General features: G+C 38.9%; 1 protein-coding gene and 1 pseudogene across 1 annotated transcript; one reads left to right on the top strand and one right to left on the bottom strand.

The window, feature by feature from the left end:
- The first annotated feature begins 19,891 nt into the window (after positions 1-19,891).
- On the top strand, positions 19,892-21,317 carry LOC133874480 (probable BOI-related E3 ubiquitin-protein ligase 3). Its single transcript, XM_062312307.1, has 3 exons — positions 19,892-20,155; positions 20,245-20,587; positions 20,711-21,317. The coding sequence occupies exons 1-3, from the start codon at positions 20,091-20,093 to the stop codon at positions 21,251-21,253; spliced, it is 951 nt and encodes a 316-aa protein (XP_062168291.1). The 5' UTR covers positions 19,892-20,090; the 3' UTR covers positions 21,254-21,317.
- A 10,832-nt stretch (positions 21,318-32,149) lies between these two features.
- Positions 32,150-52,098, bottom strand: LOC133876157 (uncharacterized; annotated as a pseudogene).
- Between the last annotated feature and the right edge of the window lie 19,991 nt (positions 52,099-72,089).

Raw genomic sequence — 72,089 nt, 5'->3', positions numbered from 1 at the left:
CTCAGAAGGACCAAGTTAAACAGAGTAATAAAGTCCAAGAGTTTAACAAAAGTAGCAAAATATAACACAAATGTCTCAAAAGAAAATAAGACAACTACAAAACAAAAAGAAACTCAAGCATCCTCGGCCATCGGCGCATCGTCCTCGTCATCACTGCTAGACGGGTGGTGGAACTTGAGGTACTCCTGGAGGTCCAGCTGGTTTTGCTCTACCCGGAGGTTGATGGAGTGAACCTCCTGCTATATGGTAGAGATGGACAGCTGCCAGAGCCTCCATAATCAGAGAATAGCTGATATCCGGCTGAGGTGGCGGTGCAGTCTGGGAGGAGGAAGCCACACTCGGTATGCCTACAGGAATAGGAGGAGGTGGGGGCACATCGTCATCCGGATCATCTCTTTGTAGCTGAGCATTTGACTTCATCAGCGTCTGCTTGCTGAATGGATCCTGGATCTTCATTTTTGGCTCGCCAACAATACTTATGCCTGACTATAGAATAATCTGAGTGAGAAGGCAGCCGAAAGGAAGACCGGTATTGCTCTCATCACGGGCATCCAAAATAACGCCCAAAATATGCTTGCACAGGCAGAAGGGCAATCGAAGATGAATGGCGTAGACAAACTGAGCCCTCTTCAAAATCAGGTCACTGCGCCTGACAACTGGCCATAGGTTGTGTTGGACAATCTTGGCCAGCATGCGGTGGGGGGTAGATAAGGCACCGATCCTAATGGTGGTGCCGCGCTCCTCTCCCTGTGGAACTGCGTGGAAGAACTCTTGAAGATCTGCCATAGATGGAGGCAATACCACCTCATTGTAAGGGCTCACAGACAGTTGGAGAACAGGAACTCCAATGAATTGACTGATGATCTAGGGATCAGCAATGATATTATGCCCAAGAATAGTGGACTAAAGCACCAACCTGCGGTCATCATCCTGCACCACACAGGCGCAGCTATGAAGATACCCCCAATGATAGGTCTGGATAATGTCATGGATACTATCTAGAAGAGCCACCATAATATCAGAACAGACCACATTCCGCTCGGCAATGACTGGGCAGTCCATAATTTTGGCTCCGAGAGCTGCCCTATCTCCCTCTGTCCTCTGGCAAACTCTGCTCTGTGGACTGCCTACTGACATGGTTCTACAAAAGAAACCAACAAGATTTGCCAAAATAATAATCCAAAAGAAATAATCTTGTTAGTGCTCATAGAAAATCCGGCATTATGACAGTAGTAAAAGAGATTTTTCCAAAAATAGCAGTTCATAATAACAGCAGATATGACAAATATGCATTGGAAAAACTCAACAACATTCCCTAATTAATCTAACAATTTTAAAATAAACTGAAGAGAAAAAGAAAAGGCTAGACATACCTGGAATGAGGGAATAATGCACAAAAAGACAAGAAAGGGCGAGATAATGCCAAAAGCTCGCGAGAAATCACTCACTAGAAGCCAAAAGAGAGATTTTTGGTGGGGTAGGGTGAAAATGCGGCGGCCAGGGGCTTTTATAGAGCCTATGGGATCCCCGTCCGGACTGCACGTGTAACCTGACCGTTCGGCCGTCTGAGCCGCGCTCGTCCGGACGTACAAAAGTAACGTCCGGCCGTCTGATCTACACCTGTCCGAACGCAAAAAGAGGCCGTCCGGACGCTTCACACTGAAAATGCAGAAAACTAAGGAAAATTTGCAGAAATTAATTTTCCTAAGGTCAGCTGCAGAACACACATGTATAATCAACTGATAACACAATCAAATAGCATCTCAAAACGAAGCAGGGATATAAGAGAGAGTTCAGATTTCAATCAGCATAAAGATTTTCCCATAGACAGAAAATTTAAATAGGTAACTCAACTCATGCAATGTGTGTGTGTGTGTGTGTGTGAAGACTTTTCCCACAAGGTATGACTTTCATTGAAATGACAAAATGCAACTAGATTTTCTAGACAAGAGAGAAAATCAGTGAAAGATTAGTCAAAAGTCAAACCTTATAACTTACTAGGGCCTAGCCACCCTCATCTGATACACTCCCCCTAAGATGCAGCTGTTTTACTTGTACCATGAAGGACAAGGTAAATATTTTTCTTGCACCATGAAGGACAAGGTAAATATTTTACTTGCACCATGAAAGGCAAGGCAATTTAGCACATAAGTAGAAAATATGCATAAATAATACAGAATTCATGATGGTAACTGCTTGATTCTTTTGATACTGCAACCTAGAAAGAATGCCAGAATTTTTAGGTTCTAGGTTCAACTAGCATTTGGTCTTGGCCATCTTATCAACAACCTCTTCTCTTATCCAGAATCTCTAGAAACAAATAGTCAGAGAAGGAGAGATGTACCTTTAGGGGAGTTTTGGATAGTGTACATTTTCATCGCATGAGGAAAGAAGCTATCCAACTTTTACATATACAGGAAAATCACTTGGTAGATATAGTCATAAACTCTCAATCATATCTAAGCAAAGTAGATTAATGCACAATGAATTGAGATATCAGGTGAAAACATATGCAATGCCAAGAAAAGGAAAAGTTTCCTGCAATTTCTCCCCATTTTTTTTTATTATTATTAAAAATTGCAATATGGAAATAACATCATATGCAAGGCAAGATCAAACCTGTGAAAGCTTGATGATGCCAATACAGAAAAACTATCGCTCAACCTGCTTTTTCTGTCTTCCCCAACAAGTACCTGCAATGCTCTCTCAAGAGAAATAGGGGGCAGAACAAAACTGGTTTCTAGATTGCATAGAATATAACAAGTAAAAATCAAGCAATCAAACCTGATGCCTTAGGATTAGGAACCAAATCCTAGGCACGAACACCTTCTCCTGCTAGGTGTGCCCATTCCCCCTCATGGGGTTATTCTTATTCTTGACCCAAGCCTGCCTTCCAGTGGGTGGTTGCTGGCAGGACTTCATCTGCTGACCCATCCACTCCATCATGCTCTGCATCCAAGTAGGTGGCTCACTGTAATATTGATCCTCTTCCACCTTCTGTGACCTTTTAGAGTGCTTGGATTTGATCTTGGATTTGCCACTGTGATTGGCAGGTACAAATCGCTGCTGAGGTAGCTGATGCTGAGATTCCTGGTGCCAAGGTGCATGAGACCAAGGGGCTTTATATGAGGAACTTGATGCCTTGGTGCTTGCCTCCAAGGAGCTTGGTAAGGTTCCTGATACCATGGAGTCTGATGTTGGGTCAGAGGTCTTGTGCCATAATTAGCTTGTCTGGGCACTTCTTTCTCGGCCTTCACCTTTTGTGCTTTAAGGAGGGAGCACTGTGGTTGAACATGCCCACTCAGACCGCAGTGGTGGCATATAGGAGATCTTCTGATGGAATGAGGCTTCTGAGTGCCTGGAACATCATCATTAATCTTGTCCTTCCCTTTATCTTCAACAATATGGGGAGGCTCTGGGACTGCAGGTTTGACAAATACAGTCTTGGAAGTAGAAGGAGTGTCAATGGGAGGAGCTACATACTTGAGACCAGTCTTGTCGGTTGGGCTCTTTTGAATGGACAGCATGCGAGTCAGCTTTTCATCAGTGACACTTTCTAATTGGAGCTGCGTCTCTAGTAGCTTTTCCTCGAGCTCTTGAATTCTGAGCAGCAATGAACTCTTCTCAGTCTGTAAACTGTTTAGATCATGAAGGTGCTACTTACGTCCTTCCCTTAGCTTTTTGTACTCTACATAGAGAGTTTTGTATGCCTCCTTGCGTTCATCCCCATTATTACTATGCTCCGAGTAATAAGAGTCCTCTTTTTCAACAAGTGGAGCCACAAAGGCTATAAATTTTTCAGACTCTGGAGCTTCTTCTTCTGACCCATCACTGAGAGTCACATTGTAAGCCTTCCCTTTGCCCTTCTTGAGGTTCCCACAATCAGCCCGTATGTGCCCAAATCCTGAGCATTCAAAACATCTTGGACCTCTAGGATCCTTCTTTTCTTCTTCCTCAGGCTCAGCTTCTCTAGGAGCTTTCTTCATCTTTTCAGAAAACTTCTTCTTGAATCGGTCATCTCTCATTAGTCTTCTGAAATTTTTGGCTAACATAGCCACAGCTTTCTCTTCCTCCTCAGAGTCATCTCCAGATGAGGCTTCTACCTTTTTCTTGGAAGCCTTCATGGCAATGGTCTTCAGGTTCTTGATCGGGGGCAGGGACAGCTCATAAGTTTGAAGAGATCCCACCAACTCTTCAATCTTCATTTCTTCAAGATCTTTGCTCTCTTCAATAGTAGTTACCTTGATCCTGAAACGCTCAGGCAAAGATCTTAGAATCTTTCAGATGAGTTTTACATCCGAGACAGGCTTCTTGAGACTCACCATGGAGTTTCTCAGGTCACTCATCTTGGAGTAAAACTCTCCAAATGTCTCTTCTTCCAACACCTTAATTTCTTCAAATTTTTGGAAATCAACATTTGAAGTTTGGTAGATTTTACAAGTTTAGTGCCTTCATATGTTGTTTCCAAGATTTGCCACGCTTCTTGAGCAGATTCACAGTTTGAAATTTTTGCAAATTCAGACGGTGAAAGTGCTTGACATAGAGCATGGAGGGCTTTGTCATTAGAAAGTCGTGCGTTTTTCTGAGGGACTAGTTCAAGTGTTGTATCCTCTGGTTTAGTCCAACCAGTTTCAACAATACTCCAACAGTCAATAGATTTTAAAAAGAACTGCATGCGAGCTTTCCAATAGCCATAGTTCGTACCATCGAAGGCAGGAACAGTATTAAGAGTTTGAGACATATTAATAAGAGAAGTCAAAAATAACACTCAAGAATTGAATCTTAACAGAGTGTACCAAGTTCTGATACCAATTGAAAAACAGGAATTGACTTCTAAATAAAGCAAGTGTGTGTGTGCACAATGTGTTAACAAAATAACAATGCGGAAAATAAATAACACAAGAATTTTTGTTAACGAAGTGCAAACTCAAGATGAGGAAAACCACTACGGGGCAGCCAAACCTAGGATATCCATTACTCAAAAGACAAGACTAGATACAAAGTAGTAACACTCACATACCTCTGATGCAGTGGTCGTACCTTGCTCTCTAACGTGTAACCCAACACGAACGCCTCCCAACCAGGTCTCCTACCTGAAGGGGTCTTCAATGGAATCCTTTACCTTAGGGCCAACCCCTAAGATAGACTTCAAGTTAAGTGTAGCAACAGCACACACAACAACGGCTTTAGAGAGATCAACTCAGCTCAATAACCTCACAATATAGCTCTCTAAGCACTAGTGGAATTCAATACCGAATTGTTGTTGTTCTCAAGCCTAGGGACCTCTATTTATAGGCTAACAGTTCAAATGAGCATCTGGCTTGATAAAACTGGGCGTCTTCTGGACGGTGGTCCTAGGCCGTCCGGACGGACAACTGTGCGACCGAAATTCCAAAAATTTCACTAAAGATCTTTCCTGTTTGAGACTCGCGTCCGGACGGTGATGCCCTATCGTCCGGATGGTCGCACGTCCACTGCAAGTAATTTCCATATAAAGGCTTCGCGCGTCCGGACCGGGGGAACGGTCGTCGGGACAGTTGATCTGATGCACGCAATTTCCATATCTGATGCACGCGCGTCCGGACCATGCTGACTGGTGTCCGGACGTCTGGATTTGAATTGCGATACTTGCCTTATGGATGAGCGTGTCTGGACGGTTGTAGCATTCCCATATCTGTGTTTGGCAAGAAATCCTGAAGCTTGATTGAACACTGAGGATCATCCGGACGGGATACTGAAACGTCCAAATGGATGCAAGCTGGAGCAGTTCAAAGCTTCTCGTTACAGAGGAAGGTTCGGACGGGAATCCACGTCGTCCGGACGGCTGATGCATTGGATAGCTGGGCGTCCGGACGGTATGACACGTCGTCCGGACGGCTGGCAAGGAACCAAATTTTCTGACTTGCAAACTGTGCAGAATCTTCTGGAAACACTTCTGAATAGCGGAATCCCTGTTAAAAAGCATCTTTACAATGAAGTGATTTTGTCCAACAGAATGCGGCCAATTACAAACCAACATATTCCATAAAATTACATACTAAAATAATAAATTTCAGGGTAAATGTCTAATAAATTCTTGAGTCAATGCGCAATTTGAAAATCAGTCCCTCACTGTCAAAAAAATCAAATTTTGCTGCTTAAGTTTGTCGCGGATTTGAAATCACCCCTTTTGTGATTTTTCAGTCAATTTTCCCAACGTCTGTTAGGGTGAGTCACCTTTTATCCACATAGGCATTGACACATTAGGTAAAATTTAGGACACAAATTTATTTGCAAGCTTTTGGCTTTACATGTCAACCCCTAATCGTGCGAAATTTTAGATTTATATGTTCCTGGAACTTGAAGACTTCAACTATTAGGGAAGGATGATTAGAAAAGAAAAAAGGTTGGGAGAAGGAGAAGGAGAAGGTGGAATAGAAGACATCTCTGTGGGAAGGCAAATAAGGTTGGGTATCAGTAAGTTATCTTTATGGTAGTTTAAGTTATGGTCTCTTGCTGAAAGTTCTCCAATTTGACTGTTTAGGGTTTACAATCACCGTCACGGTCGTCTTCTTCAATATTGTTGGTGAGAGGTGATGTGGATGTGGATGTACGGATGCGTAAATGTGGCCTTCGATCTCCATTAAGTACTTCTTGGACGACAAGAAATCTTGGGAGGCACTTATTAGGGTGTGCCATGGATGACGTACAAAGGGTAAGTGAACCGGACCCCATGGCCCCATTTGAAATTCACTTTCCCCTCCCCTTCCCTTATTTTCACTTCTCCCAAAAAAAAAAAAAAAAATCAACTTGAAAACATTTTTAACTTTTTGCACTTTTTATATCACATCAACACTTTTTTATTACTTTTTAAATAAAAAACTCACTACAATACAAATTTTTTTTTCACTTTTCTATATAAACTATTTCAACTTTATATCACATCAATCCTATTTTCCAATCATTCAAAAAAAAATTCTTAATTGGAGGGGAGGGGTGAGGGATTTTCAAACGGGGCCCATATGTTTGGTGATATACCCAAATCAGTGTTGTTAACGTTTTCTTTTTTTTTTAATCATTCTAGAAAGGTAGGCAATGTCGTTTTTTCCATTGGTTTGATAAAGAGACATGTCCCCCGCTGAAAGGAATTATTGCCTCCGTTGCGTAATGAATTGAAATGCTTAAAGGATAAGGTGATGCAACTTAGTGCACGAAAGAGGCAGCTTACTCATATGTCAGTGTCTTTGTCAGTTGTAACTATTGCTTTGGTGGGAGTATGGCTGATGTCATATGTCAGTGTCTTTGTCAGTTGTAACTATTGCTTTGGTGGGAGTATGGCTGATGGGGCGTAAGGCCATGCATTGATACGGTCTGTTGTAGTGTATGTTTGTATTAAATGTTTGTAATTCTCAGCAAGACTATTCTAGTGTGTTTGTAATGGAATGGAAGAATTTTTGGATGTCTTATGGAATTTGGCACTCATATTTTGTGAATTTGGATCATTGTATAATTTGGTACTCTCATTTTGTGAATTTAGCAATGGAATGAATGACTTTTTCGTTTATGTTACCCTTACATTTGGTTTAGAAATTTCCATAAGGCTGATCGTTAGTATAATGGAATGAATGTACTTTTCATGATAAGATGCCAACGTAAGCACATTACATGGAAAAAAAAAAAAAAAAAAAAAAAAAAAAAAAAAAAAAAAAACCTACTTAAAGATATCCTTCTAAAACAATGCACTAAATATTGCCTCAAAGCCAACATCTTTTGAACCTACTAGCTAATTAATGTAATGTTAGTGCACTAACTTAATACATTTGTGCACGACATTGCATGAACACCACAAGAACAATACTAAATTTGTACTATAATTCCAATTCATTCACAAAATACTGTTCATTCCACTAACTTAATACATCTATTGTTTATCCAAAATAGTAACATTCACCTTAATAGAACATGTACTTCCAAAGTAGTAACAATTACAAAATATGTCTATTGTTCATCAAACCACAAACCACTTTCATGAGTGCTTAGATCATTACAAAAAATGTATTTCCACCATCATTTCATGAACAACACAAAAAATGTATCAGCCAACATTGCATGAGCACCAAAGATGCATCCAAAGCGTAAAAACAACAATATTCTAATTGAATAGCCATTGTCTTGGCCCTGCCTCTTCGAACACAGGTATGCACAGGTTGGGATGACACAACTTCAGCTTGGGATACCTACAACATAGCAAGGAGTAAAAACTTTGTTAACATTAAATTTGGTAATATAATAATAGAACTATATTGCACTTATATTTCAAAAAGTTCCTGCAGTCTTTCTCTTTTTTGGGTTCCATCTCATTCGATTAGGGTTTAGGGGTAGATAACAACCCTTGTAATTGTAACTCTAACCCCCACAATTCCCACATGTGACCACATACCCACTACGGCTTATATTGTATAGGGTAGTAGGCTCATCGGGTGCTCTTCTCCTAGCTTTTCTTGGACATCCAAGCTGAAATCTCGCAATTGGAGGAAAAATTTCATCACAACCATCAACATCTGGCAACTCTTCAAGCCCTGACATACCACTTATTTGTGGTTGATATGCCTGCATGTACTTTTCTATCATGTAATAACTATCTCAATGTTACTCAGGCCTTTGTTTGTGCATGTAAATGGCAACACAAGCATGTGTACAAGAGATACCATTGATCTGCCATCTCCTACATGTGCATGTACCTTCAACCAAATTAACTATTTGATGGCATTGTACACGTGGTCAACCTCGAACTCCAACTCATTTTTCCATCCTACATACACAATTTCTTGCTTCATCTTTGGATCTTTCCAACTTCTTCTAAATTTTTGGACATATTTTGTGAGTAGCTGCTCAGATTCCATCTCTTTTCTACTCGAATATTGTCATCAATTGCCGCCGAATCATTTCTAGCATAGTCAAGAGTGGCTTGTCCCCAGATTCTTTGATCCAATCATTGAATGTCTCCACAAGATTATTCAAAAGCATATCATTCTTGGACTGTGTAGAAAAGCCAGGTCTAGACCAGGATGCAAGGTTGACATTATTAAGATACCGATAGGCACTAGCATCCATAACTTGTATGACTTTCATGTGATGCTGAAAAACCCTTGCATTTGTTGCTCTTGCTGCTCCCCACAACTCATCTTTAAATGCTTTTCTCTTGTATCCCTTTGACTTGAAATTTGCATGTAGGTGACGCACACAAAATCAATGCTTAACATGCGGTAACAAATTATCTACTGCGTTGCCAAGCCCCTGCACATATGCAAAAAATTCTATCAATAAAGTTCAGAAAACCACAAAAAAAAAAAAAAAAAAGAGTAAACATATAATCATGACTTTCTCATTACCTTCTGGTGGCCAGACATAATAGTCCAACTGCAACCTTCGCCACTTCCCACATAAATATCATCAATAAGAATACGTATAAATCACTTTCAAGATGCCTTAGTCTCATCCTCTACAACCGCATACGCAATGGGGAACATATCATCATTCCCATTCTTCCCAATGGCACACAACAACTGACCCCCATTTTCCCCTTTAAGGTGGCAAGCAACCAAACTTATGAATGGTCTACAACCATACTTGACTCCTTTCTTGCATGCATCCAACCATATATACATCCTATGGAAGTAGGGTCCCTCCATTTGCATGTATGCACTACTGTTGAGATTTGACCTCAATATGGCCTCACAATACTTCTTTGCATGACAATATTGCTCCGAATGACTACCAAAGCTTGCCTTCAGTGCCATCTTTTTTGCTCTCTAGCATCAGCTTAGGGGAACATCAATGTAATGATCGCGCTTCACCCTTTGTTGCAATGAATGTGGGGTCCTTGTGGGATCATCCTTGAAGCTTGACATATACTCAGTGGCAATATACTCCACATCAACCCTAGTGTTCTCATATTGATTCCCACATTAATGGTCTGGTTTGAATGTTTTATTTGTATTGATTCTTTCTTTGCATTAAAAGATGCATGAATCCTCCAATCACAATCTTGCTCTTTACAAACCGCACTGACACTCATCCTATCAATGTATTTGTATTTGAAATCAAACCCATGTTGCACAACATACCATTTTAATGCCCTTTTAAAGACACGAGTATCAGCAAACATCAGACCCTTCTCCAACTCGATTGGTATTCTCATGTCATGATTCTCCACCACCTCTTCTAGCAGATACTTGGCGACCCTAACACCCCTACTACCAGACCCTGCACCCCTTTTAGCAGTGGTAGTGGCAGTGGCCCTTCTATTTCTACCATTTGCACCTTTTTCAAGTGGCACATTACTAGCAGCCCCTCTTTTCCTTCTTCTAACAGTAGTGGTACTATTGGCATTGGACTTCACATCAGCCTTTTGTTTTTTCCTCTCACCCTTATGTTTTGTTTCTTTTTCCAGTGCAACAGCCTTCTTTTGTAAATTATTTGTTGCAGTTGTAATGTCCCAAAAAATATTTAATGGGTTTATTATGATTAAATAAAAATAAGTCTATTTAGTGTGGGTAAAATAAAACAAAGTGTTTTAATTTTATCTTATGAGATTGTAAATGGTAGCCATGAAAAGAAAATATAAGAAATATTTTTAAAGTCCAAAGAAAATTTAAAAAAAAAAAAAATGAAAAAATGGAATAAAATAGAAAATAAAATAAGAATGAAATAAGAAAAGAAAATAATAATAAAAAAAAAAGAATAATAAAAAAAAAAAAGTCAAAAGAAAAGAGAGAAAAAAAAATTAAATTAAAACAAGGTGTGAGGCTTGCGCCCCACACCTGTAGCAAGGGCCAATGCGCCCCAAAATGGGGCGCATCAGCAAAGTGAGGCACGCCTCACAGTGAGGCACCCTTGACTTAAAAGAAAACAAAAAAGATAAAGGAGGCTTCAGACCAGACCCAAGAAGAAAAACAAAAGGAGAAGGGGTGTGATTCTCTCTTAGTTTTTAAGGGAAAATCACAATCCACGAAGATCCAACAATCTGATCTTCAATCTATCTTTGGAAACATGATCCTTGTACTCGGATCTATGTTTTGACTAATCATTTTGAGGTGAATCCTTAAACTGGTGTTTTTGAGATTTTTGGTTAAATCTTGTAAATTGTGAGTTTAATTTTGATTATTCTCTAGGTTTTGGACTATTTGGAGCTTGCAAAAATTTCCCAAACTTCAGGTAGTGTTTGGGTGAGCTTTGGGTAAGTTTCTTCAAACCCTAATTTATGGGTATTTAGTTTAATTGGTATTTTATGGGTTTAACCCTAAGATTTTCTTATGGGTTAATGTCATTTTGAATATGCTAGTGTTCTATGTTAATGGGTTAGTGTTTATTGTTATGTTTATTTGTTTGGGTTGTAATTTTAATGTCTAACCATAAGCAAATATGTTGGGTTAGTGTTATTTGGGTTTAGTTAGTGTTTAAGGTTTATGGGTATGTGTTTGGAACCCTAGAAAAATCTATGGGTCTTTCATGGGTTAGTTCTTTGGTAATTTAAGAGCTAAAATATTAGTCTAGTGTTAGAGAAATATTAAGTAATGTGCAATGTGTTATTTTTACAGTGACACATTGCGGAAAATTGTCTAGGAAGTTTAGTTGAACTTGTTATTCGCGCAGCCAAGGTGAGTATTCTACTCACTGAGTAAAGTTACCTTTTATGTAATTTATAGGAATGCAAATAATGTGTTTTTCTTACTGAACCGACAATATGCTAATTATATGTTTTGGATGTTTTGAGTAGTTTTAATATGTTGAAATATGACAATAATGTTTATGTGATTTAAGATGATTTGAGATGTGAGTAGGAAATATGTTTGATGTCTTGAGATACAATTTGAAGTGTTTTATTGTCTGCTGTAGTTGGAAATTTAAGTTATGCAAATTGTTTGAGAAAATGACATGTTGAACTGTTTATGTTTTATGAGTAAAGCATGTGTTAATGGCATGTCCATGAAATTAAATGTATAGTATTTGAGCATGAGCATGAGCATGGAACATGAAACAAGAACAGCATGGATAGACAACAACTAAGTGGAGGTTCACGTCCCACGGTACCTGGCAATAGGGAGTAAATGAACTAATTAAGTGGGGGTTCACGCCCCACGGTACCTGACAACAAGGAGTAAATGGATTAATTGAGTGGGGGTTCACATCCCATAGTACCTGGCAATAGGGAGTAAATGAACTAATTAAGTGGGGGTTCACGTCCCACGATACCTCGCAACAGGGAGTAAATGAATTAATTACGTGGGGGTTCACGTCCCACGGTACTTGGCAACAGGGAGTAAATGGATTAATTAAGTGGGGGTTTACGTCCCACGGTACCTAGCAATAGGGAGTAAATGAATGGAAACTAGCACGAGCATGGATGGTATTGTCTTTATGAGTGTGATGTTTTTCATATTATGATGTATGGTAGTTTTATGCTAGACGTATTAGTATGCACATGAGTTTTAATGGACAAGAGCATTTGTATATTTCTATCAACTGGTTACATGATTTAAAAGCATTGAATTTCGATATACTTAGATATTTGACAAAAGGAAGTCAGTTCTTTACGAAAATTCAGTAAATAGTATACTACTGAGGTCTCGGTATATTTTATACTGAGACAGTGAACTCACAATTTCACCTACGTGGTTGTGCTTAATCCCACAACCGTGTAGACATTGATGCTGTGGCTGCAGGAACATCTGAGATAGATGGCGATCCACTAGCATTGTATTTGGGGTATTACGACTAAAGCCTGAAGCGACAGTTGTGATGGGTTGGACCATGGGTGTCCGCTCTTTTGAGTATATTGTCTATGGCTTCTGACGTGTGTGTCACCTACTCTTTTGTTATAAGCCATTCTTTTTTTATATGATGTAATTAATGTTAATCCTTAAACAGATAGACTCATGATGGCTCTTTTGTGTAGTTAACTAATGGTATTTTAGAAGTGCCTTCCCGCTGTTAATGCGATTTTTAATTACATGTATTTCCGCTGGTTAGATGTAACTCTGATTATCAGGTGCATGTCATGGGATATGTGTCATGTGTTGGCTGAGCGACGAATAGTCGTGCCACTGTGATGACTCATCTATTTTGTATGTTATACATATGTATAAAAAAAAAATGGGTCGTCACAGCAACAAACTCATCCCCTTCAATATCCTCAGCAATTTCTGTCTCATCCCCATGTCAAACATTCCCCTTCGCATTTTCTGCGTCATCCCCATATCCAACATTCCCCTCAACATTTTCTGCATCATTCCCATGTCCATTGTTATCATCACCCTCTAGCTCATCAGGATGTGGACCAAGGGGCGGCAACAAGAGTACTTCCCTAACAATTTCTGGCTCATCAATCCTATGTTAGACATATATGTGAACACTATTACATTGGTAAACTTATACTAGGGGTGTACAAGCGATTACAATTACCGGTTAGCGCCTAAGGTGGTTATTGAATTTTAACAACGGCAACCGCTCCGTTTAGGCGGTTAGCAGTTATTTTATAAATGCTGGTTAGCGGTTATTAATCCTATAACTGGTAGTTTGGAAACCGCTTTTTTATGTGGGTTTTGGGCCGATTTAAATAATTTTGGTTTTATTTTAAGAAAAAAAAAATTCTCATGATGACAGTGTCAAAATCAAACAAATTATGCAATCTGCAATAGGCAGAATTCAAGGAGATATTCAATATTTCTAGTGGGTGTGTTGGACTTTTTATCTATTTGTTGCAGAGTGATGAACAAGACAACAATTCTGAACAAAATTTTCACTGCTCTCGTGTTGATTTTTCAGGCTTCTAAGTTTTAACAACACGAGACATATGTAACTCCCTAAAGAATCCAACAATAGAGAATGATCTAGTAGAAGGCTGGAAGCAAAGATAATTAATCTTGGGTATAAGAAGCTCTTGTAATAATAGTTAGTTCTTTGAGAATTAATTCACTTCAAAGACCAAAAATGCTTGCAACTACCTAATGGTGCCTCTAGTAAAAAACTAATTGAAGATCTTGTTAGTTTGTAATTGGCCTCATTCTGATTGGACAAAATCACTTGTATGTATAGATGCATTTCACAGGGATTCCGCTATTCAGAAGTGTTCCAGAGTTTCTGCACTGTTTTCAAGTCAAGAAAAATCGGTTCCCTGACAACCGTCCGGACGACGTACCATCCCGTCCGGACGCTCATCTGTCCATAGTTCCAGCCGTCCAGACGACGTGCCATTCCGTCTGGACACCTGACAGACCAAGCATCATTCGTCCGGATGACGTGGATTTTCGTCCGGACCCTCCACTGTATCGTGAAGGTTTTGTTCCAGCTTGCTGATGAGTGCCAAATATTGTGTATTTGGACCCCTTGATTTACACTAGTTACACCTTTAGCCTTATTATTTTCTGATGCTTTGGTTAGTTTTTGTGTTTTTATGTTTTGTAGGTCAATAAGTGAGGAATGGCAAAAATTCATGTGGAATTGCTTGGAAAATTCGGAAGTTCTGAAGAACTCGATCGATCGAACTTAAATTCGATCGATCGAATTTTGCCCGAACTCAATCGATCGAATAAAAGTCGATCGATCGAAATTTCCCAGAACGTACTTTTGCAGAAGTGCGCCAGAACACCCAATCAGGAGCTTCTCCATGACAAAAAGCAGTTCTCCCTCTGATTTTCGCAGCAGAACACGCTGGTTTCGTGACCTTGGTTGTCTCTAGCAAGAGAGGAACCCTAGAGGGGGTTAGAGGAGTCATTTTACATGGGTTTTTAGCCCTAATTTCCTTCTATAAAAGCCATAGCCATACCTCATTGTTTAGAGATTTCAGAGAACAGTAGATAGGTTTAATTTCGTGCATTTTGTAGTTTATCTCAGTAGCTTTTGTTTTGAGACACTTTCTCTCTATAAAGCTTTTCTTCTATTTTCATGTTTGTTCTTCTTTTTCTTGTGGTGTTCTTAGTCATGGAAGGCTAGTAACCTCAACTAAGGTTGAGGATGAAACCTTTCCATTGATGACACTCACACTCTTGTTATACTACTTGCACATTTGATGATATATCATATTTGTTGTTCAAGTTCCATTCATTTAAATGCCTTATCTTTTGCAATGAATGTGGTTGTTGATAGATATAGGACATTTAATGTGTTTCAACCGATGGATACATTGTTTTATCGGTTTGAATGATGATATCCATTGTCATTTGTTCACTAAATGGATACATTGAATGATTTGATTTCAAATGGGTACTCTTTGTGATTTATCTTTGAGTTGGATTCATTTAATGGTTCTAAGGTTTATGGTTGAGAAACTTGAATGACACCTTAAGCTTAATGTTCTTTGGGTGTTCAAGTGGAAACCAAGAGTGTGAGTTGTTGGATTTGGTTTGGTAGATTCCTTAGCCTTAGTTCCTTTTAATTTGCATATTTCATTTCATCTCGTTTATTTAGTCTTTTGTTCTTGAATCAATCCTCAAACCTTTGGAACTAGGTTAAAATGAGGTTGATTAAACAAGACACCAATGTTTGACCATTTCCTTGTGGATTCGACCTCGTACTTGCACACACTATATTGCAAACGATTCGTGCGCTTGCGAGTACTCATTAAAACTCACAACACTTGCAATCCGTCTGGACGTCTCAGCAGCCCGTCTGGATGACGTCCAGTGATCGATCAGCTTCAAATTTTATTTCCAAGTTCAAATAAGGGAAGATTGATGCAACTGTCCGGACAACATGGATTCCCGTCCGAACGGGCTCATTCATCAGGCAAGAATCGCAATTCAAATACAATCATCCGGACGTCAGTCAGCATGGTCCGGACGCGCGTTCAACAGATATGGAAATTACGTATTCAACTTCAACTGTCCAGACACCTGCCTATCATGGTCCGGACGCGCGCTAAACAGATATGGAAATTGTGTGTTGAAGATCAACCGTCCGGACGGCCATCCCCCTTGGTCCAGACGGGCAAAGCCTTTTATGGAAATTACTTGCAGCGGACGTGCGACCATCCAGATGACAATGCCTCACCGTCCGGACGTGGCTCTCAAACAGGAAAGATTTTCAGCGAAAATCTCGAAATTTTCTGTCGCACAGTTGTCCGTGCGTACGGCCCTGTTCACCATCCGTACAGCGTCCGTACTTATCACAGCAGTCGCCAATTTGAACCCTCAGCCTATAAATAGAGACCCTTGGGAATTGAGAACTGTAAGAATTCGGTATTGAATTCCATCAGAGCTTAGAGAGTTATTTTGTGAGGTTATTAGAGCTGATTTGTTCTCTCTCAAGCCATTGCAAGTGTGCTATTGCTGCGCTATAACTGAAGTCTATCTTAGGGGTCGGCCCTAAGATAAAGGATTCCATTGAAGACCCCTTCAGGTAGGAGACTTGGTTGGGAGGCGTTCGTGTTGGGTTACACGTTAGAGAGTAAGGTACGACCACTGCATCCAGGGTATGTGAGTGTTACTATCTTGTATCTAGTCTTATCTTCTTGTCTTCTGAATAGTGGATATCCTGGGTTTGGCTGCCCCGGAGTGGTTTTTCTCATCTTGAATTTCTACTTTGTTAACAAAAATTCTTGTGTTGTTTATTTTCCGCATTGTTTATTTTTGTTAACACTTGTGCACACACTTGTTGTTTATTTTAGAAGTCAATTCCATTTTTCAAATCTTGTTGCGAAAAAAAAACAGAGAAAAAAATAATCAAGAAGACTACAAAAATATAAAGTTACAAAAACAGATTTAGTGCCTAGACAGTGAAACCGTAATCTTTTACCCTTCAGTCTGTTTCTTCTTCTTCTTCTTTGTGTTAAAGGGCGTGCTTCGAATCTACTTCAAATGAAATGGAAATGAGAAAATACAAGAATTTAAAACTCAAAACAGAGAGGTTTTAGGGTGAAAACAAGCGACTGACGGACTGAGAGAGAGAGAGAGAGAGAGAGAGAGAGAGAGAGAGAGAGAGAGAGAGAGAGAGAGAGAGAGAGAGAGAGAGAGAGAGAGAGAGAGAGGCAACATTAAGACTGAAGAAAGAAGTCAAGACTGAAGAGATGAAACCATTTTCATCTTTTGTGTTAAAATTAAAAACTACATCAAAACGAGGTCGTTTTGGTGTTATTTTTTATATGTAATATATATATATATATTTTTTTTTTTGTATATATGGGTAGGTGGTTAGCGGTTATTAACCGCCTATTCCTACCACTAAAACCGCTAAACACCCTACTATAGGTGGTTTTTTATAACCGCTTTCAAAAGCGGTTATACGATTATGCGGTTAGCAGTTATAACTGCCCCGTTTATACAGGCATAACTTCTACAATGTTCAGAAAATGCACTACCTGTCATCATTTGTCAATGGATTCCCTATTTGTCCATATCATTGTCATCAGCTTACACTAGTATCTTAAGTCATTCGCATACCCAAGATCCCTAACAAGGCCTTCAACTTCCCACATCGACAAGAAATCAACATCATATGATTTGACGTCATCCCTATACCCCCCAAGATACACAAAAGGATTGTGTTGCACTATTCCACCATGGTGAATAATTACATCAACCAACATATCTGCAAGAGCATTATATCTTTTTAGTCAAATAATTTTTTGTTGTTGGAATTCTAATAGAAGACAAAATATTCACGTGACAAATAGCTAAGGTTTACATGAAAAGTTTGCATGCAAGATTTATTATACATTGCATGTGTTCAAAAGTTCGTCAAATGTTTACTAACATGCAGCAACATAAAGTGGTAAAATGCACACAAATACGCAAAACTGAAGGACCACAATCTCATTGGTATGTCTAAAAGTTGAAAACAGAACCTGAACCACATGTTAACTGCACATCAAGTGGTAAAATGCACACGAATACACAAAAATGAAGGACCACAATCTCATTGGTATGTCCAAAAGTTGAAAACAGAACCTGAACCACATGTTAATACTTTATTCTCATAATGTTCACTCAACTACCCCTAAAGATAAACACATAATCATAATTTATTATTCTCACCATTTGTTTTCCAAGTCATGTGAACATTCACATCTGACCCACATGTCCTAAACTTTGTTACCAGACAAATATCCACATATACACATCCACATCGTATCAGACAACCCACAATAACAAATTTCAAACAAAAATTTTATAAAACTGTTAATTGGACATCAGTAATAACAACATCATTTCCTAATTTTGAGACAAAATAACCCAAAACCCTAAATTAGGGAAACAACAACATAGAAATTGTGAATGAATAAGATATTACCTTCAACACAACGCCAGGGACGATGAGATTTTTGGTACTCGCAACAGGAACGGAACGATTTCGACAAGATTTTACACAGCAATGCCAAGGACGACAGAAACGATGATGAGATAAGGTATCAAATTTTTTGGGTGAATGGATAGGATAGGTCCTTACTTTTTTCAGAATGTTCTGTATTTGCTCCTCGATTTTGAGAAAAAATTTTAAACTGTCGCCCATCTGAAATTTTGCAAGATTAGGGGCTAACATGTAAAGCTAAAAGCTTGCAAATAAATTTGTATCCAAAAACGGCGTCATTTTACCTGATATGTCAATGCCTACGTGGATAAACGGTGACTCACCATAACGGATGTTGGGAAAATGGACAAAAAATTTACCGAATGGCTGATTTCAAATCTGCGACAAACTTAAGCAGTAAAATTTGATTTTTAAACAGTGAATAACTGATTTCAAATCACATGTTGAATTAAGATTTATTAGACATTTACTCAAAATTTAATGCTACATCCTATTCCATAAAACATCACACGGATTCCAGGCAAATTTTATTTAGGAAATAATCTTTGTGGAATACAGTTTTAATTGAGCAAAATATCACTCGGTCAAAGTTTCACTTCTTGGATCTGTCAATTACGCAATTCTATGACAAATGTAATCGGCATGATTTGTGAACAATAAAGTTGTGCATGACCAGTTTTTTTTTTTCCGCCAAGGAAGGAAAAAAAAAAATACAGAAGAAAAGTTAAAGCGGAATAAATAATATGTTTAATAGGATTATATTCTAATAAAATGTGAAAATCTGAACCATTATCGGTGAGATTAACGTAAATCGTTGTAATTTTGAAAATTGATTCTATTGTGATTTGATCAGCTAGGTAGTCGACTGTGGAGAGATGATTTAGCGAGGCCGAGGCGCCTGGAACCAACGGATCCCATCAGAGCAGCACCATGCTCAAAGTAGGAAAGAAACTGCCAAAGGACCATCTCCATCCACAACGGCCACCAAGCCTAGTCTCGACAGGCAGGGCATGGTGGGTCTCAGAAAAAGTACACGCTGGCACTTCGCACGTGGCCACAGGGGTTTATTTGTCCTATTCTCTCCCCCCCCCCCCCCCCCCCCCATTCTGCCCCACACGTGTTTCTTCGGGCCCGCTCTCATCACGTTGTTCTGTTCAGGGACGATAAAAGATGGATAAAAAAGAGAGAAACGAGTAAAGGTGGTGCGTTGGAGTGTAGCAGGCCCCAGTCGGCAGGTGGTACGTGGCAGATGCCCGGCTTGTCAGTTATTTATTAACCACACCAGGTTCTACCCCTCTTTTTTTCTTAAAAAAAAAAAAAAAGAAAAAGAAAAAGAAAAAAAGAAAATGTTTACGATAAAGACGTGCCAGTATTCCGTAAATGCCCCTTGTAAGTCCCCAAAATTGCGGACTGACCGGATCTCTGTTTGTTACGAAATAGAAGCCAAGTAGGAGGAGAGGGGCCTTTCCGGTAACCGAATCCCAACATAGCCAAAACCAGAAACCAACAAACGGGTCCCTCCTCTACTTTACTTTTATTTTTTCTTGCTAAAAATGTGGGCGATTATCAAAGTAATTTTAGATTTTCTCTCTCCAAACCAAACGAAACCCTAAACAAACCCCACCATAGCCTTGCCACCTCTATTGCATGCCTTTTTGTTCATTTCCTCGTCGTTGTCGTTCTCTTTCCTATTTTTCCCCTCTAAAAGGCCCAAAGCAGGGTGGAACGCGTATAGATTACAGAGAGGTACAGTTTTAGAAAAAAGAAGACAAAGAATTAGCCTGCACACAAACCTTTTGAAGTTCATGGCTGTTGAGGCTCGGCATCTCAATCTCTTCCCCTCTCAACTCTTAGGAATCCTAGGAAACAGGTAGCCTTTTTTTTTTTTTTTTCATTTATTCTCTCTCTTTATTTTTATGATTTTTCAATCTAAAGTTATGGGGCGTGATGAAATTGCAGGGAAATGATGAACCCCATTGAGGCAAACAGCAATATGTACAACTCCCATATGGGCTACACAGTTCCATTATCAGGAACCACTACGACGGAGACTCTGTTACCAGCACACAGTTCTGTGGTCATTGATTCGATTCCTCCGAAAGGTGCAATGAAATCCGATAGCGGCCTCACCTACAACATCCCCATACCAAGAAAGCGCTCAAGAGACTCGATCAACCCTTTCTTTTCCAACCCAAAACCTCAACCCCAAAAGAATTGCGGCTTCTTCTCGTTTCTTGGTGAAGACATTTCCTTCCAGATCCAACAACAGCAGTTCGATATCGACCGCCTAATTTCCCAGCATGTATGCCTATATCCTTCCTAATCAATATCCAATTAAAAGCAGTCGCTCTGTTTTTCTTTTAATTTTTCATTAGATGTTGATCGTGGCTGAAGTTTTAATAGTAATTTTTTTTTTTTGTTACAGATGGAGAAGGTGAGAATGGAGATTGAGGAAAAGAGAAAGAGACAAGGGAGGAGGATAATAGAGGCAATAGAGTTGGGGATGATGAAGAGGCTAAAGGCGAAAGAGGAAGAGATAGAGAAGATAAGTAAACTGAACTGGGCTCTGGAAGAGAGAGTTAAGTTCTTATGCATAGAGAATCAGATATGGCGCGACCTGGCGCAGAGCAACGAGGCCACGGCGAATGCTCTCCGAACCAACCTGGAGCAGATGCTGGCCCACGGGGCAGGATTAGACGAGACGGCCGCACATATGGACGACGCCCAGTCCTGCTGTGGAAGCAGCGGTGAGGAGGAGGAGGATCACAGAGAGGGAGAGGAGCGGCGCACGTTAGCGAGGACCGGAGGAGAAAGAGAGTGGTGTAGAAACTGTGCGAAAGAAGAGTCGTGCGTTCTGCTGTTGCCGTGCAGGCACCTGTGTCTCTGTACTTTGTGTGGGTCTACCCTCCACACTTGCCCCATCTGTAAATCCACCAAGAACGCCAGTGTGCATGTTAATATGTCCTGAACCTCAAGAAAAGATCGATTAAAGTCTAGAAAAGATGATGATCGATCCCATGATCTTTTTTTTTTTTTTTAAAAAAAAAAAATCCCTTCTGAATTGGTCAGGTTCATGCAGTTAGTCTCATTATTTCTTGTTTGTATTTTTCTTTCCTCCCCTCGATTTCTTGTTTGTGCATGGTACATCAATTTTCCTACTTCATTTTGGAAGGAATTAATTAATTAAGGAAAGGCTGCAGCAAATGGAAAGACCCCAAAATCGAGAACCAATTACATAAAGGAATTTGAAACCAACCATCTTCAGCCTAATAATTTCTTGTTGATGATGGCATGGACAATGTTGTTTTACATGGGGAATTAATTATTGTGCGTAGAAGAAGGTGAAAATAAAAAATGCAGGCGCATTTTAACTTAACAATGCCGTTTGTTGGAGTTATGGCTAAAAAAAATGCAGAGGGTCTAGACTCGTGAGTGTAGAGCGACGTACGGGATGGTATGCGGACAGCTAGTCGCCCTTTGGACCAGCTGGGTAACGGCAATGGAGAGCGTGAAAAGTACGCGCGTCCCGTACGCGTGGAGTCAACGAGGAAAGGCGAAAGGGACTGGTGTGAAGCAAAGGCTGACATGTAGGACGCGCGCAAATGTCGCTGTTGGGAGCAGTGGCATCCCAGTCCCAACGGCAGCCCTCTCTGATTTCTCTCTCTTGCCTGGATTGTGCGTACTGTAGCGCCCAGCCTTTGGACCAGAAGCCGACACCAGAGTTGGTGGTTGGAATAACCCCGTCAAAACGTAATAAGTAGGAAGAGAAATTGCTCCAAATTTTATAAATAAACTAGTAGTATTAAAGGGAAAGGGAAACGAACCCCAACTCATGTAGGATAAAGAAAGTTGCGTATTGTAGACGACGACGTTATGGGTTTCAATTCTTTCTAAATTATCATCAAGTAAATTAAAGTGCTTGGGACTCGTGCCGTGAGGCAATCCTTCAGGGAGGCTGATCCCTTTGGTACCTTACCTGTGTACAACCCTCTTCTGTCGCTGTCAGAATAGGGACCAGAGAGAGAGAGAGAGAGAGAGAGTCACGATTTGGGTTTTAAGTAAGATTAAAGAAGCGTTTTTATTTATTTTGTAAGTGGTAAAAAAGGAAAAAGAAATGAATGGGGGTTCAGGTAAAACTGGCAGCCTGGAATTGTGCTTTCTTGCAGTGGTAAATGGTGTACGGTCGTCCTTTGACTACTTATTACTCGGGCTATAAATTTTGGCGGTTAGGATTTTGTGGCACGGCTTTCTTTTTCTGATCCAGAATTTCAACGGGGACCAAACAAATAAAATAAAATAAAATAAAATAAAATAAAATGTATTCAGCTCTGACAATTGATTTAGAGAGGTGATTTCGGTACATCACATGTACAATAAGGGTACAACACCCTTCTCATATGGGGTGGACTCCACAGTGTGTGAATTTCCCCATATGAAATGAGTGTTGTACTCTTATTGTAAATGTTATGTACATTTATCCTTTTTCATTGATTTATTTGTCCGCTCAGACACCAAAAGAATAATAATTTTTTACTTCTTATCCCCGGTTAAAACGGCATGGGTTGTTTTGGATGTGATTGACACGTTACTTGGGGTTTGCGGTTCCTTTTCCAGAGGTGGGAAAAGTAAAAGTGAATAGTAGTAGGGGAGTAATATGAGGCGGCTTTTACTCACCTTTTATGGGGAATTGATAAAATTTGCCACTTGTTAATGACATGGAGTTTTTATGACCCAAAAGAAAGAGAAAAAAAAAAATGGAAATAGAGAATTTTCGTATATAGTATACTTTTATCCACAAAATATTTGAGAGAAAGGCTAAAGAGATTGTATTATTTGGCGTGAATATAGGATTTGAATTGACATTTTTCATGGACGCCTTGGAATCAACTCCACCATAAATGAGTGGAGAATTGTTTGGCAGTCGCATTCATTTCAATTGAAGCTCTAGAATCAAACGTCAACCTTTGTCCAATTAATGGAGGGACAAAAACCTGGGTGGGGACCACAAACAAAACAAAAAGAGTTACTAACGTCAAAGTTAGCATTTTATTTTGTCTGCCCCACTTGTGGGCCCTCACCAGATCAGGAGGACCATCTGACCCGCATTATGCCCTCTGCAACACGTGAATCCCATTCCCACCCACTTCTCTTTTCCTTTCCTCTTATCATTATTATCTTTATTATCTACTCAATTAATTGGCTTAAATTGCTATCACGGGCTACTTTCTTTTTTTTTACCCACTAGTTTTTGCATATGTTTATAAATTAAATTGAATTTGGGGTGTGGGGACGGGGTTTAAATAGACTTTTCCCCCTATACCTGGGTGTTTCTGCCTAGGAATCTCATCAAATAGCTTTACCCCGAAAAAAAGGTTATCCTACTTTTGGATTTTTTTTTTTCTTACAATTTTTAAATTAATTGTAGCACTGTAAAATCCGACATGACTTTTGACAGTGGAAGAGGCTCCCCCAAATTGTTCGTTTGTCTTTGAAATTGTCTGAAGAATTTCTGGTAGGTTATGAATGGTAACTATTTCGATGTTCTTATGTTCTTTTGATTACTGCAATATAATTAAAATTAAAAATAATTTGTTGGAATGTCAACGAGATTTCACTCTGATGTCTAAATAAATCTTTGAGATAAAAGCATACCCAAAGCACAATGAATCAATCTAGGGTTTGTATATAGTATAAGATGTATTTATAGGGTTGCGAGATGGAGTTAGGCATCAATTTGACCTAGGAGTGGAGTGCAAGGAATCCTAATTGGGCCCAATCCTTGGGTAGACCCACCCAGGGGTTCTGCTGTCTTTACTTGGGCTCACACTTTTTTGTAGGCCTGCTCCAGCCTTGAGGCTTAGGGCCCTTCAGATGGACCAGCTCTGGCCTTGAGGCTCGGGGCTCTTTAGATGGGCCGATCCGAATGAGATTATTCTCAATAGTTACTCTCAAATTCCATTTATCCGAGACATGCTCAGATAATGGGAATTTTGTGTTTCTGATCCTTGGATATCATGGGTTTAACAGCTAGATCTTCAATCATTGTTACTGTCGAGAGGCGTTTCAACTGTGACAACCTTCATTAATGTCGCCGATAGAAAACTCATAAGCTCCAACGTTTTTTCCACGTGTCCACCCTTGCTTGGTTTGCCTTTGGCGATCCCTGGGATTATCTGACACCAGATCACGTCTGAGACACGCGTCCTTCTCTAGTTAAGAGTTTCGACACGTCCTTTGGTGGGCCATTAAGAATTCTGTCTATTACCCATCATTCCACTGTCCTTATATCCATGCATCGTCCTTCCTCCTACAAATACTTGTCTCAACTCCCCTTGTTTTTCTTTCTCCTTCAAGAATTTGGATTTCCCTATGCACCTTCTTCTTTTTCTTACACTCATCTCCTATTTTCTCTGCAACTCAAACTTCCTCTTCTCTTCGCGTTTCAGCCCCCCCTTCTGACAAAAATGTCTTCTTCTGCCAGTTCCTTCCACTCTGACGACCAACTCTTGAGTGGCAACAACCTAGATGCTTCTCCCAAACATGGTGGAGAGGTCCAATCCACCAAGACCCATCTCGGTGTTGAAGCTCAAAACCCCGGCGAAGCCCCCGTGGGTGAAGAGATCTAGTTGAATCTAGATTACACCCACGATTTAAGGTTGTTAGGGATAAAATCAACCCTAGGGACACGTAGATCCAATGACATCTCGGAGTTATGTCTCGGACATTTGTTCCGCACAGTTCCGCACAGCAAAGAAAAGGTCGTCTAGGTCTAAAGACATCTCGGAGATATGGCGATGTCTCGGTCTTAACATTCCAGGTTACGGTATATAAAATATCCCGGGATCTCCCAGCCAAAACGGAGCAAACATATCTCAGATATTTGTGTCTCGGAGTAATAACGCCTCGGTATGATATCGAGTCGGTGTGATATCTCCTCGGAGTGATATCTATTGGATGTGTCAACATCTCGGACTTACACAACCCCGTTATGGTGCGGATATGTCCCGAGATCTCCAGGTCGGAGCGAACACATCTCGGATATCATCACCTCGGAGGTTGGCTGAAATGTGCTACAGTCTTCTAAAAGGTGCCATGCGCCACACTCATCTTAGAGTGCGATAAGGATAGAATCCTAGAAGATCAGGGATAAACTACAGATCCATAATTTATGGGATAAAATGGTTATTGACACGGAATCAAGTTTAAAGAAGTACAAACACAATCAACTACGAACTTCACACTCCTACTCGAACTCCCTGAAGATATGGTTAAAGTTCAACCAGGCTAGGACTCAAACTCCTAATCCAACTAGGTGTCAAGAAGATCCGGCCTATAAATAAAGATCACCAGGTATGAGATCACGAATTCTCTAAGCTCTTGAGATTAAGATTCAGAATACTCTGCAGAAAACTGATTTAGACTGACTTAGGCATCGGAGTGGGCGTGGTCGGCACCCCCGACGAGTTGTTTGTTCTTTTTGCAGGGTTGAGGTATTCGGTAGAAATCAGCAGCGAATCTTTAGGCGACACGTCACCATACCGGAAACTGTACCAACAAAGGTCTATCTTTACTGCGGCGGACGAATGGGTTCTCCAGCATAACTTCAATATCCCTCTGTCGACTCGCCTCCATTTCCCCGAAACGGATTCTGGTTCTATCCTGGACCTAGGCTTCGAGGATGTCTGCATCTAGGCTTCGGGGATGTCTGTATCTAGGCTTCGAGGATGTCTGCATCTACAAGCGGATGCTGCTTGCCGGCCTGCGCTTCCCATTCCCAAATATTGTTCGGGAATTGCTCTGTTATCTTCGGGTTGCTCTGTTCCGGATAAAGCCCAACGGGTGGAGATATTTCCTCGCTACATGTCTGTTGTGGCCAATGGTGCTTCCCGGGCACCAGATGACCATCCAGGAATTCTTTGTCATCTGTCAGCAGGCCCTATACAAGGACGAGATTCTAGCCTTCACGGTCCAATAGAAGAACCAATTCATTTTGCTCAAGGAAAGCTAATCCAACACCAAGCACTGGCACGCGAAGGTCTTCTATGTCTGGGGTACTTGGGATTCGTCCTCTCTCGAGGCCTTGCCAGAAGATCAGTGGGTTTCTCAGGAATGGGACCCCCTTAAGAAGGAATGTAAGTGATTTATTTGTTTATCTACCTTTGCATTGTTAGTGCAACTGCCTACTCTTCTAACTCTCTGGGTTCTTCTTTACAGGGGAAATGTTTCTTGATTTGACCCGGGAGTAGAGGAAAAGGGTCAAGGCAATGCTCAGGTTCTCCTTGCTTCCCGAGAATGTACTGAAGATGGATTTCGATACTATTGTCATGGATGCTGCTCTCCGGGAAAGTTTTGGCTATGACATTCCCGAGGATAAATTCCTCTTGGACAGGAGGGGAAAACCGAAGAAGGATCCTAAGAGCAATGTTGCCGAGTCTTCGAAATAGAAGACTCCTGAAATGGCCCTTGCAAAATGGGCACCGACAAAGAAGGTGGGGGCTAAGAAGATGACCTCGACACCGAAGGAGGATGCGCCTTCTGCAGGACTTTCTTCAATGAGATATTCTGTGAGGACTCTAATGGTGTGTGCTTGAAAGTATCGCCTTAGTCTCCTTGCCAAGACTATCAAAGCAAAGGCTAGCTTCTCTATCTGTGGATATCGCTCTTCCGCTTTGTGGAGAGCTCTACTAGTGAACTACATCGACTTCTACACTCCCTAATCTTCTCGTATCAAAGCTGAACTTACAACCGAAGTTGACATTGCCAAGTAAAGGAAGAGTATCTCTCCCTCGGTTTCCTTGCTGAATAACGGGGGACTTCTCAAGTATTGCTTCAACTGATTAAAGGCTTTTTCACATTTTTCACTCAAAGGAAAGGCATTTCTCAGGATCTTGAAGAATGGCAGGCACTTATCTGTGGACCGGGAGACAAACTAGTTACAGGCCGCAATTCTTCCGATAAGCTGCTGTAATTGTTTAATGTTACAAGGTGCTTGCATATCCAACAGTACTTGCACCTTCTCGAGGTTGGCCTCGATCCCTCGCCTTGACACCACAAAGCTTAGAAACTTACCCGAGGAGACTCCAAAAGCACACTTAGAGGGGTTTAGTTTCATACTGTAACACCTTAGTGTTTGGAATGTCTCGGCCAAATCGCTGATATGATTGATTGCCCATATGCTCTTCACCAACATATCATCCACGTAGACCTCCATGTTTCTGCCTATTTGCTCTCGGTTCATCTAGTTGACCAGTCCCTGGTAGGTAGCCCCAGCATTCTTCAACTTGAAAGGCATCACCTTGTAGTAGTACAACCCTCGGTCAATGATGAAGGCTGTCTTCTTCTGATCCACCTCGTGCATACGTATTTGACTGTACCCTGAGAAGGTGTCCACAAAACTGCGTAGTTTGTTGCCCGAAGTTGAATCCACCAAGAGATCTATCTAAGGCAGAGGAAAGCTATCTTTTGAACAAGTTGTTTAGATCGGTGAAGTCTACAAACATACTTCATTTGCCATTAGGCTTCTTCACCATCACTACATTTGCCAACCACTCAGGGTAATGGAGTTCCCTGATAAACCCTGCCTGGAGAAGTTTCTCCACTTCATCTATTGCCAGCTGATTGCTCTTGAGAGTGTAGCTTCTTCTCTTCTGCTTCACCGGCCTGTGGTCTGGATTCGCATTCAACTTGTGGACCATTACTGAGGTATCTATTCTTGCCATATCTTCATGGCCCCTAGGAAAATATGTTGCTATTGTCTCGGAGAACCAATTCTTCTTTCACATCTTGGGTTAGTTGTGATCCAATCCTAACCTTCTTCTTAGAGTCACCGATCAAGAATTCCTTCAATTATTCAACCAGTTCTTTGCCCTGTAACTGCTATTTTCCTTCTTCCTTGCCCCTTGCCTCGAGACTAGCTTTATTATGAAGGTCTTTCAAGGACACGTTGTGGCATTGGATTCTGTTAGTGCCCACGTCAGCATCAATAAAATGATGACATGTGTCACTCTTAATAAAAAATAATATAAATATATTAAAAATAGGGATAAATGCAAAATCAGTCATTGTGGTTGGTCTAAATAATAAATCACTTCCTATCATATTAAAGTGAATTCAAAGGTCCTTGAGGTATGCCAAAAAAAAATGTCACTGGAGTCAAGTTCCGTTCAAACATTTGACGAATTCTATTTGGTGCCATATCAGTACCAATAAAATTACGACATTTGTCACTCTTAATAAAAATATTAAAAATATACATTTCTAAAATATTTTTTTTTTTTAGTTTTACAAATGTATATTTTTAATATATTTATATATTTCCTTTTTAGTAAGAGTGCACATGTATCATTTTATTGGTGTTGACTTTGATACTAACGGAATCCGTCAAGTGTTTCGACGGAATTTGACTGCAAGGACTAAATTGTTATTTTGGCCTACCCTAAAGACCTTTGAATTATTTTTTATTCTGCCGAGAGCGATTTGTAATTTATGCTAACAACACGGACTGATTTCATTTTTCATTTTTTTTAATTTAAAAAAATAGTTTGGTTTGGTTTTTTTTTTTTTTTTTTTTTTTTTTATTTTTTTATTTTTTAAGTTTTTAAGAGCATAAGGGTATTATAAGAAAAGTAATGTTTCTTGCACAACTCTCACACAACTTTTGCACAACTATTAACTACTTTTTGTTATGATCAACCATTGGATTTGTTTTCCTACATCTGGGTCCTAAATATTCAATGGTTGATCTTAAAAAAAAAGCTGTTAGAGTTGTATATGAAACATTAAACTTATAAGAATATAATAATAAAAAAAATGGTCTTTATGGAACACCTTGGTAGTTTGATATATCACTAAAATAGATGACTTCTATTTTAACCGTGTGTGTGTGCACAATGTGTTGACAAAATAATATAAATGCAAAATTTAAAAGACACAAGAATTTTGTTAACGAAGTGGAAACTCAATTAAGAGAAAAAACACTCCAGGGCAGCCAAACCCAGGATATCCACTATTCAGAAGACAAAGCTAGTTACAAAGTAGGAGCACTCACATACCCTTATGTAGCGGTCGTACCTTGAACTCTGACGTGTAACCCAACATGAACGCTTCCAAACCAAGTCTCCTACTTGAAGGGGTCTTCAATGGAATCCTTTATCTTAGGGCCAACCCTTAAGATAGGCTTCAGTTCAGTACAGCAACAGCACACAACGGCAACGACTTGAGAGAGATCAACTCAGTACAACAACTCAAAAATATAACTCTCTAAGCTCTACGGAATTCAATACAGAATTCTTATAATTCTCAAGCCTAGTGGCCTCTATTTATAGGCTGCAGGTTCATATGAGCATTTGGCTTGAAATACCTAGGCATCGTCCGGACGGTAGACATAAGGCATCCGGATGGACAACTGTGCGATTGACTTTCCAAATTTCATAGAAATTCTTTCCTGAAATGAGCTGCGTTCGGACGGTGTTGCCTTGTCATCCGGACAGTCGCACTTTAGCTGCACGCAATTTCCATATCAAGGGTTGGCGCATCCGGACCAAAGGTTCTATCGTCCTGACGGTTGATCTGATGCACACAATTTCCATATACGAAGTTCGCGCGTCTGAACTATAAGGACTAACATCCGGACGTCTTGATTTTGAATGCATGACTTGCCTTATGGATGAGCTCGTCCGAACGGGAATCCACATCGTCTGGACAATTGTAGCTGTCTTCCCATATCTGTGTTTTGGAAAGAAATCCCACAGCTGATTGAACACTGAGTGGCGTCCAGACGTGCTGCTAAAACATCTGGACGGATGCAAGCTGGAAAAGTTTGAAGCTTCTTGACACAGAGGAAGGTCTGGACGAAAAGTTCTCGTCGTCCGGATGGATGATGCTTGGACAGTTAAGCATCTAGACGGTATATCACGTCGTCTGGACAACTGCAAGAGATCTGATTTCACTGACTTGTAAACTGTGCATAATATTTTAGAAGAACTCTGAATAACTGAATCCCTATTAAAAAAACATCATTACATATAAGTGATTTTGTCCAACAGAATGTAGCCAATCACAAACTAACAAACTCCTACTTTGGCCATTCTGGGACAAAAATCACTTGACCGGTTAAAAATACAATCCCGGTCCAAATAAAAAATTACCCCCCCTTTTTGTCACAAATGGACAAAGGGTAAAACAGAGTAATGAGAAAACCCACATAAAAATTATTCTCCCTAAATGTCTCAAAAGGACAAGGGTAAACTGAGTAATAAAAGATCCAACAACAGTTCTAAGAACAACAAAGAACTTGTTAAAAGAGTAGGCAACTTGCTGAAAAAGGGAGAGAAAAACAACAAGGTTAGTTCCTTCACAAGTAGAGCAGCACACGCATGTATCCAATTTTGAGAAATTAGCCAATTTGCATGTCAGAATTGCACAGACATAGAGTCAATATACAAGCATTAGATAGGCGAAAATTTCCTTGCAAACATAATAATTAAAATAGCTTGCTTAACTCATGTAACGCGTGTGAGTGTGTGAAGGCTTTCAAAAAGGTTTTGAAATTCATTGATATGACTTAAGGGAACCAGATTTTCTAGACAAGAGAGAAAATCAATGAAAGATCAGTCAAAAGTCAAACCTTATCATTTTATTAGGGCCTAGAAACCCTCATATGATACACTTCCCCTAAGATGCAGCACCTAATTGTTTTTACTTGTACCATGAAAGACAAGGTAAAATTTTTACTTGCACCATGAAGGACAAGATATATAGCTAATTCAGCACAGAAGTAGTGAATATAAACATATACCACAGAATTCAAAAGAATAACTGCTTGGTTCTTGGTGTTGCGACCTAGAGAGAATACTCGAATTTTTAGGCTCTAGGTTCAACTAGCATTTTGGTCAATTTGACCATCTTATCAAAAACATCCCTTTTATTATGAATCTCCTAAAGCAAGAAGTCAAAGAGGAAAAGTTGTACCTTACGGGAGCCTTGGATAGTGCACGAAATCATCACATGAGAAAAGTAACTATCAGTCATAAAAAGGGAGCAGGAAAACTTTGCATATGTTAGACTTATTTTCTCAACCACATGTAAGTATAATTCATCAAAGAAAAATGAACTAATAACCAAGAACAAGAGACATGAGATAGCTGGCAAATTTTAAAAAGAACCACCCTGCTACAAAACTCCCCAATTTTATTTTATTTATTTTATTTATTTTTTTTATTAAAAACATCATGGACAAGACTTAAGAAACACAAAGAAGTTTAATCCTGGCATGGAAAAGCATGTCTAGGACATCTCACAAACACCAATGGCTTTTCGAAGGGACTCAAACCTGCTACCATCAAGAGGTTTGGTAAGAATGTCAGCCAATTGGTTTTCAGTGGGAATGAAGGAGAGAGAAACTACCTCGAATTCCACAAGATCACGCAAGAAGTGATGTCTGATGTCAGTGTGCTTGGTCCGAGAGTGCTGACAGGATTCTTGGATATATTTATAGCAGTATTATCACAGTTGATAATCATGGTATCCTGCGAGAATCCATAGTCACTTAGTAGTGTCTTCATCCACAGTAATTGGGTACAACAACTTCCCCCAGCCATATACTCAGCCTCAGCAGTGGAGAGAGAAATAGAGGCTTGTTTCTTACTCATCCAAGCTACAAGATTATTTCCCACATAGAAGCAACCTCCATAGGTGCTCCTTCTATCATCAGCATTTCTAGCCCAGTCTGCATCAGAGTATCCTGCAATAACAAGATTTGTTTCCCTGGAATATCATAGCCATATAGAAGAGTATCATTTATATACCTGATGATACACTTGACTGCAGTGAGGTGAGATTCTTTATGATTTGCCTGAAAACAAGCTCAAACTCCCACACTAAAGGTAATATCAGGTCGGTTGGCTGTGAGATATAGAAGACTCCCTATCATACTCCTGTATAGAGATGGATCAACTGATTTCCCCGCAAGGTCACTACTTATCTTGACACTAGTGCTCATGGGAGTCTTGGCGTGACTCTTCCCATCTAGACCGGATCGTTTAACTAGATCCTTAGCATACTTGGATTGAGAGATGAAAACACCTTCAGCAATTTGTTTGACTTGAAGACCAAAAAAGTAGTTCAACTCACCAATCATGCTCATCTCAAATTCCTGATTCATCTCCTTAGAAAATTCATGAGCTAGGGAATCTAGAGTCGCTCCAAAAATAATGTCATCAACATATATTTGAGCAATGAGCTTGTGAGTACCTTGATTTATGATGAACAAGGTTCGATTAGCCTGTCCCCTTGTAAACCCTTTGGCCAAAAGATATATGGTGAGGCGCTCATACCATGCTCGAGGAGCCTGCTTAAGGCCATAGAGAGCTTTCTTCAGCTTGTAGACATGCTGGGGATGATGAGGACCTTGAAATCCTTTCGGTTGTTCTACATAAACTTCTTCTTGAAGAATGACATTCAGAAAAGCACTCTTTACATCCATTTGATACAGCTTGAAACCAAGGTGGAAAGCGATAGAGAGAAGAATTCTAACCTGGCAACCGGAGCAAAGGTCTCATCAAAGTTTATTCCCTCAATCTGAGTATATCCCTGGGAAATGAGACGTGCTTTATTTCTGACCACTGTACCATGCTCATTTGACTTGTTCTTGAAAATCCACTTGGTGCCAATGATATTATGATCAGCAGGTCGTGGAACCAGAGTCTATACATCATTTCTGGTAAACTGATGGAGCTCATCATGCATGGCCGAGACCCAATGTTGTTCAAATATCTACCTAAATAAATAGATAAATATTTGTATGTTTTACTTGCAAGTGCACAAGATCAAAACGATACTATAGTAGGCAAATACAAGATCATTCCCACGATGATTGGTAAATTATGCTTAAAAGATTTCCTAAATAATTAAGATGAGTGAAAAGAAATAAAAATATTAATAAGATCTAATAAAAGAAAAGAGACAAAAATATTGAAGAAATATAATAGGAGATAAGGTAGGGCTTCAATATCTACCGCTACCATCATAACTTGATACTTAATGCTTACCAGCCACAAGAGAATGGTATCTTCTCCTAAAGTTGTTGATTTTCCTGAGCAATGAGTTAGGCATGGTATCTACTCTAACTCTTTTCTTCATTGAAGGATTTAGCATGGTACTTACTAAGTTGTTCTTCAAGAAAGTATAAATTTATGAAAATCAGTAAACACACTTAGATTGGAACATGGTATCTATTTCAGTTGTCTTTATGTTGATTAAACCAAGAACTTGTGATGAGGTTCATTTGTTACTTTATTATGCCCAGGACTCGGTCATCCAAATTGACATAAATAACAAATCCATACCACATGCATATGATGATCAAGCATAAATATGAGAGGAATTCAAGAAAATAGGAAATAGTCAAGTTAAGCATCAATATATAAATTGTAGTAAATGCGCCAATTGAAAACCTTAACGAGACATAATTAGGGCTTCAATTGAGCCCTAACTAAAGTATTAGATACACGTAAATTGGATGGAAATCATCCTCATAAGAAAATAATAAAGGAAAAGAAAGAAAAAAAAAACTAGAAAAAAAACCTCCTTCTTGATGTAGCCTTTGATTCTTCTTCAAAGCTTGTGTGTCTTTTTCTTTAAAGGTTAAAGGGATATTTATAGGGATTAGAGAAGCTCTAGAAATCCTAGAACAATTATAAATAGGTCTTCTAGTCCAAATAGAATAATTACAAGTCTTTTCCTTTTCTGAAATTTCCATCCAAGTAGGAAAAGGATTCTAAAATTCGTACAGATTTGTGGTCTTTTATTTCTGGGTGATTTTGGCATGGTAAACGTCCGAATTAGAAAAACCCTATTTCTGACATATTTGTTGAATATTGTCTTAGCTTTCCAACACCACCAATTTTGTTGCAATCCAATACTTGAGTCAAAAGTTATGATTAAATTACTGAGTTGTGTTCATTTTGGATTCTTTCCAAAAATAACGAATTTTTGCCGACTTCTCTTTCCTTAAATTCAAAATTGATTAGAATTGAATCTATCCAAAAGTGAGTTTGATGAATTCAATCTAATCTTGGAATTTGATGAATTTTCTTCCAAAACCTGTAAAATACAAGAAAACACAAAAACAACACAAAACATCAAACTATAACAAAACTAAGAGCTTAACATATATAAATTAAGGGGCTTGAATGTGTAACATTCAGCACTTATCACACCCCCAAACTTACATATTGCTAGTCCCTTAGCAATGCAGAATTGAAAATAAAAGGAAAACTAAAACAATAACTACTCTACCTCCTCTGTCACGGGAAACACGATGCATTTAGCGTATGCAATAAGCCTTTTAAACTCCTAGGACTCCCTAGTGGATGAGTGAAGTTTTGTGAGGGTTTGCCATGAATGATACCCACAAACATTATGCAAAAATTCATGTTTATTCCAAAGAGTTAAGTGTCACCAAAATTATGATTCTTATTCATTAGTAAGCTTAGAAAGATAAACTCCATCTTCAATATAAAATAGAATTCCAAAGTCTAACCACTTACAAACGACAAGTTCAATTCAGTGTAAGGTGAACTAATACATAATCATGAGGCTTCAAATTAATTCCAATGTGCAATGACTTAATATCTCAAAATTCATTGGGATCCCCATCAAATTGAATAACCAAGGCATAATAGCAAGAGCTTCATTCTCTTTTTTTTTTTTTTTTTGGTCAAACTGTGCAATGCTTAGTTCTCTTAAGCTTTCTAATTGACCCATGTAACGAGTGTTAGGCTAATGGTCCCAAACCAGATGGCTTTAAGGCACTAGGCATGGAAACACCCCTAAGAGCTTACTAACTCGAGTCAAAAAGGCTACAGAACTAAACTAGTCATGACTTTAACCAATCCGAATTTCTCACTTTTTGATGTGAACATTCAATGCTTAATGAGGCAAGAAGTCCAGTTACTCAGTGAAAGCTTCAAAAAAGGTTTTATTTTATTTTTTTCTTTCTTTCTTTTCTTTCTTTATTATATATATGCATATGCCAAGGTAATTCATCCAACAAGTCACCCAACTTCACCCAAGACATTGAAAAATACACAATCAGGTTCATTTATCATACCTCACAAATTATATGCTAATGTGCTTGTGATAGTTTAGATTGAAACAAATGAATCCTTAGATGCCAAAAGTAAGTAGTAGGACTTTAGAATCAATTTCAAATGATCATGTGTTCAACATTCTAAGCTCACCAATGAAATTCAAATCACAATTTTTTTAGATCAACCAAAGTCTTACAAATAACATGAACATGCAATTTCAATTTTTGTTTTTTTTTTAAAAAAAAAAAAAACAAAAAGTGTGTCCCATACCCCCAAACTTGAATTACACATTGTCCTCAATGTGTACATAGAATGGAAAGATCATACCCGAGAGATGAGAAAACTGGTTGGACTTGGTATGGCTCGTAGCATACCCCCAAACTTGAATGCAGACACACTTTTCCTAAAAAACAAAACTATGAAGGGGAAAAAAATTGTGACAAGATGGGTTGCCTCCCATGAGCTCTAAGTTTAACGTCTTCAGCCAGACAAAGGAAAAAAAAATAATAAATAAACATAACAAAAATCAAAACAAACAAAAAGTGTAAAGGATATGGTAGTGTCAGTGCAAGATGTGGCCTCAGTATCACTGACTGGGGTAGATGCGCTGGAGCCTAGTCTGAATTTCGCTCGAGTGTAGGATAGGCAGTGTTCTGAACTGGATGTAATTCTAGATCTTCGTCTTGAGGCCGAAAGTCGTTCTCAAAGTAAGGTTTCACTCTATGCCCATTCACCATGAAAGTATGATTTTTTTTTTCTTTGTTATGAACTTCTAGTACTGCATGAGAGAAAACCTTAGTAACAGTGTAAGGACCATGTCACTGAGATTTAAGCTTACCTGGAAAAAGTCGTAATCTAGAATTGTATAGCAATACCTTTTGGCCTACATGAAACTCTTTTCTGACAAGTTGCTTGTCATGATATGCCTTAGTCCGTTCCTTGTAGATCTTCACATTTTCATAGGCATCATGTCTCAATTCTTCAAGCTCAACCAGCTGCAATTTCCGCTTTTCACCTGCTTGCTTCATATTGAAATTGAGTTGCTTTATGGCCCAATATGCTCGATGCTCTAGCTCCACAGGTAAATGGCAGGCCTTCCCGAAGACTAACTGATATGGTGACATACCAATTGGGGTCTTGTAAGCAGTCCGATAAGCCCATAGTGCATCATTTAAGCGCAAAGACCAATCCTCTCTATTAGTGTTTGCCGTCTTCTCCAGAATGCTCTTGATTTCTCTATTTCTGATCTCCACTTGTCCACTGGTCTGGGGATGATATGGAGTACCTACCTTATTTGTGATCCCGTACTTCTTTAGCAAAAAAGCAAATGATGATTGTTAAAATGGCTTCCTCCATCATTGATGATCGCTTTTGGTGTCCCAAATCGAGTGAAAATATATTCCTGCAAGAACTTCACAACAACTCGATGATCATTAGTTTTAGAGGGGACATCCTCAACTCATTTGGACACATAATCAACCCCCACTAGATTATATAAAAATCCAAAGGAGTTAGGAAAAGGGCCCATGAAATCAATACCCCATACATCAAAGAGTTCGACCTCTTGAATATTCTGTAATGGCATTTGATTTTGGGAAAAGATGTTCTCTGTTCTTTGGCATCTGTCACAAGCACTGCAAAACCCAAAAGCATCTTTAAATATAGTAGGCCAAAAGAAACCTACTTGGTAATACCTTTAGTGCTATCTTCTTTGGTCCGAAGTGTCCTCCACAGGCAAGCTGATGGCAATGCTGTAAAATGCCGGTATGCTCTTCCTCGAGTACACATCTCCGGATGATTTGATCAGGGCATAATTTGAATAGATAAGGTTCATCCCAATGGTATTGTCTAGATATAGATATTAATCTCTTCCTTGCTTGACTGGACATACCTGGGGGAAAAACCTTTGTAGTGATGTAGTTCACAATGTCTGCATACGAAGGAGGGTGGACATTGATGGCAAATAATTGCTCGTCTGGAAATTGTTCGCCTAAGGGGAGCTCACTTGCTTCTTCTTCATGAAGCAACCTGGACAAATGATTTGCAACCACATTTTCACTACTTTTTTAATCCCTTATTTCTAGATCAAATTCTTGCAGTAGTAAGACCCATTGAATCAACCTAGGTTTTGCATCCTTCTTTGCAAACAAGTATCTAAGAGCAGCATGATCAGTGAAGATGATGACTTTAGATCCAATCAAATATGATCTAAACTTTTCCAATGCAATGATGACTGCTAACAGCTCTTTTTCAGTGGTGGAATAATTTAGCTGAGCATCATTTAAGGTTCTAGAAGCATAATAAATAGCATGAGGTACCTTATCAACTCGCTAGCCTAAAACAGCTCCCAAGGTAAAATCGCTGGCATCACACATAAGTTCGAACGGTAGGTTCCAATCTGGTGCCATCATGATTGGTGCAGATGTGAGTAGTTTTTTCAATAAATTGAAAGCATCCATGCACTCGTTAGTCCATACAAACTTTTGATCTTTGGCCAACAATGCGCAGAGAGGTCTAGAAATCTTTGAGAAATCCTTAATGAATTATCTATAAAATCTGGCATGCCCCAGAAAACTTCTTATACCCTTTACCGTCATAGGCAGAGGGAGTTTGGAGATGATGTCAATCTTTGCCTTATCAACCTCAATACCTTTGCTAGAAATACCATGACCCAGCACGATGCCTTGTTGTACCATGTGAAAAATATTGGACTTCTAATTAACAGTGTGTGTGAACAGTGTACAACAAAATATTAAATGCAGAATTAAAGGAGACAAATATTTTGTTGACGAAGTGGAAACTCAATTAAGATAAAACCACTCCGGGGCAGCCCAACCCAGGATATCCACTATTCAGAAGACAAAGCTAGTTACAAAGTAGTAGCACTCACATACCCTTGATGCAGTGGTCGTACCTTGAACTCTAACGTGTAGCCCAACACGAACGCCTCCCAACCAGGTCTCCTACCTGAAGGGGTCTTCAATGGAATCATTTACCTTAGGGCCAACCCCCAAGATAGACTTTACAGCTGATCAAATCACACACTGGCAAAAGCTAGAGAGCTAGCAGATCTTCAATATCTCCCTAAACACCCTCTCTAAGTTGTAAGGAATTTACCACGGAATTCTGTTTTGAATGCATGCCTAGAGCCTCTTATTTATAGGCTTAGGAAGCTCTAAATTAGGTCAAAAATGGAGTCTCTGGCACGCGAGTCTAGACGGGCAACTTTTTCCTTGTCTAGAAAGTAATTCTATAATTTTCGCAGGGCCGTCCAGATGCTAGATGTTTTCATCCGTACGGTGGCCTTCTAGATGCTTCTATTTGCCGTCCAGAAGGTCAATTTATATTATTTTTTGTTAGCTTTCCAACGACACCAATTTTGTCCCAATCCGATATTTGAGTAAAAAGTTATGATCAAAATACCGGTGGGTGTCCAGACGGCTTGACCGAGCGTCCGGATGGTCAACTGCAACCACCTTTCCAAAATAGCACTGAAAGCTTCCATAACAAGGCTGCTTCCGGACGGTGTTTCCCTAGTGTCCGGACGGTGTTTCCCTAGCGTCCAGACGGTTGCACTTTGGCTGCACGTAATTACCATAATAAGGCTTTGGAGCGTTCGGATCTTGAAGGGTGATGTCCGGACGGTTGAACTGGTGCACGCAATTTCCATATATGAAGCTTGATCGTCCGGACCATGAAGGCAGACGTCCGGACGGTTGAACTTTGTATGCACGACTTGCCTTATAAAGGACATCGTCCGGACGGTAGCAACCGTCTTCCCATAACTGTGTCTTGAGGCAGAAACCCTAATACTTGTCAAACACTGAATGGCATCCGAACGGTATAACCACGTCGTCCGGACGGATGCGCTGGAACACTGAGATCTTATCGAACTCTGAAGAGTGTTCGGACGATTTACCATTACGTCCGAACGGATGCAATCTTGAACTGTTCGAAGCTTCTAGACACTGATGGGCGTCCGGACGGAAAGATCTCGTCATCTGGACGGATGTTGCTGACTGATGAGCGTCCGGACTTCCACGTCGTCTGGACGGCTGACAGGGAACTGGAATGAACTTCCTTGAAAACTTCACATAATCTTGTTGAAGAACATAGCTGAAGAGTAGACTCTGGATAAAGCAGCATCCCTGTGAAAGCAGCAACTTTACATAGAAGTGATTTTGTCCAACAGAATGCAGCCAACACAAAAACTAACACCATGAAATGACACTTTTCCCAATTAAGCACTAGATTGCAATCTTCAAATCTTTTTAGGATAATCTGCAGATGATGGAGACATTCATCGAAGTTAGAGCCAAATGATGTGTGTTTTAATGAGTACTTGCAGTGCACGAATCGTTTGCAATATAGTGTGTGCAAGTGCGAGGTCGAATCCACAGGAAAATGGTCAAATGTTGGTGTCTTGTTTAATCAACCTCATTTTAACTTAGTTCCAAAGGTTTAAGGATTGATTCAAGAGCAAAAGACTAAATAAAAGAGATGGAATGAAATATGCAAATTAAAAGGAACTAAGGCTAAGGAATCTACCAAACCAAATCCAACAACTCATACTCTTGGTTTCCACTTGAACACCCAAAGAACATTAAGCTTAGGGTGTCATTCAAGTTTCTCAACCACATACTCTAGAACCATTAAATGAATCCAACTCAAAGATTAATCACAAAGAGTACCCATTTGAAATCAAATCATCCAATGTATCCATTCAATGAACAAATCACAATGGATATCATCATTCAAACCGATAAAACAATGTATCCATCGGTTGAAACACATTAAATGTCCTATATCTACCAACAACCACATTCATTGCAAAAGATAAAGCATTTAAATGAATGGAACTTGAATAACAAATATGATATATCATCGAACGTGCAAGTATTATAACAAGAGTGTGAGTGTCATCAATGGAAAGGTTTCATCCTCAACCTTAGTTGAGGTTACTAGCCTTCCATGACTAAGAACACCACAAGAAAATGAAGAACAACCATGGAAATAAAAGGAAAGCTTTACAAAAAGAAAGTGTCTAAGAACAAAAGCTACTGGAATACACTACAAAATGCACGAAATCAAAACCTATCTACTGTTCTCTGCACTCCTCATCAATGAGGTATGGCTATGGCTTTTATAGAAGGAATTTAGGCTAGAAACCCATGTAAAATGACTCCTCTAACCCCCTCTAGGGTTCCTCTCTTGCTAGAGACAACCAAGGTCACGAAACCAGCGTGTTCTGCAGCGAAAATCAGAGGGGGAACTGCTTTTTGTCGTGGAGGAGCTCTGATTGGGTGTTCTGGCGCGCTTCTGCAAAAGTAAGTTCTGGGAAATTTCGATCAATCGATTAATATTCGATCGATTGACTTCGGGCAAAATTCGATCGATCGATTTTAAGTTCGATCGATCGAGTTCTTCAGAACTTTCGAATTTTCCAAGCAATTCCTCATGAATTTTGCCATTCCTCACTTATTGACCTACAAAACATAAAAACACAAAAACTAACCAAAGCATCAGAAAATAACAAGGCTAAAGGTCTAACTAATGTAAATCAAGGGGTCCAAATACACAATATTTGGCACTCATCAAATACCCCCAAACTTACATTTTGCTAGTCCCTTAGCAAAAACAAAATGAAAAACAAAATCAAAGCATGAAACATAAGTCCTTTTTCATGGGAGAAACGATTGCATTTAGCATATGCAACAAGCCTTTTAAACCCCTAGGACTCCCTAGTGGACGAGTGAAGTCTTGTGAGGGTTTGTCAGAAATGATACCCACAAACATTGAAGCACTGAATTATCAATTGAGCAAAAATCATCATTCAAACACATGGTTCACACATCATGAGTATATTTAACAAAATGAATATCATATTATCATGTTATCAAAAATCGATCAACTCATAGATGGAAAATTGAGACAACACATGTTCAAAAGTGTAAGGTGTGAATAACATAGATTCATGGGGTTTCGATTTTCCTCAAAGCACATATATTCAAAAATTCGCAGGACTTCCATCAAATAACCAAGGCTTATCTTACATTTATTATTATTTATTTATTATTTTTGTGTCGGCTGTGCAATGCTTGACTCCATTAAGCTTTCTAATTGACCCATGTAACGAGTGTTGGGCCAGTGACTCCCAAACCAGATGGTTTTAGGGCACTAGATGTAAAAACATCCCTAAGGGCTTAATTACTCAAGTCAAAAAGGCTACGAAGTCAAACTAGCCAAACAAACATCCAAGCTGAAATTCTCATCTTTTTACGTGAACACCCAATGCTTAATGAGGCAAGGGGCCCGGTTACTCAATGAGAAGTCAAATTGGTGATATTATTCTAAGCAGATTCTTTTTTATTTTTATTTTTTTATTTTTATTTTTTATTATATATATATAACAATAAGCCAAGGTTTCATCAACAAGTCATCCTACAAATCTCAAGATACATTTTTAATTCAAATCTCATACCCCACAGAAACAATGCTAATGTGCTTGTGATAAACAATTTAAACATGTCAAGTCTCTCTAATCCAAAGATGAGTCAAAAGATCTCAAATTTTAATGATATGCAAAATTCAACATGTTAAACAAACCAATGAGAAGCAAACCATAGCAAGATGTAACCATGCTCAACTAACAATAAGGTATATATATTAACAAGTATTAACAAAGCAAACATTAAATAAAAACGGACAGAAATGTCTACCCCACCCCCAAACTAGAATGACACATTGTCCCCAATGTGGCTAGAGATACAATACTGAAATGGTGATGCAAGTTGGTCACACTGCAAGAGAAGCACTCCCCCAAACTTGAATGGCAGACATTGTCCTGAAAATCACAACTAAAACACAAGAAAGAAAATCAAATGATAAGAAAAAATGATGAGGGTTGCCTCCCACAAGCGCTAAGTTTTTAGTCTTCAGCCAAACTTTCCATCCTGATGACAATCACTCCGAGTAACTCGGATCCTCTAAAAGGGTCGTCTCAACCTCCGAGCTCTGTAACTCCAAAAATGGCTTCAGTTGTTGCCCATTCACCTTGAACGTGCTGCCATTTTTTGGATCCTCAATCTCAATAGCCCCATAAGAAAACATTGATCGAACTATGAAAGGGTCTGTCCAGATCGGAGCTTCCCTGGAAACAGATGCAGACGTGAATTGTAAAGAAGGACTTTCTGACCGGGCTCAAAGAATCACCTTAATATGTTCTGGTCGTGAACCTTCTTCATCTGTGCTTTGTACATCCTAGCACAATCATAAGCATCGTTCCTCAGCTCTTCCAATTCATTGAGTTGGAGCTTCCTCTGTGAGCCAGCCTTTGTGAGATCGAAATTCAGCTGCTTAATGGCCCAGTAGGCTTTGTGCTCCAACTCCACAGGCAGATGGCATGCTTTCCCGTACACTATACGGTAAGGTGACATGCCAATCGGTGTCTTGAAAGCTGTCCGGTACGCCCATAACGCATCGTTCAACCGGAGAGACCAATCTTTCCTTGACGGGTTAACCGTCTTCTCTAAAATCCTCTTGATCTCTCTGTTTGAAACCTCCACTTGTTCACTTGTCTGAGGGTGATAGGGAGTGGCAACCTTGTGTGTGATGCAATATTTCTTCATCAGCTGCTCAAAGACTCGGTTGCAGAAATGCTTTCCACCATCACTAATAATTGGTCGAGGAGTACCAAAACGAGCAAATATAGTGTCTTTTAAAAACTGAACCACAACTCTGTGGTCATTGGTCTTGCAGGCAACTACCTCCACCCATTTGGACACGTAGTCCACTGCAACCAGAATGTACAGATAGCCGAAGGAGTTTGGGAAAGGTCCTATGAAATCGATGCCCCACACATCAAAGATCTCGACAATAAGGATGGGGTTGAGGGGCATCATATTTCGGCATGAAATACTCCCTGGCTTCTGACAGCGCTCGCATGAAACACAATAAGTGTGAGCGTTTTGAAAGATGGTAGGCCAGTAAAAACCGCACTGCAAAATCTTTGTAGCGGTCTTCTTTGTACTGAAGTGGCCTCCACAAGCATGATCATGACAGAAGGAGATGACACTGGGTTGGTCAGGCTCCGGAATGCATCTCCTAATGATCTGATCGGGACAATACTTGAACAAGTAAGGATCGTCCTAGAAAAAATTCTTCACCATGGACATGAATTTGGACTTATCCTGCCGCCCCCAATGCAAAGGCATTTGACCGGTGACAAGATAGTTCACTATGTCAGCGAACCATGGTGAGTGAGCATGAGCAATATGCATCAACTGCTCATCGGGGAAGGTCTTAGAAATGGGGACGGCTTCTTCTGTGAAGTCCACTGTAATCCTCGAGAGATGATCAGCCACCACGTTTTCAGAACCCTTCTTGTCCCGAATCTCAATGTCGAACTCTTGTAAGAGCAAAATCCACCGGATGAGGCGAGATTTAGCATCCTTTTTGGAGAAAAGATACTTTAATGCCGCGTGATCCGAGTAGATGATGACTTTCGATCCTAGTAGGTAGGATTGAAACTTGTCCAGAGCAAATACGACTGCCAGCAGCTCCTTCTCAGTGGTCGAATAATTCAGCTGGGCGTCGTTCAAAGTTCAACTTGCATAATAAATGACGTGGGGAAGTTTGTCAATGCGTTGCCCCAACACAGCTCCAACGGCATAATCGGACGCGTCACACATGATATCGAAAGGTGTACCCCAGCTCGGGGGCCGAATGATGGGTGTGGACGTCAGAATTGCCTTCAAGGCCCCAAATGCCTTCTTGCAGTCCTCGTAAAAAATGAAAGGGGCCTCCTTCACCAACATTTTGCACAAGGGCCGGGCAATCTTGCTGAAGTCCTGGATGAATCGCTGATAAAATCCCGCATGGCCCAGAAAAGAGCAAACCTCTTTCACCGTCCGTGGGGGCGGAAGGTTGGATATCAGGTCTACCTTCGGCTTGTCTACCTCTATCCCCTGACGAGAGATGACGTGCCCGAGCACAATTCCTTGCTGTACCATAAAATGGCACTTCTCCCAGTTGAGTACCAGGTTCTTCTCTTTACACCTCACCAAGAATAACATGAGGTGGTGCAAACACTCCTCAAAAGATGACCCAAAAACCGAGAAGTCGTCCATAAATACCTCTAGGAAACACTCCACCATGTTAGAAAAGATGCTGATCATGCACCACTGAAAAGTAGCGGGTGCATTACATAAGCCAAAGGGCATGCGTCGGTAAGCGAACGTCCTGAATGGACAAGTGAAGGTCATCTTCTCTTGGTCTTCAGGGTCCACAGGGACCTGGTTATATCCAGAATAACCATCCAAAAAACAGTAATACTCGTGCCCGGCCAACCGCTCCACCATTTGATCAATGAACGGAAGAGGAAAGTGATCTTTCCTGGTGGCTGTGTTCAGCTTGCGGTAGTCGATGCAGACTCTCCATCCAGACTGTACTCGAGTTGGGACCAACTCGCCTTCCTTGTTCTGCACGACCATTACTCCAGCTCGCTTGGGCACTACATGAATGGGGCTCACCCATTTGCTGTCAGAGATCGGGTAGATGATGCCAGCATCCAACAACTTGATTACTTCTCCTCTGACGACTTCCTGCATGGTCGGGTTGAGCCTTCTCTGTGGCTCCCTCGATGGTTTGGTGTCCTCCTCCAGATGTATCTTGTGCATAACCACCGAGGGGCTGATTCCCTTAATATCTTCTATGGTCCAGCCTATAACTTCTTTGTGCTCTCTCAAAATGTCTAGCAACTTCTCCTCCTGAGCAACATGAAGGTCCGAAGCTATGATCACCGGCAGAGTGTCGGCTGGACCAAGGAACTTATACTTAAGATTGTCCGGCAGGGGCTTAAGTTCCTTCTTAGGAAGTTCAGGTACTGTTGCCTCCTCTTCTTCCTTGCTCTCCAGAGGAACAAACTCTAAAATGGCATTTTCTTGCTCAAGTAACTCATCCAAGTCCAGATCCTCTCCGAACTTAGCAAAGCATGCCTCCAGGGGGTCTTTGGTGCTTGATTCTTCCACTATGATCTCCTCAATCAAGCAGGCACTTCCGATCTCATCACATTCCCTCGGCCTCTTGCTGATGTCAAAGATGTTCAGGTCCACTGTCATATTGCCGAAGGAGATCTTCATTACCCCCGTCCTACAGTTGATCAAGGCGTTAGCCGTAGCTAAGAATGGCCGCCCTAGGATTACCAGTATCTGAACTCCAACGTTCTGTACCGGCTCGGTGTCAAGCACTATAAAATCCACGGGAAAATAAAATTTGTCCACCTTAATCAAAACATCCTCCACTATTCCCCGTGGTATCTTAACTGACCGGTCAGCCAGCTGCAGTGTCATGGAGGTGGGCTTCAATTCTCCTAACCCCAATTGCAGGTAAACTGAATAGGGCAGGAGATTGACCCTGGCTCCAAGGTCTAGCAGTGCCTTCTCAATGTGGCTGATGCCTATTGTACAGGAAATGGTAGGACATCCGGGGTCCTTATACTTGATAGGCAGCCTACATTGGAGGATTGAGCTGACTTGCTCGGTCAAGCAAACTCTTTTTGGGACATTGGTTTTCAGTTTTACAGTTACCAAATCCTTCAAGAATTTAGCGTAAGACGGCACTTGCTGGATGGCATCCAAGAACGGGATGTTGATCTGTACTTGTTTGAACACCCCCAGAATGTCCTCGAACTTTCCTCCCTTCTTTGGCGCGATAAGTCTATCAGGGAATGGCACCTTAGGTATGAACGACCTAGGGGGAGTTTCTATGGTCGGAGCTAATGTAGATGGCTCGGCATCTCTCTTCTCTACACTCCTACTTCCTTGTCCTTCTTGTACAGCAGGGTTCTCCTCAGGGTGAACCACTTGGTTGTCTACTTGTTTCCCTGACCTTAGTGTGACAACGGCTTGCACATGCTCCAGCCCATGCACTGCATTTGATGAACTTCCCTCATGGAACTGCAACTTTGGATTTGGCACAGGTTGACTAGGGAGCTTTCCCTTCTCTCTCTCCCCCAGGTGACTAACAATTTGCCCGATCTGGGTCTCCATCTTGGCAATAGCTTTAGTGTTCACCATGGTAGTATTCTTCACGTCATTGATGGATTGGCCTGTAAACTGGATGAAGGCCTTAAGAGTGTCTTCCAAAGAAGACTGTGAAGAAGAGGCAGGGGCTTGAGTAGGGGGTTGGTATGATGGTGCTGGCTGGGATGGACGGCTTTGATGGTGAACCGGCTGATGAAATCCAGGGGGGTATTGAGTATGGGATTGGTGAGAAACTCCCCCTTGAGTCATAGGCTGGTTCTGCTTCCTAGAAAAGTTGGGGTGGTTCCGCCACCCTGGATTGTATGATTCGGAGAAAGGTCCACTGGATTGTTTCCGATAATCGTTGAAAGCGTTCACTTGCTTCATTGGTGACTCGACAAAAGCCGGCAATGATGGGCAAGTCTGCGCTAAGTGCATGGGACTAGCACAGATGGAACAGCAGTCAACATGGAATGGGTTGGCAGTATTCATGGATTTGCTAACAACTAGGGCTTCGACCTTTTTGGTGAGGGCATCTATCTTCATTTTTAATTCTATATCCTCCTTAACCTCGTAGATGCCTCCCTTCTTCTGAATGCGAGCAGCTTTATCTTGACAGCTTGAAAAATCCCACTGTTGGGAATTGTCGGATAACTGATCTAAGGTCCTATACGCCTCCTTTCCCGTCAAACTTAGAAATGCGCCTCCGTTCATCGACTCAATCATGCTACGGTTGGATTGAGTTAATCCTTGATAGAAGAATTGCACGAGTCTCCACTTCTCGTATCCATGTGGAGGGCACTTAATCAGCATATCTTGAAATCTCTCCCAACTCTCAGAAAATTTCTCATCTTCTTCTTGAGTAAATGAGCTTATCTCCTTCCTACACTCATTGACTTTGGACATGGGGAAGAATTTGTTGTAAAACTTGTTTATCAAGTTCTCCCAAGAAGTGATGGAACCAGGCATGTTTGAATCCAACCATGCCTTGGCTCTATCATGGAGTGAGAAAGGAAAAAGCCTAAGATGCACAGACTCTTTAGAAAAATTTTAAAATTTGAAGGTGGCACAGATGTCTTTGAATTTCTTCACATGGCTATAAGGATTTTCGAGGTCCAAGCCATGAAATGCGGGTAGGAGTTGGATGACATGAGGCTTGAGGTCCAAGTGAGTGGCATTGGTTGGGGGTAACACTATACATGAAGGAGAATTTGTTGCAACGGGTGCAAACAAATCCCTAAGTGTCCTAGTATGATCAACGTTTTCTCCCCGATTCCTCTCATTCTCATTCGCATGCATGTTATTTCCCATCTCAACAGAAATTCTAAGACTTCTCCTAAGAGTTCTTTCAATTTCGGGATCTAAAGATGTCAAGTCTAGGTTCAATGATCTTCTACCAAGCATACACCAAGCATACACAAATGTTTAACCAAAAGACAAACAAAAAAAATAAAGAAAAGAATTTGCTAATGGGGAACAAAGTTCTCCAAAGTACAATCTAGGCTAGTTCCCAGGTAGGTGAGGGGGGTCACATTGGACACACTTAAATCCCAAGACTTGTCCTTGCCAGAATTTGCCTTGTCATTGCCCTTAGATAGCTAAGTAGACCCACACTAGGAAAAATGTTTTTTTTTTTTTTTTTTAAAATCAAAAGAAAAATAACACAACTAAAATAAAAAGGTAAAGACTAACAAAAATGCATACAACTTACACAAAGATAGCAGCAAAAGTAAAAATAAGAATACTTACAAATTGGGACCAAAAAGAATTTTTTGTAAAAATTTCTGCTACTGATCTTATCCAGGAGCTGCCTTCTGAGTTGAGGTCGATCGATCGAATATAAAGTCGATCGATCAAAAATTTGATCGATCGAGATTGTAGTAGATCGATCGAATCTTTGAAATTGTGCAGGAACAGAAACAGGAATAAAAACAGAATAGAAACTCTTTTTTTTTTTTTTGTTAGAACAAAATAAAACAAATTTAGGGTAATATGAAACACAAACTACACCGAATTTGAATTAAATTATAATGAACTAAAAGAAAATTAAACAAACAGCAAAATACTATTGAACAGAAACAAATTATGAACAAAATGAACAAAATGGACTAAAAGAAGTACTGGAACAGAGATACTCACCTTGTTCTGAGCTGCTGCTATGCAGAAATTCGTTCGATCGGAGTATATTTCGATCGATCGAAACTCGATCAATCGAATATAATTTCGCCCGATCGACTTTATATTCGGCAGATGCTAACTCGATCGATCGAATTTATTTTCGATCGATCGATTCTTCAGGGCACCCAGTGAATTGCAGAAGCCGCAGAATAGATCTTGGAAAAACAAAGAAAGAACTTAGAATGAAGAACAGAAGCTAAACAACAGAACAATGAAACAAAAATCTATCTAACTAGTAGAAAAACAAAATCAATCAAACAAAAACCAATTTTTGAACCATTTCCCCGGCAACGGCTCCAAAAACTTGATGTGTGTTTTAATGAGTACTCGCAAGCGCACGAATCGTTTGCAATATAGTGTGTACAAGTCCGAGGTCAAATCTACAGGGAAATGGTCAAATGTTGGTGTCTTGTTTAATCAACCTCTTTTTAACCTAGTTCCAAAGGTTTTAGGATTGATTCAAGAGCAAAAGACTAAATAAAAGAGATGGAATGAAATATGCAAATTAAAAGGAACTAAGGCTAAGGAATCTACCAAACCAAATCCAACAACTCACACTCTTGGTTTCCACTTGAACACCCAAAGAACATTAAGCTTAGGGTGTCATTCAAGTTTCTCAACCACATACTCTAGAACCATTAAATGAATCCAACTCAAAGATAAATCACAAAGAGTACCCATTTGATATCAAATCATCCAATGTATCCATTCAATGAACAAATCACAATGGATATCATCATTCAAACCGATAAAACAATGTATCCATCGGTTGAAACACATTAAATGTCCTATATCTACCAACAACCACATTCATTGCAAAAGATAAAGCATTTAAATGAATGGAACTTGAATAAAAAATATGATATATCATCAAATGTGCAAGTATTATAACAAGAGTGTGAGTGTCATCAATGGAAAGGTTTCATCCTCAACCTTAGTTGAGGTTACTAGCCTTCCGTGACTAAGAACACCACAAGAAAATGAAGAACAACCATGGAAATAAAAGGAAAGCTTTACAAAAAGAAAGTGTCTAAGAACAAAAGCTACTGGAATACACTACAAAATGCATGAAATCAAAACCTATCTACTGTTCTCTGAACTCCTCATCAATGAGGTATGGCTATGGCTTTTATAGAAGGAATTTAGGGCTAGAAACCCATGTAAAATGACTCATTTAACCCCCTCTAGGGTTCCTCTCTTGCTAGAGACAACCAAGGTCACGAAACCAGCGTGTTCTGCAGCGAAAATCAGAGGGGGAACTGCTTTTTGTTGTGGAGGAGCTCTGATTGGGTGTTCTGGTGCGCTTCTGCAAAAGTAAGTTCTTGGAAATTTCGATCGATTGATTTATATTCGATCGATCGACTTCGGGCAAAATTCAATCGATCGATTTTAAGTTCGATCGATCAAGTTCTTCAGAACTTTCGAATTTTCCAAGCAATTCCTCATGAATTTTGCCATTCCTCACTTATTGACCTACAAAACATAAAAACACAAAAACTAACCAAAGCATCAGAAAATAACAAGGCTAAAGGTCTAACTAATGTAAATCAAGGGGTCCAAATACACAATATTTGGCACTCATCACCAAACACACTAAAATCATCCATAAATACCTCAATTAAATTTTCCACCATATCTGAAAAAAATGCTCATCATGCATCTTTGAAATGTAGCAGGTGCATTGCATAATCCAAATGGCATCCTCCGGTAGGCAAACGTACGAAAAGGACATGTGAATGTGGTATTTTCTTGATCCTCTGGAGCAATAGCAATCTGATTGTACCCACTATACCCATCCAAGAAACAGTAGTTGCTGTGACCAGCTAACCTTTCTAGCATCTGATCAATAAAAGGTAGAGGAAAGTGATCCTTTCGGGTCTCCTTGTTGAGCCTTCGGTAGTCAATACATACCCTCCATATGGTGGTCATTCTTGTAGGTACCATCTTGTTTTCTCCATTCTTCACCACTGTAATTGCACTATTTTTCGGCACCACTTGAACCGGACTTACCCATTTGCTGTCAGAGATGGGATAGATAATGCCAACATCTAGCAATTTGAGAACTTCATCTCTGACTAATTGCTTCATGTGAGGGTTAAGTCTTCTTTGTGCGTCCCTAGTTGGCCTTGCTTCATCTTCAAGGAGAATTTTGTGCATGCATTTGGAAGGGCTTATACCTTTGATGTCGGCAATAGTCCACCCTAGTGCAGTTTTATGATCTCTGAGAACCCTTAAAAGCTTCTCCTCTTCCCCCAAGCTTAATTCTAAAGCAATTATTACTGGTAATGTCTGATTGTCTCCTAGGTAGGCATATTTCAAATGGGATGGAAGTTGTTTCAGCTCTAAGATTGGTGCCTGAACAGTAGATGGAACAAGAGTAGTGTTAGTTGGCACAAGCGATTCAAAGGGAGGTGCATACTTACTTGGATGAGGTGGAGAGGCTTCAAGGAATTGAACGGCTTCAATAATATCATCATTAACATTCTCACAATTTGACTTAATGTCTTGCCTTGTGAAACTGTGAGTGAGAGTGGCTTCCATTGGATCACTATGATGTACTTGAAAAAATTTCTCCACAACATTTTGAATTTCACAGATATTAAAACAATCAAGTTTGTTTAGGGGTAATTTTAATGCATCAAAGACCTTGAATTCAATTTTCTCCCCATTAACTTTCATGCTCACCGTACCCCTTTTTACACAAATTTTTGTATTTTTGCAGTTCTCATAAAGAGTCTTCCCAAAATAATAGGTAAAGGTAATGGCATAGGGGATTCATCCATATCCAGCACAATAAAATCAGCAGGTAAAATAAATTGATCTACCTTTACCAAGACATCTTCCAAGATACCTCTCGGTCTTTTAATGCTTCTATCTGCCAATTGTAAGGTGATTGAGGTTGGTTGGAGCTCCCCCAAACCTAATGTCTCATATACAATGTATGGTAGTAGATTGATACTTGCTCCCAAATCCAGCAATGCACGATCAAAAAGTCGGTCACCAATCTTGCAAGGAATAGTGAAACTACCTGGATCTTTCAGCTTTGGTGGCAACTTCCTCAATAATACAGCACTTACCTCTTCTGTTAAAGCAACCTTTTCATGATCCTGAAACTTCCTTTTATGAGTGCAACAATCCTTTAAAAATTTAGCATAAGAAGGGATTTGCTGAATTGCATCTAATAAAGGAATGTTTATTTCAACTTTTCTCAAAGTTTCAAAAATGTCCATAAGTTGCTTTTCTTTCTTTGGCTTTACTAACCTTTGAGGGAAGGGTGGTGCATTCACCTTCTCCTTTTCTCTTACCTTGGATGTTGTGGCCTCAATTGGAGATGCCAGTATTGTCTCATCAAGTTCTATCCCCACCTTGTTGTCAATGGTCTTCCCACTTCTGAGAGTTGTTATAGCCTTGAGTTGCTCGTGGCCCCTTGGATTGGGTATTGTTTGGATAGCTTGACTTGTAGTAGCCTCCAATTTTTGAATAGCTTGACTAGTCTGAGTGTTGCTCTGTTGTTGTGTGGTCATGAATTGGAGTAGAGAACTTTCGAGGTCATTCTTCTTTGGCTCTGGATTTGGTTGGACCGCTTGTGGTGGAGCTTGATAGTTATTTCCTTGCTGGAAATTCCTTTGCTGCCTTTGTGGATTCTGCACATTCTGATTGTTACTCCATGAAAAATTGGGGTGGTTTCGCCACCCTGCATTGTAAGTGTTGGAGTATGGATTACTCTTTGGTGGGTAATTATTCTGGCCCACATAATTTGCTTGCTCCTGATCAGATGAAGACATGGGGCAAGTCTCAGTGGTGTGGTCAAATTGGGAACATATGGCTTTGCTTTCTATTTATTTTGTTCAGATTTTGTGGGGGCTTTGTTTTGTTGGTGAGAGAAGGGGGTCTTGGTAGCTAAAAGAGCTACTCTTGCTGGAGATGCTTTTAGCTTTTATAGGATTGATTGTAATCAAGTTTAATGAAATTTGATTACCATACTTATCTATCTCAATTCTCTATAAATAAGAGTCTTCTGTATTGTAAAATTATTTAGGAAGAAAAGCAAAACGTAGCCCTTTAGGCTTTATCTTATGGACTTAAGTCATACATGTAAGAAATTACATATGTGTCCCTATGCCACATTTAATAGTTGTAACAGTAACGGTTAAATAGTTACTGTAACGGTAATTATAATAATTGTATTCAATATGATTTAAACGTTTTTTATATTCCACATTATGGTTCATGATAATAACAGTTTTTATATTTATGTTTTTGATTTAATTCCTTGATGGAAGGAAGAAAATCAGCTAACTAATGAATATGAAGGGTCTTTACATCAGTAGGCATAGGTCAGAAGATCTTCTCTCTAATTTTATGTTTTTCAGAATCCATGTTGTTGCAGAAAAGTTTATTCATCTCGTTTGAATAAAGTAATGGCTAGAGGTATTTATAATTATTCTGTTGCTTATTAAAATTAGCATTTGATTTATATTATGCTAACATGTGGTATCAGAGCCTACCTTTATGCCTATTTGTTCAGCGTTATGTTTATTGTTATGTCAAGTATTGTTTTGCTATTTTATAATTGGATCGGGATTGCCTAGTTTTGCATCTGGTTATTGTTCATTGCACGTACTGTTTTCACATCTATGCCTAAAAGCTGTGAAGCATGAAACCGAAACTTGAACACAGTAAAACTTGTAAATTAAAAAACATGACATACGGTTGAAAAGCATACGGGTTTCGGCATGGTTTTGTATTTGTTTATACTGTTGAAAAGGATGAAATTTTATGTTCTCATATACTATTTTGGCTTGTGAACCCATTGTAATCCCATTGAGAATTGAGCTTGAAGGATCCAGCAGTGAATCATTGCATAAGTAAGGATCACTAAAGATCCATGAGGCTACTAATGGGCGGCGCCTCCTCATCGAAAAGTGCTAGCTTTGACGCCTCCTCTCCACGCCCGTGACACCGTTGCCGTGCAATGGGTGGCCCCAACATGCGGCCTCCCCTCGTCATTGTCACCAGCGGCCCTTGTGTGGGCCGCCTGGGTTCTGGGAAACGGTGACTAGCAGGGGTCATAGTGGCTGCTGAGCAGCGACCCTTCGTGGCCGCTGCATAAAGAATAGTGGTGGCTGGCATGAGGAATGGCGGTGGCGGCAGCTGGGTTTATTTTTAGGGTTTTCAACCCATTAAGAACATTACGGGTCGGGTTGCTTGGGGGCCGAGTAGGGTTTCAACCCATAAAGTTAATTCAGGTTGTGTTTGGGCATCTGGTAGGGTTTAAAAAAAAAAAAAAAAAACCCATTAGCCCAACCATACATCAATTGGGCTAGCCCGAATAATCCAGGTACTAAGGAGCTAACCCATTTGGGTCATCGAAGAGGCCCTATTCAGTTTGTTCAAAAAAAAAAAAAAAAAAAAGGAGAAAAGGGGCATTTAAGTGGGTGATTTGGGCCAACCCTATATAGAGACCTGGAAGCCCAATATAGTGGCCCATTTGAATTTTGTGAAAATAAGGAAAAATTGGGCTTAAGTGAGGATTTGAACTTGGGACCTTTGAGTCCATAAAGTGTCAAGCTTCAAGCCATTAAGCTAGGCCTGATTTTATGCTTTCACATTAAGGTTCTATTTCATTTATTATTTACAGTGTTGTGTATTAAAATTATTGTTTCTTTAATACATGATCTTGGATATATATTTGATTGTTTAATTTATATTATTTATATAAAAATTGCTTGATGCCTAGACCTAAGAATAATTACCATACCATATATGCTGGCGTGTTTACTGTAATATCCAAGAATGCAATGTCTAGAAAAGTTCTGGCTAGGAAAGTCTTGGGATTTAAGTGTGTCCAAGTGACCCCCCTCGCTTTCTTGGGAACTCACCTAGTTCCACCTTGGAGATTGCTGTTTACCTCATTTAGTATTGGTTTGTTTTATTCTTGGGACTATTTATGGGGCATTTGTAAAGTTATTAGATGTTAATGAAGTCGCAATTATTATGATAATTTTGGAAGAGCCAAATCATCCAAATTTTGAATGATAATTGCATCAGGATAACACACATGTAATTATCATAATAATTTTGGCAGAGCGACAACATCCCATTTTTATTGATAATTACATCAGGATTACACGCACGAACATCGTAAAGAATTTTATTAGATGCTCATGAATTGCAGCGTAATTATTATGATTTTGGGAGAGCCACAACATCATAATTTTATGATAATTACATAAAGGTCGTACACATTTGAACTTCATATAGAAAAATTAACATCATGTTGTAATTAATTCATAAATTTAGTTGCTTATCCCCATAGGGATGTTTTTATTTTTATGACTTAATTAGAATAAGATAACAAATTTAGCATTAAAAGTAAAGTTTCTCTTAGGCCCACAGGTATGGAGAATTTATTTATTAATGTTTAAAGTTATTAATCTTATTAATAGAGGGTAAATTTCATGCGTGATGCAATCTTTGCCCATAGGTAGGTTGAAATTTACTATTTACTATTAAATTAGCATTGGCTAATTTAAAATAAAGTTACTTCATAACATTAAAATATTATTTTGTTTATTTTCTTGGCTATTGTAGCTATTCCTATCACTCTACTTTTAGTAGTTGTATGTTCCAATACTTTATGCTAGTAATTTTTCTGACTAGGAAAAGGCTTTTACAGTCTCAAAAGTGTTTCTAATCCCATTATGGGAATGAAGGATATGATAGGTTAGCTTAAGTCCCTAAAGGTTGAGATTATTTAAGTCATTCTTATTTCATTTTGAATTCTCTCTTCTGATTATAGTATTTTATCATGTGGCACACATAAGGATAATTGGTTAGTTAAAGGAACTTCTAACCATGTGTGTTCAAGAAGATGAGAGAATCCATAAAGTCTTTACATAGTTACTCATGTTAAGGAAAAGACCAATAAAGACAATCATGCCCAACATTTAAAGCATGAGAATAAGGTGCCAAGAAAGTGTTTTGGCAGTGAAGATACCTATTTCTCCTGCAATAAAGAAAACATAAGGGCATATAATGAAAAATTGCATGAAGTAAGAGAAATGACTTGAAATGAAGAAAATCTCATATATCTAGTCTGAAGTAAATCTCCTTTATTGACTTCTTTAAATATGTTGTAGATTGATTCTAGTTAACAATCCACGTTGTCAACATAATGCAAAGTTTTCTTAAAATAAATAACACGTGTTTACAATTGAAGGTTATTGGGATTTATAGATTAATTTTAAAATTCAGTTTTTTTTTTTTTTTTACCTCAATAATGTTTTAAATATTCCGGAATTTTCAAAAAAAAAAAATTTAATTTATATTTTAGCTTGTTAAATAAAATTTCAATTTTAACTTGAAATTTTTATTTAGGGTGGAATTAAAATTTAGTTGATGATTATTAAAATTTATCTATATCCCAACTTTGAAGCAAATTTATTGTTTATTTCTGCATATTGATGTTAACGTAAAGTGAAGTCTTGTGAATGAAAAATGCTCTTATTATGGCATTGGAGATTGAAACATATCTCCATAAAGAAAATAAAAGTCGTTAAATAATAATTTACTGACTTTGGTCTTGTGTGGACTGCATAAGGGAAAACATACCAACAAGACTACTAAAGATGCCAAAGAGAGCCTTTTGAGATTCTTGAGATCATGTATATTGAAAGGTGTTGACCTTTTTCATATTCATTGCCTAAATTGTCAAAGATATTTTTATCTTATTTAGTGATGACCATATAAGGTTTATGTATCTCTATCTTCTAAATGATAAATCTGAGGTATTGAATGCTTTCAATACTTATAAGGAAGAAGAAGAGAAACAACATGAAGATCATAAGATCTAATATAGGCAAAAAGTATTATGGTAGGTACACACAAAAGGGAAATGATTAGTAATACTAATCTACTATTACCTTTATAGAGTAAAGCTTTGAAGACCGTTGTATATATGTTAAACAGGATTCCATTTAAGGTTGTCCTTAAGACACCTTTTATGAAATAGATGGAAGCCAAGTTTAAATTATTTACACATATTGGGTTGCCTTACTAAAGATGGGATTTACAATCCTCGCCTAAGGAATTTAGATTCAAGGACAATTAGCGGATCTTTTATAAGCTATCTAGTAAACTATAAGGGGTTTTAGGTTTTATCATCCTTCATATAACTCTAGAGCTATTGATTGTAGAATTTCTAAAGGATGTTGAACCTAGTGGGAGTGTCTATCCTCAAAAGGTTTTACTTAGAGGAAACACAAGAGTTGACTGAAGCTCCTTCATATGAAGGATGGTTGATTGTACTTATGGAAGATCAATTGATTACCCTAAGCTACAATCAATTTTAGAATTGTCAACTAATGAAGAATAGGTTTAGTTTGAATACACTTAGACTTTGCAAAATGCAAAGGAAGTAGAATTAAGAAAATCCTATAAAATAAGGAGATTAACAATCTCTAGTGATTATGTTGTATACCTTAAGAGTCTGATTTTGATGTCGGACCTAAGGATGATCCAAATTGTTTTCACAAGCCATGAGTGGAGATAACTCCACAATGTGGTTCAATGCCATGATGTAAGGGATAAATTCATAGCTAAAAAGTCAAGCTAGACTCGGAGCCAATGGTTTTACTCATACGGAAGGCATTGATTATCATGAAACATTCTCTCCAGTGTCTAAGAATGGTTCATTAAGATAATCATAGTATTAGCAGCTCATTTTGACCTAGAGCTACATCAAATGGATGTGAGAACAACTTTCCTGAATGGGGATCTTAAGTAAAAGGTTTACATGAAACAACCAAAAAGTTTTATAAATAACAGTTAGAATGCTTGCAAATTAAATAATTATATTATAAGGCTGTGATAGATCTCTCATTGGTCATATACTTTTTACAAGGTTATTGCTTCATTGTTTATTGAAAACCTTGTTAATTAGTATATATACCTTAAGGTCAGTGGGAGTAAAGTAATCTTTCTAGACCCATATGTAGATATTATTTTTGCAAGTGGTGATTTAGGTTTGCTACATGAAGTTCCTTTCACAAAACTTTGAAATAAAAGATTTGGATGAAACCTCTTATGTGTTTTGACATAGAGATTCACTGAGACATAAAGAACATTAACATAATTGTCTCGGAAGGCCTACATTGAAAAAGTTTTGGGAGGGTTTAGAATGAAGGATTTTGCACCTTTACTAGCAACTAAGATGGACAAATTCAATATAGATTATTGTCCCAAAATGTATTGGAACAAGGGCATATAAAAAGTCTTTTGTAAGCATCTGCATTATGCAACCTAATGCAAGCGTAGGCTTGCACTACACTTAACCATTAGACTGACAATAAGAATACTAGGTAAATAAAGTGCAAAAAAAAAATCTTGCGGTATACGCGAGGTGTGACGACCCATTTTTTTTTTTTTTTTGTATAAAATATTTATAAAACATAAAAAGGTCATCACAGTGGCACGACTACGTGTCGCTCAGCCAACATACATACATGCTCCATATCATGTACCTGATATTCAGAGTAATACCTAACAGCGGAATAATCATAACGTTACAACTCATAACGGAAAGCATATCTAAATATACATGTGGTCCATACAAAAGAGCCATATATTTGTCTAACTGTTTAAGGCTTACAATTCCACTAATGCAAAAGAATGGCTACACAAAAGAATATGTGACACCTACGTCACTAGCAATATACAAAATACCCCAAAAGAGTGAACTCCATAGTCCAACTCAATACGACTGTCGCGGAATGCTTCGATTGTAATATCCCAAATACGCAGCTACGGGGTCCTCCTTTAAGTCAGGTGTACCTGCAGTCAAATGGACATCATCTATACAGTTGTGGGGTTTGCCACATCCGTATAGGTGAAATGATGAGTTCACCACCTCAGTGATATTAAACTAACTTTGTTTTTGCAAAAAACCAACTTTTCTTTTAGTCTCGCGTAAACTATAACAGCTACCAATTTATAACATTTTGTTTGAAAACCCCCATAGTTGATATAGCAAACACCGACTATCAGAAAACATTTAAAACATACTATGTAGTTGGACCCATACGTAGAAGTTCCATTGGCATGGAAGCAACCACGTATAAACCCACCTACAATAATACTTTTATGTTGGTAGCTCAAATGCACATAGGTCTAACGTTATTAACTGTGATAACACTGTGCCTCAGGGCATTACAACTTCATGTCAAAGCACATAGTTGTCCATGCAGTTACTAGAGTAAGACTCTGATATCCAAGCACTTCTTACTGATGTGCAAAGACAATCCATCTACCTACTCCCAAGCAACACTGATATTGCAACCAATAGCGTCAAAACCAAGCACACTAAGCTTAAAACATGCCATCTCGCTCTTTAGTACAAGCTTACTACCATTTTCCGAACATGGTTAACACAGAATCCTAGGGCATTACAACTTCATGTCGAGCACGTAGTTGTTCATGCGGTTACTAGAGTAAAACTCGGGTATCCAAGCACTTCCTACTGACGTGCCACAACAATTCATCTACCTACTCCTAGGACACTGTATTACTCATACCGAACCATGACAGTATTCTTGTTCATCCAAGCTCAATGTTATAAAATTATGCAACTAGACGATAACAGTATACATAAGCTCTTTTGCCATTAAAACTCTTAGGCATACTAATACGTCTAGCATAAAAACTATAATATTCTATATCATGAAAACATAACACAATTTAAACAATGGTATGCATGCTTATGATGGTCCTTTCATTCCTTGTGAGACTTCCCTTCCTTTCCATTCTTTGAGGCTAACTCTTCCTTTCATTCTTATGCTCATGCTCATGCTTTATGCTTTACAATTCAAACTCTATACTCCTATTCTTTACAATTCATGCTTTCTTCAAATACGATAAACCAATCAACATGTAATTTTATCATTCTACTTTGCATAATTTAAATCCCAACCGCAGCTCACATTCAAATACTTTAAAAACAATTCTACACATTTCATCCATACATCATTTCATAACATCATTGATATTATTTGAATATAGTTGAAACTACTCAAATCAACCAAAACAGATATATTCAACGTACAGTTGGTTCGGATTTATAAAACACATATTTTGCTAATCTAATAAACATAAAAATAATAGTTTCTCAGTGAGTAAAATATCACCTGACTGCTTGCACACCGACACTAACCAGTCCTAGGCTCAATCCACAAAGTGCTGCTGTACATAACATATTGCATCTATTTAGTTTTCATCCAATAATTACACTAATTTTCACTTTGAATCGCTCAATGACTATTTTACCCATCAATTGCCTAAGCTCATACCTAATAATAGTTCTAGGCTTATAAAATCCTCAATTTATACAAATTACTAACATTAAAACCTAACCTCCCAAATATTTATTTATTATTTATTTTATAAAACTCATGGTTAGTTTAGGGTTAATCATCACTATCACCATAATTAGCACATAAATTAACAATCTAATTTTAAACAATTAAAAACCTCAAATCAATTTCATCCATTAAATTAGGGTTTTCCCAAACTTAACCTCAATAACAATATTTATTAACACAATTGCATTTACTAAATGTTAATATCCTAAGATCCTACAAATATCAAATACCCAAAAGTTAAGGCTTGAGGAAAACTTACCCAAATTCACCAAACTTCAACCCAAAGTTTGGATAGCCTCAAGTAAGCTCCAATAAACTCAAATACCTAAAGAACATAGAGGATTAAACTCATATTTAGGATTTTACCCAAAAATCACAAAATTATGAGTTTAGTGTTTTACCTCTAAAAAAATCGGTAAGAACGTAGATCCGAGTGCGAGGATCACGTTTCCGAAAACGGATTGAAGATCCGACCGTTGGATCTTCGTAGATCGTAATTTTTCTATTTAAAACTAACACTTCTTCCCTCCCTTTTCTTCTTTTTCTTCTCTCGGCATTTGGTCGTACGGCCTTTCAAATGAAAGGCCGTGCGGCCATATATATATATATATATATATATATATAATTTTAATTAACTAATTGTTTTACTTCTTTTTATTTATTTTTTTTTCTTTTATTTCTTATTTCTTTGTAATTCCTAATTCTTTTTAGACTTTTAAAATGTTCTCTTGCATTTTATTTTCTTGGCTATGATTACAAGTCTATAAGATCAAAATGAAACATTTTGTTTTGTTTTACCACACCAAGTAGACCTATTTTTATTTTTATCCAATAAACCCATTAAATATTTTCTAGGACATTACACGAGGAACCAAGAAATACAACTTAACTTAAAGATACACTTACCATTTTGGAGGTGGTTGGTTATTCAGTTATGAATTTACTGATTGTGTAGATAGTAGAGAGTCTACTTAAGAATTTATTTTCTTATTAATGGATATATTTTGGAGATGCAGTAAACTGACTATAATTGCTATGTCTACCAAGAAATTTATCCAAGGAATACCGTCCGGACGCTCCACACTGAATACCAGAAAAACTGAGAAAAATTTACAGAGATCAAATTTTCTCAAGTCAGTGTCAGAATACACATACATAATCAACTGATAACATAATCAGAACACATCTCAAAAATAAATAGAGATATAAAAGGAAGTTGAGATTTCAATTGGCACAAATAATTTTTCTTGATCATATAAAAATCAAATAGGCAACTCAACTCAAGCAATGCGTGTGTGTGTGGAGACTCTTTTCCCACCAGGTAAGACTTTCCAAGACATGACAAATAGCAACTAGATTTTCTAGACATGAGAGAAAATCAAAGACAGATTAGCCAAAAGTCAAACCTTATAACTTGCTAGGGCCTAAACACCCTCATCTGATACACTCCCCCTAAGATGCATCACATATTTTGTTTTACTTGTACCATATAGGACAAGATAAAATTTTTACTTGGTCATAGAGGGCAAGGTAATTTTAAGCACATAAGCAGTGATTAAACAGATTTAAAGCACACAACTTTTTAAGAATTACCACTCGAATCTTATGGTACTGCAAACTGTAGGGAGTGCCAGAGTTTATAGATGCTAGGTTCAACTAGCCTGTGGTCAATTTGGCCATCTTATCAAGGGCTTCTTCTCTTATCCAAAATTTCCAAAAGCAAAGAATCAGAGAAGGAAAGATGTACCTTTAGGGGAGTCCGGGATAGTGCACTTTTTCATTGCATGAAGAAAGAAACTATCCTACTTTTGCATAAACAGGAAAAACACTTGGCCAATATAGTCAAAACTCTCAATTATATCTAAGCATATTTAATCATCGCAAACCGAATTGAGATATTGGGCAAGAATGCATGCAATATCTAATAAGCCAAGAGAAAAAAAATCATGCAAATTCTCCCAATTTTATTTTTTATTTTTTTTATTTTTTATTATTAAAAAAAAACAAAAACAACAAGCAATATGGAAAAAAACATCATATGCTAAGGCACGATCAAACCTGTGTACGCTCAATGATGCCATTACAGAAAAACAGTCGCTCGACCTGCTTTTTCTGTCTTCCCCAAAAATACTTGCAAAGTTTTCTCAAGAAAACACAAGGGAGCAAACATAACTTGTTCCTAGATTGCATAAAATATAACAAATACAATGAGCAATCAAACCTGATGCCATAGGATTAGGAACAGAATCCTAGGCATGAACACCCGAACCTGCTAGGTGCGTCGGTTCCCCCTCCTGGGGTAACTGTCCTTCTCAGCCCAAGTCTGCCTTCCAGTAGGTGGTTGCTGACAAGACTGCATCATCCACTCCATCATGTTTTGTATCCAAACAGGAGGCTCACCGGAGTATTGCTCTTGAGGCCTTCTCAATTGCCTAGGTTTGCTCTTGTAAGTGCCACTCTGATTGTCTGGTACAAACCGCTGTTGAGGCTGCTGACGCTGAGGAGCATGAAACCAAGGGGCTTGGAACTGATGTCTTGGTGCTTGTCCCCATGGTGCTTGATAGGATGCCTGATGCCAAGGAGTCTAATGCTGAGCTGCAGGTACAGTGCCATACTGAGCTTGTCTAGGTACTTCTTTCTTGGCTTTGGCCTTTTGTGCTTTCAAGAGGGAGCACTGAGGCCGTATATGCCCACTGAGACCGCAGTGATGGCAAATAGGAGGTCTTCTGATGGAATGAGGCTGCTAAGTTCCTGGAACATCATCATTGACCTTTTCCTTTTGTTTATCTTCAATAACTGGAGGAAGCTTTGGGACTGTAGGAGGCACAAACACAGTCTTTGAGGAAGAAGGAATATCAGAAGAGGAAGCTACATACCTGAGACCAGTCTTGTCATGTGGGCTCTTCTAGATGGACAGCATACGAGTCAACTTCTCATCAGTGACTCTCTCTAGCTGGAGCTGTGTCTCAAGTAGCTTTTCCTCGAGCTCTTGTATCTTGAGCAGCAGTGAACTCTTCTCAGTATGCAGACTGTTCAGATCATTAACTTGCTGCTTTCGGCCTTCCCTCAGCTTCTCAAACTCTTTGTAGAGAGTTTTGTATGCTTCCTTGAGCTCTACCTCATTCTCATTATGCTCCGAATAATATGAGTCTTCTTCTTCAATATAAGGGGCCACAAAAGCCAGAAATTTATCAAACTCTGGAGCATCTTCTTCGGACTCATCACTGAGAGTCACATTGTAAGCCTTCCCCTTGCCCTTCTTGAGATTCCCGCAATCGGCCCGGATATGCCCATAGCCTGAGCATTCAAAACATCGGGGTCCTCTGGGATCTTTCTCATCCTCTGGTTAAGCTTCTCTGAGGGGTTTCTTGGCTTTTTCAGAAAACTTCTTCTTGAACCGATCATCTTTCATTAGTCTTCTGAAATTTTTGGCAAGCATTGCCACAGCCTTTTCTTCATCCTCAGATTCTTCTTCAGAGGAGGTTTCTACCTTCTTCTTGGAAGCCTTAAGAGCAATGGTCTTTAATTTCTTGACCAGGGGCAGAGATAGCTCGTATGTTTGAAGAGATCCAACCAGCTCTTCAATCTTCATTTCTTCAAGATCCTTACTTTCCTCAATAGTCGTTACTTTAATCCTGAAACGCTCGGGCAAAGATCTGAGAATTTTTCAGATGAGTTTTACATCCGAGATAGGTTTCCCAAGACTCACCATGGAGTTCCTTAGGTCACTTATTTTGGAGTAAAACTCTCCAAATGTCTCTTCCTCTAACATCTTAATTTCTTCAAATTTTGAAATCAACATCTGAAGTTTGGCAGATTTTACAAGTTTTGTGCCTTCATATGTTGTTTCCAAAATTTGCCATGCTACTTTGGCTGATTCGCAATTTGAAATTTGGCGAATTCAGATGGAGAAAGTGCTTGGCATAGAGCATAGAGGGCTTTGTCATTTGAAAGACGAGCGTTCTTTTGAGGGACTAGTTCAGGTGTTGTATCCTCTGGTTTAGTCGAACCAGTCTCAACAATACCCCAACAGTCAATAGATTTCAAAAAGAAACGCATACGTGCCTTCCAATAGCCATAGCTCGAGCCATCAAAGGCAGGAACATAATTAAGAGTTTGAGACATAATAAAGATAGAATTCAAATATAAAAACACTGAAGAAATTAATCTTCTCAGAGTGTACCAAGCTCTGATACCAATTGAAAAATTGAAATGACTTCTAAAAGTAAAGTGTGTGCATAAGTGTCAACAAAAATTAAAGCACAGCGGAAAGTAAATGACATAGATATTTTTGTTGACGAAGTGGAAACTCAGTTAAGAGAAAAACCACTACGGGGCAGCCAAACCCAGGAATTCCACTATTCAGAAGACAAAGCTAGATACAAGACAGAAACACTCACATGTACCGATGCAGCGGTCGTACCTTGATCTCTGATGTGTAACCCAACACGAACGCTTCCCAACCAGGTTCACCTACCTGAAGGGGTCTTCAATGGAACTCCTTACCTTAGAGCCGACCTCTAAGATAGACTTCGGTTTGCGGCACAACACACTTGAAAAATGGCTTCAGAGGAGATATCACGTCTCTGAGCTCTAATGGAATTCACACCGAATTCTTGCAGCTCTAAGTGCCCAAAGACCCCTATTTATAGGCTGGGGCTCAGAATGGGCGCCAGGAAAATTTTGCCTGGGAGCCGTCGGGACGATGGACCATGGCCGTCCAGATGGACAACTGTGCGACAGGATTTTCTGAAATTTTCACGGAGAAATCTTTCCTATATAAGAACATCGTCCGGACGGGATGGCTCGATCGTCCGGACGGACGCACGTCCGCTGCAAGTAATTTCCATAACAGGCTTCACGCGTCCGGACCACGGGGCAGGAGAGTCTGGACGGCTAAACTTCAACATGCAATTTCCATATCTGATGCGCGTTTGTCCGGACCATGAGAGGGAGACGTCCGGACGGTTGAAGTCGAATCGGCAGTTATCATATACGATGCACCAGCGTCCGTACCACAGCTGTTAGATGTCAGGACGGTTCATTTTGAACTGCGATTGTTTCCTTACGGAGATACGTGTCCGGAAGGATACCACATCGTCCGGACGGTTGATTGATCTTCCCTTTCTTGAAACTTGGAAAGAATCAGTGATCCTTTCGAGAACTGATAGGCGTCTGGACGTGCTGCTGAAACGTCCGGACGAAGTAAGTTTGCACAGAAGCTTCTCGATATGATGTTGGTGTCCGGATGGAAGAAACACGTCGTTCGGAAAAATGATGCTTGTCTGTCTGATGTCCTGACGGAAAGACACGTCGTCCGAATGGATGGATCAGTAGACAGATGGGCGTCCAGACGGGATGACACATCGTCCGGACGGCTGACAGGGAACTTTGAAATTCTTCTGACTTTACTCTAAAAAGTGGAATCCTTGTTTGCCGCATCATTACACATAAGTGATTTTGTCCAAACACAGAATAGGGCCAAAATACTAACAGTTACCTTATCCATGGGGATAAATTTAAAGTTGGACCTGAATAACTTACAGGAAATTTATTCATAAAGTTTGATTGCCCATATAATGCTCATTTAGGGAATATGATATATGTAATGTATGGAAGGGACAGTGTATTATATAAAGTTTTACCGCTATGATTCATATGTAGTATTCTTTGAGTGAGTGGGAGCATTTCATAAATACTTGGAATAAATATTGAAGAATCGAACATCATAAGGAATTATATGTGTCATGAGGGCCAAGTAGGAGAATGTAAGAAATTACATATGTATCCCTATGCCACATTTAATAGTTGTAACGGTAACAACTAAATAATTATTATAAAGGTAATTATAATAATTTCATTCAATATGATTTAAACGTTTTTATATTCCACCTTATGGTTCATGATAATAATGGTTTTTATATTTATGTTTCTGATTTAATTCCTTGATGGAAGGAAGAAAATCAGCTAACTAATGAATATGAGGGGTCCCTGGCCTACCTATATAAAGAGACCTGTGTATCCATCTATTGGCACCTGTAGGCATAGGTCAGAAGATCTTCTCTCTAATTTTATGTTTTTCAGAATCCATGCTGTTGCAGAAAAGTTTATTCATCTCGTTTGAACAAAGCAATGGCTAGAGGTATTTATAATTATTCCACTGCTTATTAAAATTAGCATTTGATTTATATTATGCTAACAATACACCGAACTATGTAAAATCTTTGTCTCTATTTTCTTTTATTTATGCTATTGTCTTTATTTCTCCATATGATTATCTTTTCGTTCATGGTACCATAGCCATCGGCTAATGCTAGTATTGGATCCCAAGGTCATGTGACCTCTTTTTTTACTTTCTTTTTTTTTTTTTTTTTTTTTTTTCTGCAAAATTTTCAACACATAAACACTCGATCAAGGATATGCCGAAGTTATTGTGTGAAGGAGGAACATTTGAAGAGAAAAAGAGGGGGAGCGGTAGGGGGTGCCTCTGCGGCTCCGCCTCTTTGATTCTAGAGCCGTCAGTTTCCAACGATTCCACTATCACCTTCATTTCCTCCGACGCTGTCATTTTAGCAATCAAGGATGATGGTAACAACCCACTTGGCTCTCACTTTGGGTCATAATTGGCCTTATTTTTAGCCATTTGCTGGCTTTCATAGTTGGCCCAGTTTTGAAGATTTTCAGCCTATTGTTGTTAAAATCCCAACTCCCTCTGTTGCTGATCATTGTCAACTTATTTCAAACTCAAGAATCTAGAATTTTCCATTTTGACTTTGAGGGGAATGTTAGAGAATATATTTTCTATATTGAAACGAAATATATTAAGATGATATTGTAAGTTACTTACTTTTTATAGAATTAATTGTAATCAAATAAGATCTTATTTATTTATCTCAATTTTCCTATAAATAGGAGTCTTCTGTATTGTAAAAGAGTAATGAGAATGATAAAGACCATATTCTTATCATTCCAAAGTTGACGTGGTTTTTAAAATTACAATTGGATCAAAATCTAATAGTGATCTCATACCAAAACTAAGGTGATTTTAAAAGTCACATCAATTTTGAGAGGATAAAAAGATGGTCCATAGAATTACTCATTGTACAATTATCAAGGAAAAAAAAAGCAAAATATAGTGCTTTGGGCATTATCCTTTGGATGTAAATAATAAACCGAACCACGTAAAATCATTGTCCCTATTTTTTTTTGTTGGTTTGTAATTGGCTACATTCTGTTGGACAAAATCACTTCTATGTAATGATACTTTTATACAGGGGTTCAGTCATTTTCAGAATTCTTCTTATTCAGAGTTATGGTTTTAGAAGATTCTGCTCAAATTCCAAGTCAGAGAAATCGGATCCCTTACATCCGTCCGGATGACGTAATATTCCGTCCGGACGCTCAACTGTCCAAGCATCATTCATCTGGATGACGAGAACTTTCCGTCCGGACCTTCCTCTGTGTCGTGAACCTTCGAACTATTCCAACTTGCATCCGTTCGGACATCTCAGCAACACGTCCGGACTCCTTTCAGTGTTTGACAGGTTGAAAGATTTCTTTCCAAAACACAGATATGGGAAGATAGCTGTAAACATCCGGACGATGTATATTCCCTTCCGGATGCTATCCTTGATAAGGCAAGTCATGCATACAAAGTTCAACCGTCCGGACGTCAGTCTTCATGGTCCGGACGCTCAAGCTTCATATATGGAAATTGCGTGCATCAGTTCAACTGTCCGGACGCTCAAAGCCTTGATATGGAAAATGCGTGCAGTAAAGTGCAACCGTCTGAATGCTAGGGCAACACCGTCCGGACGCGGCTCAATTCAGGATAGAATTTCAACAAATTTGGAAAGTCGATCGCATAGTTGTCTGTCTGGACACCATATGTCTACTGTCCAAACGGCGCCTAGGAAAGCCTAATCAGACACGATTTAGGTCTTCTGTAGCCTATAAATAGAGGCCCCTAGGCATGTTGATTGTGTAAGAGTTTGGTAGTGAATTCTATAGAAGCTTAGAGAGTTTATTGTAAGGGTTATTGTACTGAAGCATCCTCTCTGAAGCCATTGCCAAGTGCTGTTGCTGTGTTGAACTGAAGTCTATCTTAAGGGTTGGCCCTAAGGTAAAGGATTCCATTGAAGGCCCTTTCAAGTAGGTGACTTGATTTGGAAGCATTCGTGTCGGGGTACATGTCAGAGTGCTAGATACGATCGCTGCATTGGGTATGTGAGTGTTACTGTCGATGTACTAGCTTTGTCTTCTAAATAGTGGATATCTTGGGTTTGGCTGCCCCGGAGTGGTTTTGCTCTTGATTGAGTTTCCACTTCGTCAACAAAATATATGTCTCTTAATTTTCCGCATTGTGATATTTTGTTGCACACTATTGCACACACTTAGATAAATTAGAAGTCCTATAATTTTCAATTTTTTTTTTATTTAACTTCGTGTGATTGATTTGATTAGCATCAAACATGATAACAATTAATCTTATAAAAAGGTAAGTAATGTACAATATCATCTTAATATATTTCATTTTAATATAGAAAATATATTCTCTAACATATTGTATACACTGATAAATACAACAAAATAAAATATAAATTATAAAATGATCCCTCTTAATTTTACTTCAGAAATAAAATGAAGAGGATTATGATCCTTGAAGTAGCAACAAATTGGTGTGTGTTTTCCCCTTTTTTGGGAAAATACCATTTTATTATCTTGATTTTTGCCCATGTCAGAAATGGTCTTTTAAACTTCTACTTTTATCGATTAACTTTTTTAGTTTTACGCATATATGTAATAGATTTTTCCGTCTATATTTCCCTATATTTTTAATAGAAGTTTTCATGTTAGACATAAAGGCCTACTTATGAGTTTCTACCTATGTTGACATCATATGTATGACGTCATTGTATTTTGAACTAGCAAAACAGTAAGTAGAAACTTCCAATTTTCACGTGACGTTATGATATTAGAGATGTAATTTCGCAGCGAAATATTTTTCTCTTTCTAAAAAACTAGGAATTCCTCGCATAACACGTAAGAGCTAAGTAAAATACCTCAGTATAATATAAAGATAACTATAGTTTTAGTTACATACATACATACTTGGTGTATCAAATAAGTGCCAAAGGCTGCACATAATCATCCATATACAATTAAATATAACTAAGTTATAGTTTTGTTTACACAAACTAAAAGAAATAAACACAAACTCATAAAGGTAGCTAATTAGATACTAGCAACAAGCACACATCAGATGGTCTAGTAACCATCAAAACTGGTGAATTGCATCAAGGTGTTTTGTAAATATGACATCATCATATTTACAAAGGCAAATAAGTGAGTTACACTATTCCAATATGTATAAAAGTTATTGGTTATTGATGTGGTCTTTTTTAAAACAAAAATATATCAATATTACATTACCACTCGCAATAGTATGAATTCTTGTAGGATAAGGGTATATAGAGGGTGTCGAACATCAAGGACTGCAAGGGTGTTGTTATCAAGTTTATGAAGATTAAAAATAGGAAAAATTACATTTAAGCCCCCAAACTACAAACCCTTGGATTTTGACCTCCAAACTACCAATATGTTTCAAAAGACCTATTTTGTCGAAATATTACTATAATAACCCTTGCCACGTGTCATTTTTTAATTAGAAAAATATTAAAATTAATTAATTTTTTTTAAAAAAATGGGTGTGGCTGGCTACCCCTGTTTTTGCTAAGGGGATGGCTAAGCCACCCCCAAGGCCAGTTTGGGTGGTGGCTCAACCACCCCCTTTCGGCCTAGAGGTGGCTGAACCACCCCCTCGGTCACCCCTAAACCTTTTTTTTTTTTGGCCCTTCGGAGTGGCCGAACCACCCCCGTTTGGCCTAGCGGTGGGTTCGGCCACCCCCAAGGCCAAACAATAACTTCTTTTTTTTTTTTAATTATTTTTAATTTTTGGCCATTGGGGGTGGACGAACCACTCCCAAATCGGCCTTGGGGTGGGCTGAGCCACTCCCTTGGCCAAGAACACCCCCATATTTTTTTTTAGTTTTTTAATATTTGTAATTTTTTTTTTAATTTTAAAATTTCATTTTTAAAATTTTTATTTTTTTAATTAATTGAAAAAATGACACATGGCAAGGGTATTATAGAGATATTTCGACAAACGGGGTCTTTTTGACACTTTCTGGTAGTTTAGGGGCCAGAGTCCAAGGGTTAGGGCTACTTCCAAAAAGGCTGGTAGTTTGGGGGTTAAAATGTAATTTTCCCTTAAAAATAACTAAAGAAAAGATGGTTGATTTTGTTGTTGACTAAAGTACATAAAATAAATGTAAAAGAGAATTGAAATATGAGAGAGAGAGAGAGAGAGAGAGAGAGAAGTATTGACTTCACCGCTATCCGCACATCAATGGTTAATCATATTTAATCAAAGAAATTCATTCTATGCATGTTATAAGTAACAAGAAAATACCTTATTAATGAATATGTATAATCCATCTTTAGTTGGCACGGATTGTCCACCTAACCACTAAGATGCGGTACGACTCGTCTTCCCTATGTATGGATTATCTAATTCTTTAATAGAATATATACAATTAATGGAATAGTATAACCCATCTTTGGTTAACATGGACTGTTTGCCTAAATTACACTAGAATAGGGTGTAATACGACCAGTTTTCCCTAAGTATGGCTTATCTAACCCTCTGGATCATATGTCAATTAAAATTCTTGTATAATCATCATTCTCATAATCACAGAAAATAAGAATGATTTGAGTTCAATAAAGGTAAAATGCTTTCTAAGACAAGATAAAGATTTCACCAATATTGATTTTGAATTTAAGAACAATTGCATTAAAAGATTAAGAAAAATATCAAATTGTAGCAATTCTCATAATTATACAACCAACATGCATAAACCAAAATTCTCTAAATTAAGATACAATAAACTATTGTGCTTGGATAGGGTTACATCAAAATCCTACGAAGGGTTTTAGCCGCTCATGACGCTGTTGAGATGACCTCCTACCATGATTTATTCCTCTTCAACGCTTCAAGCCTTCAAGAAATATTTTACTGAATTTTAGCTCTAGGTAGCAGTGTATCTTTCTTCAATGTTTAGAGGCGTATTTATTGGGATTAGGAGAATCCTAGAAGCCCTAACAAACCTAGGAAAATCGTAAGTTAGTCTCCTAGTCCAAGTAAGAGATTGAAAACCCAATTCAAGGTGGAAAAGGATTGCTGACATGTGTTGTACGTTCGAGTGTGCTTGAGCCCAAGGGAATGTGTACATGAGCCTAGTTGGTGGGGCAAGTGTGCTCGAGCCCTGGACTAGTGTGCTAGATCCCATGGCTGCTAGCATGCTTCCAAAGTATCCTTTAAGCCCAATTTCTACTGGAATTCTTGCATCTATCATATAAAACCCTAAAACATGAAAACAAAACAAAATTAAACAAATAACAATGCTAAGGAATTAACATATGCGAGTTAAGGGGCTTGAATGTGCAACATTCGACGCTTATCACACTCCCAAACTTACATATTGCTAAGCAAAAAATAACTTGAAAAACAACAAGATAAATCCTTATTTCGTAGGATCTATGATTGCATTTAGCATTTGCAGCAAGCCTTTTAAACCCATAGGCATCCCTAGAGAACGAGTGAAGTCTCGTGAGGGTTTAACATGAATGATACCACAAACATTATAGAAGATCATGCTTTTCTTAAAAATGAAGTGTGATAAGAACAATGATTTTCTATTCATTAGCAAGCTTAACAAGATAAACACCATCTTCATATCATTTAAGAATTCCAAAGTCTACACATTTACCAATAGCTGATAGAGATAACCCAAGTTCAAGTTGGTGTAAAATGAACTAACACGCATTTATGAGGTTTCAAATTGATTTCAATGTGCATGACTTAATACCTCAAAATTCATTAGGATCCCTATTAGATGAAGAAACCAAGGCATGAAGATATTTTTTTATTCTCTTTTATCAAGATGTGCAATGCTTAGCTCCCTTAAGCTTTCTAATTGACTCATGTATCGAGTGTTAGGTCAATGACTCTCAAACCAGATAGTTTTAGGGAACTA

Source organism: Alnus glutinosa, chromosome 8, assembly GCF_958979055.1.
Source record: "Alnus glutinosa chromosome 8, dhAlnGlut1.1, whole genome shotgun sequence".
NCBI classification, from domain to species: Eukaryota; Viridiplantae; Streptophyta; class Magnoliopsida; order Fagales; family Betulaceae; genus Alnus; species Alnus glutinosa.
The sequence above is the reverse complement of the archived record's forward strand: the minus strand, read 5'-3'. Positions and strand labels throughout refer to the sequence as shown.

Excerpts from the sequence above, each read along its gene's own strand:
- LOC133874480 (XM_062312307.1), top strand. The coding sequence starts at position 20,091 with ATGGCTGTTGAGGCTCGGCATCTCAATCTCTTCCCCTCTCAACTCTTA. Across the intron at positions 20,156-20,244 it reads TTAGGAATCCTAGGAAACAG|GGAAATGATGAACCCCATTG; the intron begins GTAGCCTTTTTT and ends ATGAAATTGCAG. Across the intron at positions 20,588-20,710 it reads ACCGCCTAATTTCCCAGCAT|ATGGAGAAGGTGAGAATGGA; the intron begins GTATGCCTATAT and ends TTTTTGTTACAG.